This window comes from Meles meles, chromosome Y (genome assembly GCF_922984935.1).
Source record: "Meles meles chromosome Y, mMelMel3.1 paternal haplotype, whole genome shotgun sequence".
Lineage (NCBI taxonomy): Eukaryota > Metazoa > Chordata > Mammalia > Carnivora > Mustelidae > Meles > Meles meles.
The window spans coordinates 22,096,076-22,168,164 of record NC_060088.1 but is presented as its reverse complement, the minus strand read 5'-3'; the positions used below and the strand labels follow the sequence as shown (position 1 = coordinate 22,168,164).

Below are 72,089 nucleotides of genomic sequence, written 5' to 3'. Positions count from 1 at the left end.
AAGGGCGCTGCAATCCCGCCACGGGCAAAGACACTTGAGAGTCACTACAACAGGCCCCTCCCCAGAAGATCAACAAAATATCCACCCAGGACGAAGTTCATCTATCAAGGAAAGCAGGTTCAATTCCTAAGACAGCAGCGGAAATCCAGAGGAGGAGAAAGCAGAGCACAGAACACATGGCTCTCTCCCCATGATTCTTTAGTCTTGTGGTTAATTCATTTTTTTTTCTTTTTTCAATTTTTTTTCTTTCTTTTTTCTTCTTCTGCTAAATTTTTAAAAACTTTTATCCTTTTCTTTTTTAAAGTTTTTTGACTAGTTTATATAAACATATATATTTTTTGTTTCTTTTTTATATTTTTTATTTATTTGTTTTGTTTTTTAAATTTTTTTCTTTTATTTCTGAACCTCTTTTTATCCCCTTTCCCACCCACAATTTGAGGTCTCTTCTGATTTAGTTACAGCGCAATTTTCTGGGGACTTTCCCAACCTTATAGTGTTTTATTTGATCCTTCATATCCTCTTATCTGGACAAAATGACAAGGCAGAAAAAATCACTACAAACAAAACAACAAGAGGCAGTACCGACGGCTAGGGACCTAATCAACACAGACATTGGTAATATGTCAGATCAAGAGTTCAGAATGACGATTCTGAACATTCTAGCCGGGTTTGAAAAAGGCATGGAAGATATTTTAGAAACCCTCTCTGGAGATATAAAAGCCCTTTCTGGAGAAATTAAAGAACTAAAATCTAACCAAGTAGAAATCAAAAAAGCTACTAATGAGGTGCAATCAAAAATGGAGGCTCTCACTGCTAGTATAAATGAGGCAGAAGAAAGAATTAGTGATATAGAAGACCAAATGACAGAGAATAAAGAAGCCGAGCAAAAGACGAACAAAAAGCTCCTGGACCATGAGAGGAGAATTCGAGAGATAAGTGACACCATAAGATGAAATAACTTTAGAATAATTGGGATTCCAGAAGAAGAAGAAAGAGAGAGGGGGGCAGAAAAGCTATTGGAGAGAATTATTGGAGAGAATTTCCCTAATATGGCAACGGGAACAAGCATCAAAATCCAGGAGAGGGTCGCCTGGGTGGCTCAGTGGTTTAAGCCTCTGTCTTCGGCTCAGGTCATGATCTCAGGGTCCTGGGATCGAGCCCCGCATCGGACTCTCTGCTCAGTAGGGAGCCTGTTTCTCCCTCTCTCTCGGCCTGCCTCTCTGCCTACTGTGACCTCTCTCTGTCAAATAAATAAATAAAAAATATTAAAAAAAAACCAGAAGATGCAGAGAACCCCCCTCAAAGTCAACAACAATAGGTCCACACCCCTTCACCTAATAGTAAAATTTACAATCTTAGTGAAAAAGAGAAAATCCTGAAAGCAGCCCGGGAAAAGAAGTCTGTAACATAGAGTGGTAAATATATTAGATTGGCAGCAGACTTATCCACAGAGACCTGGCAGGCCAGAAAGAGCTGGCATGATATATTCAGAGCACTAAACGAGAAAAACATGCAGCCAAGAATACTCTATCCAGCTAGACTATCATTGAAAATAGAAGGAGAGATCAAAAGCTTCCAGGACAAACAAAAACTGAAAGAATTTGCAAACACCAAACCAGCTCTACAAGAAATATTGAAAGGGGTCCTCTAAGCAAAGAGAGAGCCTAAAAGTAGTAGATCAGAAAGGTACAGAGACAATATACAGTAACAGTCACCTTACAGGCTAATAATGGCACTAAATTCATATCTCTCAATAGTTACCCTGAATGTTAATGGGCTAAAAGCCCCAATCAAAAGACACAGGCTAGGGACCTAATCAACACAGACATTGGTAATATGTCAGATCAAGAGTTCAGAATGACGATTCTGAACATTCTAGCCGGGCTTGAAAAAGGCATGGAAGATATTAGAGAAACCCTCTCTGGAAATATTAAAGCCCTTTCTGGAGAAATTAAAGAACTAAAATCTAACCAAGTTGAAATCAAAAAAGCTATTAATGAGGTGCAATCAAAAATGGAGGCTCTCACTGCTAGGATCAATGAGGCAGAAGAAAGAATTAGTGATATAGAAGACCAAATGACAGAGAATAAGGAAGCCGAGCAAAAGAGGGACAAACAGCTACTGGACCATGAGGGGAGAATTCGAGAGATAAGTGACACCATAAGACGAAACAACATTAGAATAATTGGGATTCCAGAAGAAGAAGAAACAGAAAGGGGAGCAGAAGGTCTACTGGAGAGAATCATTGGAGAGAATTTCCCTAATATGGCAAAGGGAACAAGCATTAAAATCCAGGAGATACAGAGAACCCCCCTGAAAGTCAACAAGAATAGGTCCACACCCCGTCACCTAATAGTAAAATTTACAAGTCTTAGTGACAAAGAGAAAATCCTGAATGCAGCCCGAGAAAAGAAGTCTGTAACATACAATGGTAAAAATATTAGATTGGCGGCAGACTTATCCACAGAGACCTGGCAGGCCAGAAAGAGCTGGCATGATATATTCAGAGCACTAAACGAGAAAAACATGCAGCCAAGAATACTCTATCCAGCTAGACTATCATTGAAAATAGAAGGAGAGATCAAAAGCTTCCAGGACAAACAAAAACTGAAAGAATTTGCAAACACCAAACCAGCTCTACGGGAAATATTGAAAGGCATCCTCTAAGCAAAGAGAAAGCCTAAAAGTAGTAGATCAGAAAGGTTCAGAGAAAATATACAGTAACAGTCATCTTAAAGGCTAATAATGGCACTAAATTCATATCTCTCAATAGTTACCCTGAATGTTAATGGGCTAAATGTCCCAATCAAAAGGCACAGGGTATCAGAATGGATAAAAAATCAAAACCCATCAGTATGTTGCATACAAGAAACTCATTTTAGACGCGAAGACACCTCCAGATTTAAAGTGAGCGGATGGAAAACAATTTACCATGCTAATGGGCATCAGAAGAAATCTGGGGTGCCGATCCTTATATCACATCAATTAGATTTTAAGCCAAAGACTATAATAAGAGATGAGGAAGGACACTATATCCTACTCAAAGGGTCTGTCCAACAAGAAGATCTAACAATTTTAAATATCTATGCCCCTAACGTGGGAGCAGCCAACTATATCAACCAATCAAAAACAAAATCAAAGAAACACATCAATAATAATAAAATAATAGTAAGGGACTTTAAATCCTCCTCACTGAAATGGACAGATCAACCAAGCAAAAGATCAACAAGGGAATAAAGGCCTTAAATGACACACAGAACCAGATGGACATCACAGATATATTCAGAACATTTCATCCCAAAGCAACAGAATACACATTCTTCTCAGGTGCACATGGAACCTATGTGCACTATGGAATAGATCACATCATGGGTCACAAATCAGGTCTCAACTGGTATCAAAAGATTAGGATCATTCCCTGCATATTTTCAGACCATAATGCTCTGAAGCTAGAACTCAACCACAAGAGGAAAGATGGATAGAACCCAAATACATGGAGACTAAACAGAATCCTTCTAAAGAATGAGGGGGTCAACCAGGAAAATAAAGAAGGATTGAAAAAATTAATGGAAACAAATGATAATGAAAACACAACGATTCTAAATGTGTGGGACACAGAAAACGCAGTCCTGAGAGGAAAATATATAGCTGTACAAGCCTTTCTCAAGAAACAAGAAAGGTGTCAAGTACACAACCTAACCCTACACGTAAAAGAGCTGGAGAAAGAACAAGAAAGAAACCCTAAACCCAGAAGGAGAAGAGAAAGCATAAAGATCAGAGCAGAAATCAATGAAATACAAACCAAAAAAAAAAAAAAAAAAAGAAAGAAAGAAAAAAATCAATGAAACCAAGAGCTGGTTCTTTGAAAGAATCAATAAGATTTATAACGCCCTGGCCAGACTCATCAAAAAGAAAAGAGAAAGGACCCAAATCAATAAAATCATGAATGAAAGAGGAGAGATCACAACACCAAAAAATACAGACAATTATAAGAACATACTATGAGCAACTCTATGCCAACAAATTGGACAATCTGGAAGAAATGGATGCATTCCTAGAGACATATAAACTACCACAACTGAACCAGGAAGAAATAGAAAACCTGAACAGGCCCATAACCAGTAAGGAGTTTGAAACAGTCATCAAAAATCTACAAACAAACAAAAGCCCAAGGCCAGATGGCTTCCCAGGGGAATTCTACCAAACATTTAAAGAAGAACGAATTCCTCTTCTCCTGAAACTGTTCCAAAAAATAGAAATGGAAGGAAAACTTCCAAAATCATTTTATGAGGCCAGCATCACCTTGATCCCAAAACCAGACAAGGATCCCACCAAAAGAGAGAACTACAGACCAATATCCTTGATGAACACAGATGCAAAAATTCTCGCCAAAATACTAGCCAATAGGATTCAACAGTACATTAAAAGGATTATTCACCAAGATCAAGTGGGATTTATTCCAGGGCTGCAGGGTTGGTTCAACATCCGCAAATCAATCAATGTGATAGAACACATTAATAAAAGAAAGAACAAGGACCATATGATACTCTCAATAGATGCTGAAAAAGCATTTGACAAAGTACAGCATCCCTTCCTGATCAAAACTCTTCAAAGTGTGGGGATAGAGGGCACATAACTCAATATTATCAAAGCCATCTATTGAAAACCCACCGCAAATACCATTCTCAATGGAGAAAAACTGAAAGCTTTTCCGTTAAGGTCAGGAACACGGCAGGGATGTCCATTGTCACCACTGCTTTTCAACATAGTACTAGAAGTCCAAGCCTCAGCAATCAGACAACAAATAGAAATTAAAGGCATCCAAATTGGCAAAGAAGAAGTCAAACTATCACTCTTCACAGATGATATGATACTATATGTGGAAAACCCAAAAGACTCCACTCCAAAACTGCTAGAACTTGTCCAGGAATTCAGTAAAGTGTCAGGATATAAAATCAATGCACAGAAATCAGTTGCATTTCTGTACACCAACAACAAGACAGAAGAAAGAGAAATTAAGGAGTCAATCCCATTTACAATTGCACCCAAAACTATAAGATACCTAGGAATAAACCTAACTAAAGAGGCTAAGAATCTATACGCAGAAAATTATAAAGTACTCATGAAAGGAATTGAGGAAGACACAAAAAAATGGAAAAATGTTCGATGCTCCTGGATTGGAAGAATAAATGTTGTGAAAATGTCCACGCTACCTAAAGCAATCTACATATTTAATGCAATCCCTATCAAAATACCATCCATTTTTTTCAAAGAAATGGAACAAATAATCCTAAAATTTATATGGAACCCGAAAAGACTTCAAATAACCAAAGGAATATTTAAAAAAGAAAGCCAAAGTTGGCGGCATCACAATTCCGGACTTCAAACCCTATTACAAAGCTGTCATCATCAAGACAGCATGATACTGGCACAAAAACAGACATATAGATCAATGGAACAGAATAGAGAGCCCAGAAATGGACCCTCAACTCTACGTCAACTACTTTTCAACAAAGCAGGATAGAATGTCCAGTGGAAAAAGAAAGCCTCTTCAATAAATGGTGCTGGGAAAATTGGACAGCCACAGGCAGAAAAATGAAATTGGACCACTTCCTTACACCACACACGAAAATAGACTCCAAATGGATGAAGGACCTCAATGTGAGAAAGGAATCCATCAAAATCCTTGAGGAGAATGCAGGCAGCAACCTCTTCGACCTCAGCCGCAGCAACATCTTCCTAGGAACATTGGCAAAGGCAAGGGAAGCAAGGGCAAAAATGAACTATTGGGGTTTCATCAAGATCAAAATCTTTTGCACAGCAAAGGAAACAGTTAACAAAACCAAAAGACAACTGACAGAATGGGAGAAGATATTTGCAAACGACATATCAGATAAAGGGCTAGTGTCCAAAATCTATAAGGAACATAACAATCTCAACACCCAAAGAACAAACAATCCAAACAAGAAATGGGCAGAGGACATGAACAGACATTTCTGCAAAGAAGACATCCAGATGGCCAACAGACACATGAAAAAGTGCTCCACGTCACTCGGCATCAGGGAAATACAAATCAAAACCACGAGATACCACCTCACACCCGTCAGAATGGCTAAAATGAACATTCAGGAAATGACAGATGCTGGCGAGGATGTGGAGAAAGGGGAACCCTCCTCCACTGTTGGTGGGAATGAAAGCTGGTGCAACCACTCTGGAAAACAGCATGGAGGTTCCTCAACATGTTGAAAATAGAATTACCTTATGTGGGGCGCCTGGGTGGCTCAGTGGTTTAAGCCGCTGCCTTTGGCTCAGGTCATGATCTCAGGGTCCTGGGATCGAGTCCCACGTCCGGTTCTCTCTGCTACCCTCTCACTCTCTCTGCCTGCCTCTCTGCCTATTTGTGATCTCTCTCTGTCAAATAAATACATAAAATCTTAAAAAAAAAAAAAAAGAACTACCCTATGACCCAGCAATTGCACTATTGGGTATTCACCCTAAAGATACAAATGCAGTGATCCGAAGGGGCACGTGTACCAGAATGTTTATAGCAGCAATGTCAACAATAGCCAAACTATGGAAAGAACCTAGATGTCCATCAACAAATGAAGGATAAAGAAGATGTGGTATATATACACAATGGAATACTATGCAGCCATCAAAAGAAATGAAATCTTGCCATTTGCGATGACATGGATCGAACTACAGGGTATCATGCTTAGTGAAATAAGTCAATTGGAGAAAGACAACTATCATATGATATCCCTGATATGAGGACATGGAGGTGAAACATGGGGGGTTAGGGGGACAGGAAATGAATAAATGAAACAAGATGTGATTGGGAGGGAGACAAACCATAAATGACTCTTAATCTCACAAAAAAAAAAAAACTGGGGTTTCTGGGGGAGGTGGGGTTGAGAGGGGGAGGGGGTTATGGACATTGTGGATGGTATGTGCTATCATGAGTACTGTAAAGAGTGTAAACCAGGTGATTCACAGACCTGTATCCCTGGGGATAAAAGTACATTATATGTTTATAAAAAAAAAAAAAAGATAAGAAAGAGCCCTGGCCAGCACTCCTTGTCATCATTAGTTAATGTTACATGCCATAGTCATGGGGAGAGCCATGTTGAGCAACGCTCTTTATTCAGATGAAAATGAATGGCCAACATCTACGGCCTGCCATGCCCACTTTAGCATCACTGTGGAAGGAGCCGAGATACACATTTAAGGGCTAGTGGATAAAGATGATTATGAAGATGATGATAAAGAAGATTTCCAAATGAAAATGCAAGCAGACCAAGGGAAATATCCTATGGCTTCACTAATATGTGGCCCATGAGGAATACCATGGAAATGAGTAGTAGTAAGGGAAAATGGAAGGAGAAGAAGTCAGACAGGGAGACACACCAGGAGAGACTCAGGACTTTGGGGACCAATCTGAGGGTTACAGGAAGATAAGACATGCCATAAAGAGGGAACTGGTTCATGGGTATGGATGTGGTGTGGCATTGTATGGGGATGAGTCCATGGTGGTATATGCAATTAAAGAATCAGGGAACACTATGTCAAAAAACGTAGGATGGATGAAAGACTGCCTTGCCTAATATCAGAAAAATATAGTGAATATAAAGCACAACAGGCAGTTTCACGTAGATATGAAGAAAGAAAGAGACGAGAAATGAATTCTAGTTTTATTATCTTACTGATTAAAATGGTATGCAATTGGTTTCCTATTAGGTCCTTATGTGAATTGGGTCTTTGGACATTGTAAATTCGAGTCTTCCCTCTTACGTTTTGGGAATAGATGATTAAAGCCGATATTACCATTAAATACCTCGAATTGTGGACCAGGGAATTGATTTGAACCTGGCTTTCTGTGTGTTTGGAGATGTTTGAGGACTGCTTCAAAAGCCTCAAAAGCTGCTTGAAAAGTCATTACATGAGACGTAGGATATGTATGACTCATGATCTTGCCATGGTACTGTGTATGTGCCTTGGAATTTATCCTTTTCTCCCGGTATTGGATTTGCTGGCAGACTTCTGTGTAGGGGTATTTTAGGTAAGGTTGTTTAATTAATTAATTTAATGCTTGATAGGTAAGGATTTAACTTATACAGTTGGGACGGTTTGTTACGTTGATACAGTAAGCTTTTGTTTTTTATGGTATTTCCTCTGAATTTTGCTTCCAAGAGTGCTATTTCAAACTTACTCCCTAAATTCTGTGGGACATTTTATGTGTGTGTGTGTGTGTGTGTGTGTGTGTGTGTGTGTGTGTGTGTGTGTGTGTGTTTCACAAAACGCTAAAAATGATATTATAGGAGATTTGAAGCCGCTCTATTCCAGATCACAATTCACCTTCAAACAAAGTAGTAACTCACGTTACATTCTGTTCGGCCATATTTCCTGCATTGAATGTACATTTGATCCACTTTTAGAAAGGCAGATTCTGACTAGCCTGCCTGTATCAAACACCAAATTTTGCGTGCCTGGTAAGAGTCTCATTGCCTGTCCCTTTTTCTTGCTTTCTCACATGTTTCTTTACTTTTATGAGTGAGTGAAATCGTATGGTAGTTGTGTTTCTGTGACTAACAGATAGGACACAGCCCAATGCTCTCTCCCTTTCTACCCCATGTCACAAGGAGCAAGAATGCCTTCTTGCTTATGGCCCCATAAGAGTCTGCAATGCATTTGGAGGACAAGGAGATGGTAGAAGTGTCTGGGATCTCCAGGCATGTCTTAAGCTATCAGCACAACCAGAAGATGACTACATCAATGTAAACATGGCATAAATGGACCTGAAGCCGTATCCAAAGACAAGAGCCCAGGGGAGTGGAGCACACTTAGAACCATAGAGCCATAGTTGTTGGCAGAGAAAAGGAGAGTGTTTGAATGACACGAGTTCTTGCAGCCCCAGGGTCCTGAGGACTGGGGATTCCAGATTAGCATGCTTTGCAGACATAGACTCCAGAGAACACTGTGTATCTCCTGGAGAGGACAACAGCAAGGAACCAGGTGCAGACAGTTTGGAAACCATGATCAGAAACAATAACTTTTGACAAGGTGGAAAGATTATTATTTCTTTCTGTGCATTGGTGATGGGCATTGTTGTTGGAGATGCCTCAATGGGTGCCCAAGATACTTGGGCTCTACGACTACCAGCATTAAGACTGAGAAGTGGCCACAGGCAGGATGGTGAGGGCATTAGCTGATCAACCTGCAATCACGGATTCCCAAACCTGGAACACTGTTGGGACTGCTTTCTTCAGGCCACGTCGCTTAGTCCCAGTAAAAGAGAAAATCATGCAGGGGACTAGAAAAAAGCCCTGCCCACATCCTCTCCCCTGGCCACAGAATTCAGCAGGCCTTAAGTTTTGGGGAGGGGGTAGAAAGTCACGTTTCACAGGCACACCAGACCCACGAGCTTAACCTCACCATATTTGGCCCAGACACCAAACACTCTGAATGGAAGTCAAGGAGAGCCTCTGCAGAGGATGAGCAAACAGGAGAGTGGACAGCCACAACACCACCCCAGAGGACATGTGACACACACCGGAGACTCTCTCACGTGCCAGCCCTTAGGCACTCCATGAGCTCTTCTTCCTAAAGAAATTATCTTCAGGGTAGATAACAGAATGGGAATTTCGAATAAAGAGAAGAGAGAGACCTTTTGTAGATTCACGTTGTATTCCTGAAACTGGCCCGACAGCCTTTTCCGATGGCTTCACATGGGGATTGGTTCTCTTCCAACATGCTCCATGCTTGTTCCTGTGAACTCCAAACAGAAGAGTCCGTCCTGGGCCTAAGCTTCTAGCGTGTAGGGTCTGCTTTTAATGTTTGGTCAGCTGGGAAATTTGGGAGGCATTTGTGGCACGATTTTTGAGAATGCAAGAAGAATTCGTGTCCTCCCTGTTGAAGACTCCTGACATGTATTTGGTATGGTTGGGTGTGTTAACTCGGAGTTTTACTCAGAGGCGGCGGGCGCTTTTCCTGGTCAAAAGCATCCATGTAGGGTCTGAGGACTATGAACATGTGTATGGCGTGGAGTTCCCCGTGCGAGGCTCTTTGTACTCCTGACTCTTTCTTGACATTACGTCGGTAAGTTGGAATTGTGGATTCTTGCCCCTCTCAGGAGTCCAGAGCGGTGGTGGTGACAGTCTCGGGAAAAGACTACAAATTCGGCCATGGGGAATGGACGAATCTCTTAACCAACTGTCTTGGGGAAATACCCAGGCAGCTCCAGTGGTTTGGAATGATTATGATACCCCTGGCTGACCCAGAACTACTGCAGCCAGGTGAAGTGATGAGTCGTGGTTTGGTGAGGAGAGGTTGCTAGGAACTCAGAGCTTTGTGACGCCACAGAAACTGACTGCACTGAAGCAGCAATCCCATTCTCATGACATAGGAGTCCTATGGCTTTAAGTAGAAAGACCTGGGAAGGAACAAGAAAGAGCCCTGTTAGCCTGATCATGAACTCAGGTGGTCTTTTCTCTTTCTTTCCCACTTCCCCTTTCTGTACAAAGAGAAAAGAAAACGAGGTTCTGTATACCATTCTTTAGACCAACATTTCTCCAGAGAGAGCAAGTTGTTCCTATTTCCACTGCAATTTCTAGAGATCGCAATCTACAGCGAGGCCTCTTGGCTCCCATTAGTTATCTGGGAGGTTGGATATCCTTGGGTGAGAGGGTCCATTCTTAGCTTCTGGTCCCTATGGTTTCTCGGGTGTAAGGTCTGCCTTTGCTGCTTGGTCAGCTTGGAAGGTGAGGGAAGGAAGAAGGGAAGGGAAGTCACAATTCCAGGAAAATTGCCAGGGCAGAGATTCGTTGTGCTGTCTGTGTCCGTATCTGCTAGTGTCTTGGAACACCAGTCCCAAGGGATGAAGGTTCTGTCTACCCGACATTACCTTAAACACCATTGCAAAGGCTTCATGGAGAGGGAAAATCTACATGATAGCTATCCCTAAAGAAAGAGCCCTGGTCAGCACTCCTTGTCATCATTAGTTTATGCTACATGTCATAACCTTGGGGAGAGTGATGTTGAGCAAGACTCTTTATTCAAGTGAAAATGAATGGCCTATGACAATGGCCTGCCATGCCCACCCTAGCATCACTGTGGAAGAAGCTGAGATACCATTTTAAATGCTTGTGGATAAAGATGATTATGAAGATGATAATAAAGAAGATTGTTTCCAAATGAAAATGGAAGGAGAACAAAGGAAATATCCTATTTCTTCACTCATATGTGGCCCATGAGGAATACCATGGACATGAGTAGTAGTAAGGGAAATCAGAAGGAGAAGAAGTCAGACAGGGAGTCGCACAAGGAGAGACTCGGGAATTTGTGGACCAACCTGAGGGTAACAGGAGGATAAGACATGACATAAAGAGGGAACTGGATAATGGGTATGGAGGTGGTGTGGCATTATATGAGGATGAGCACTTGGTGATATATGCATTTAAAGAATCAGGGAACACTATGCCACAAAACGTAAGATGGATGAAAGTCTGGCATGCCAAATATAAGAAAATATAGTGAATAGGAAGCAAAACAGGCCGTTTCACGTGGAGATGAAGAAAGAAAGAGAAGAGAAATAAATTCTAGTTTTATTATTTTACTTATTAAAATTGTATGCAATTGGTTTTCCTATAAGTTCCTTATGTGAATTGGATCTTTGGACATTGTACGTTAGAGTCTTCCCTCTTTCTACATATTGGGAATAGATGATAAAAGCCGACATTACCATTAAATGTCTCGAAATGTGAAACAGGGAAATGATTTGAACTTGGCTCTCTGTGTGTTGGGAGATGTTTGAGGACTGCTTCATAAGCCTCAAAATCGGCTTCAAATGTCATTAATTGAGTTGTCAGATATATATGACTCATGATCTTGTCATTGTAGTGCATATGTGTCTTGGAATTTATCCTTTTCTCTCCGGTATTGGATTTGCTGGCAGACTTCTGTGTAGGGGTCTTTTAGATAAGATTGCTTAATTAACTAATTAATTAATTATTTAAAAAATTCTGGATAGGTAAGGAGTTAACTTATCTAGTTTGGACGGTTTGTTAGTTTGATTCTCTAAGTTTTCATTTTTATGGTTTTTTCTCTGAATTTTGCTTCCATGAGTGCTATTCCTCAATTGCTCCCTAAATTCTGTGTGACTCTTTTAAGAGTGTGTGTGTGTGTGTGTGTGTGTGTGTGTTTGTGTTCTGTGTTTCATAAAACGCTAAAAATGATATTTTAAGAGATATGAAGCTGCTCTATTCCAGATCACAATTCACCTTCAAACACAGTGGAAACTCACATTATATTCCATTCAGCCACATTCCCCGCATTGAATGTTCCATTTGATCCACTTTTAGAAACGCAGATTCTGACTAGCTTGCCTGGAACAAACACCAAATTTTGTGTGCCTGGTTAGAGTCGAATTGCCTGTCCCTTTTTTTTTTTTTTAATTTTTCACATGTTTCGTTACTTCCATGAGTGAGTGAAATCGTATGGTAGTTCTATTTCTCTGACTGACAGATATGACACAGCCCAATGCCCTCTCCCTTTCTGCCACCAGGCACAAGGAGCAAAAATGTCTTCTTGCTTATGACTCCATAAGAGTCTGCAGTGCATTTGGAGGACAGGGAGATGGTGAAGTGTCTGGGTGCTCCAGGCCTGTCTCCAGCCATCAGCACAAACAGAAGATGACCACATCAATGTAAACATGGTATAAATGGACCTGAAGCCTAGATATCACACTCCACATCGAAAGAGAGAAGAAGTCACAAATACCATGGGAGAAGGGTGTAGACAGAGCTTATGGGAGAATTGGACGTTTGGGGCTTCAGAGGGCAGGGAGGCTTGGCCAAAGACAAAGGCCCAGGGTAGAGAAGCACACTTAGAACCCACAGTTTGAATGATGACCCAAAGTTATTGGCGAAGAATAGGAGAGTGTCTGAATGACACGAGTACTTGCTACTAAAGGGTACTGAGTCCCGGGAATTCCAGATCAGAATGCTTAGCAGACATAGACTCCAGAGAACACTGTGTATCTACTGGAGAGGACACCAGTAAGCAACCAGGTGCAGACAGCCTGGAAACCATGATCAGTAACAATACCTGTTGACAACTTGTTAAGATTATTTCTTTGTGTGCATTGGTGATGGGCAGTGTTGGGGGAGATGCCTCGATGGGCACCAAAGATACTTGGGCTCTATGACTGTCAACACCAAGACTGAGATGTGGACACGGGCAGGACGGTGAGCATATTAGCTGCCCAAACTGCAATCACGGATTCCCAAACCTGGAACACTGTTCGAACTGCCTTCATCAGGACACGTTGCTTCATCCCAGGACAACAGAAAATCCTGCAGGGGACTAGAAGAAAGCCCTGCCCACATCCCCTCACCTGACCACAGAATTCAGCAGGCCTTAAGTTTTGTGGAGCGGGTTGAAAGTCATGTTTCACAGGCACACCATATATGGCCCAGACACCAAACATTCTGACTGGAAGGCAAGGAGAGCCTCTGCAGAAGACGAGCCCACAGGAGAGTGGACAGACACAACACAACCCCAGAGGGCATGTCACACACACCTGAGACTCTCTCAAGTGCCAGCCTTTAGGCACTCCATGAGCTCTTCTTCCTAAAGAAATTATCTTCAGGGTAGATAACAGAATGCGCATGTCGAATACAGAGAAGACAGAGAAATTTTGTAGATTCACGTTGTATTCCTGAAACTGGCCCAAAAGCCTTTTCTGATGGCTTCACATGGGGACTGGTTCTCTTCCAACACGCTCCGTGTTTTCTCCTGTGAGCTCCAAACCGATGAGTCCGTCCTGGGCCTATGCGTCTATGGTGTAGTGTCTGCGCTTAATGTTTGGTCAGCTGGGAAAATTGGGAGGTATTTATGACAAGATTTCTGGAGATGCAAAAAGAACTCGTGTCCTCAATATTGAAGACTCCAGACATGTCTTTGGTATGGTTGCTTGTGTTAATTCTGAGCTTTCCTCGGAGGGCGGGGGGCACTTCCCCTGGTCAGAAGCATCCTGATAGGATGTGAGGACCATGAACATGTGTATGTCGTGGAGTTCCCAGTGTGAGGCTGCTTGTACTACTGACTCTTTCCTAACATTACGTCGGTAAGATGGAATTGTGAATTCCTGCCCTTCTCCAGAGACCAGAGGGGTGATGGTGACAGTCCTGTCCAATGACTACAAATCAGGCCATGGAGAAAGTGACCCCAAATCTCTTCACAACTGTCTTTGGGAAATACCCAGGTGGCTCCAGCGGTTTCGAGTAATTTTGATACTCCTGGCTGACCCAGCATTACTCCTACTCCAGCCAGGTGAAGTGATGAGGCGTGGTTTGGTGAGGAGTGGTTTCTAGGACCTCAGAGATTTGTGACGTCACAGAAGCTGACTGCACTGAAGCAGCAATCCCATTCTCATGACATAGGAGTCCTATGGCTTTAAGTAGAAAGACCTGGGAAGGAACAAGAAAGAGCCCTGTTAGCCTGATCATGAACTGAGGTGGTCTTTTCTATTTCTTTTCCACTTCCACTTTCTATACAAAGAGAAAAGAAAACGATGTTCTGTATACCATTCCTTAGACAACATTTCTCCAGAGAGAGCAAGGTGTTCCTATATCCTCTGAAATTTCTAGAGTTCCCAATCAACATCGTGGCCACTTGGCTACCAATAGGTATCTGGGAGTTTTGATATCCTTGGGTGTGAGGGTGCATTTTTATCTTCTATTCCCTATGGTTTCTATGGAGTAAGGTCTGCCTTTGGTGCTTGGTCAGCTTGGAAGTTGAGGGAAGGAAGAAGGGAACGAAAGTCACAATTCCAGGAAAATTGCGAGGGCAGGGATGCATTGTGCTGTCCGTGTCCTTATCTGCTGGTTTCTTGAAACACCAGTCCCACGGGATGGAGGCTCTATCTACCTGACATTACCTGAAACTCCATTGCAAAGTCTTCATGGAGAGTGAAAATCTGCATGATCGCTACCCCTAAAGAAGAGCCCTGGTCAGCACTCCTTGTCATCATTAGTTAATGCCACATGCCATAGTCATGGGGAGAGCCATGTTGAGCAACTCTCTTTACTCAGATGAAAATGAATGACCAACATAGATGGCCTGCCTTGCCCACTCTATCATCACTGTGGAAGGAACTGAGATAACTTTTAAGCGCTAGTGGATAAGGATGATAATGAAGATGATGATAAAGAAGAGGATTTCCAAATGAAAATTCAAGCAGACCAAGGGAAATATCCTATAGCTTCACTCCTATGTGGCCCATGAGGAATACCTTGGACATGAGTAGTAGTAAGGGAAAACGGAAGGAGGACTCAGAAAGGGAGATGCACCAGGAGATACTCAGGACTTTGGGGACCAAGCTGTGGGTTACAGGAGCATAAGACTTGCCATAAAGAGGGAACTGGATAATAGGTATTGAGGTGGTGTGACATTTATATGAGCATGAGGATTTTGTGGTATATGCAATTAAAGAATCAGGGAACACTATGTCACAAAATATAGGATGAATGAAAGGCTGTCTTGCCGAATATAAGAAAATATAGTGAATAGGAAGCATAACAGGTACTTTCACGTGGAGTCGAAGATGGAAAGAGAACAGAAATTCTAGTTTTACTAACTTACTGATTAAAATTGTATGCCGTTTGTTTTCCTATAAGGTCCTTATGTGAATTCGGTCTTTGGACAATATAACTTAGATTCTTCCCTCTATCTACATTTTGGGAATAGATGAGAAAAGCCGACATTACCATTTATTGTCTGGAATTTATGGACAGGGATTTGATTTGAACCTGGCTTTCTGTGTGTTGCGAAATGTTTGATGACTGCTTCAAAAATCAGTACCTGAGACGTCAGATATGTATGACTCCTGATCTTGTCATGGTAGTGCATATGTGTCTTTAAATTTATCCTTTTATCTCCAGTATTGGATTTACTGCCAGAATTCTGTTTAGGGGTCATTGTTTAATAATTAATTAATTAATTATTCTTGATTGTTAAGGAGTTAATTTATCCAGTTTGGACGGTTTGGTACTTTGATTCTCTAAGCTTTTTTTTTTTTTTTTTTTTTTATGGTATTTTCTCTGAATTTTTCTTCCATGAGTGCTATTCCTCACTTGCTCCCTAACTTCTGTGGGACTCTTTTAAGAGTGTGTGTGTGTGTGTGTGTGTGTGTGTGTGTGTGTATGTGTGTTTCACAAAACGCTAAAAATGATATTTAAGAGATAAGAAGCTGCTCTATTGCAGAACACAATTCACCTTCAAACACAGTGGAAAGTCACGTTATATTCCGTTTGGCCACATTTCTGCTGAATGTCCCATTTGATCCACTTTTTGAAACGCAGATTCTGACTAGCCTGCCTGGAACAAACACCAAATTTTGTGTGCCTGGTTAGATTCTCATTGCCTGTCCCCTTTTCTTGCTTTTTCACATGTTTCTTTACTTCCATGGGTGAGTGAAATCGTATGGTAGTTGTCTTTATCTGACTGACAGATATGACACAGCCCAATGCTCTCTCCCTTTTGGCCACGAGGCTCAGGAAGCAAAAATACCTTCTTGCTTATGGCTCCATAAGAGTCTGCAGTGCATTTGGAAGACAGGGAGATGGTAGAAGTGTCTGGGTGCTGCAGGCTTGTCTTCAGCCATCAGCACAAACAGACGATAACCACATCAATGTAAACATGGAATAAATGGACCTGAAGCCTAGAAATCACCCTCCACAGCGAAAGAGAGAAGAAGTAGCAGAGACCATGGGAGAAGGGTGTAGACGGGTCTTATGGGAGAATTGGACGGTTGGTTCTTCAGAGGGCAGGGAGCGATGGCAAAGACAAATGCCAAGGGGAGAGAAGAACACTTAGAACCCACAATGTGAATGTTGACTCAAAGCTGCTTGCGGAGAAAAGGAGAGTTACTGAATGATAAGAGTACGTGCAACCAAGGGTGCTGAGGCCCCGGGATTCCAGATCAGCATTCGTTGCCGACAGAGACTCCAGACAACACTTTGTATCTCCTGGAGAGGACACCAGCAAGCAACAAGGAGCAGACAGCCTGGAAACCATGATCAGAGACAATACCTGTTGATGCCTTGGTAAGATTATTATTTCCTCATGTGCATTGGTGATAGGCAGTGTTGGTGGAGATGCCGCGATGGGAGCCAAAGATAATTGGGCTCTACGACCACCAGCATTCAGACTGAAAAGTGGCCACAGGCAGGATGGTGAACACATTAGCTGCCAAACCTGCATCCCGGATTCCCAAACCTGGAACACTGTTGGAACTGCCTTTTTCAGACCAAGATGCTTAGTCCCAGGAGAAGAGAAAATCCTGCAGGGGACTAGAAGAAAGCCCTGTCCACATCTTCTCACCTGGCCACACAATTCAGTAGGCCTTAAGTTTTGTGAAGTGGGTTGAAAGTCACATTTCACAGGCACACCATATTTGGTCCAGAAACCAAACACTCTGAATGGAAGTCAAGGAGAGCCTCTGCAGAGGACGAGCACACAGGAGAGTGGAGAGCCACAACACAACCCCAGAGAGCATGTCACACACACCTGAGACTCTCTCAAGTGCCAGAACTTGGGCACTCTATGAGTTCTTCCTAAAGAAATTATCTTCAGGGTAGATAAGAGAACGTGGGTTTCGAATACAGAGAAGACAGAGACCTCTTGTAGATTCACGTTGTATTCCTGATACTGGCCCGAAAGCCTTTTCTAATGACTTTACATGGGGGTTGGTTCTCTTCCAACATGCTCCGTGCTTGTTCCTGTGATCTCCAAACAGATGAGTCCCTCCTAGGCCTAAGCGCCTATGGTGTAGGGTCTGCCTTTAATGTTTGGTCAGCTGGGAAAATTGGGAGGCATTTATGGCACGATTTCTGGAGATCCAAGAAGACCTCATGTCCTCACTGTTGAAGACTCCAGACATGTCTTTGGTATGGTTGCGGGTGTTAAATCTGAGCTTTCCTCAGAGGGCGTGTGGCGCTTTTCTGGTCAGAAGCGTCCTGATAGGGTGTGAGCACCATGAACATGTGTATGGCGTGGAATTCCCCATGTGAGGCTCTTGTGCTCCTGATTCTTTCTTGACCTTTCGTCGGTAAGATGGAATTGTGAATTCTTGCCCTTCTCAGGATTCCATAGGGGTGGTGGTGACAGTCATGGCCAAAGACTACAAATTCGGCCATGGTGAAGGTGACCCCAAATCGCCTCACTCACTGTCATGGGGAAATCCGCACGTGGGTCCAGCGGTTTGGAGTGATTTGATAAACCTGGCTGATGCAGAACTACTCCAGCCATGTATGTGATGAGGCGTGGTTTGGTGAGGAATGGTTGCTAGGACCTCAGAGCTTTGTGACGTCACAGAAGCTGACGTCACTGAAGCAGCAATCCCATTCTCAACATATAAATCCTATTTCTTTAAGTAGGAAGACCTGGGAAGGAACAAGAAAGAGCCCTGTTAGCCTGATCCTGAACTCAGGTGGTCTTTTCTGTTTCTTTCCCACTTCCACTTTCTATACAAAAAGAGAAAACGATGTCCTGTATACTATGCTTTAGACCAACATTTCTCCAGAGAGAGCATGGTGTTCCTATTTCCGCTGCAATTTCTAGAGATCTCAATCAACAGCAAGGCCTCTTCACAACCGTTAAGTCTCTGGGTTGTTGGATATCCTTGGGTGAGAGGGTCCATTCTTAGCTTCTGTTCTCTATGGTTTCTCGGGTGTAAGGTCTGCCTTTGGTGCTTGGTCAGCTTGGAACGTGAAGTAAGGAAGAAGGGAAGGAAAGTCACAATTCCAGGAAAACTGCCAGGGCAGGGATGCATTGTGCTGTCCGTGTCTTATCTGCTACTGTCCTGAAACACCAGTGCCAAGGGTTGAAGGCTCTGTCTACCTGACACTACCTTAAACACCGTTGCAAAGTCTTCATGGATAGTGAAAGTCTGCATAATATCTACACCTAAAGAAAGAGCCTTGGTCAGCACTCCTTTTCATCATTAGTTAACGCTACATGCCATAGTCATGGGGAGAGCCATGTTGAGCAACTCTCTTTATTCAGATAGAAATGAACCGCCAACATTGAGGGCCTGCCATGCCCAATCTAGCATCAGTGTGGAAGGAGCCCAGATACAGTTTTAAGGGCTAGAGGATAAAGATGATTATGAAGATGATGATATAGAAAATGATTTCCAAATGAAAATGCAAGTAGACCAAAGGAAATATTCTATGGCTTCACTCATATGTGGCCCATGAAGTATACCATGGACATGAGTAGTAGTAAGGGAAAACGGAACTAGAAGAAGTCAGACAGGGAGACACACCAGGAGAGACTCAGGACTTTGGGGACCAAGCTGAGGGTCACAGGAGGATAAGTCATGCCATAAAGAGGGAACTGGATAATGGGTTTGGAGGTGGTGTGGCATTATATGAGGATGAGCACTTGGTGGTATATGCAATTAAAGAATCAGGGACCACTATGTCAAAAAATGTAGGATGGAGTAAAGGCTGGCTTGCCGAATATAAGAAAAAATAGAGAATAGAAAGCAAACAGGCCGTTTCACATGGAGATGAAGAAATAAAGAGAAGAGAAATGAATTCTAGCTTTATTATTTTACGGATTAAAATTGTATGCTTTTGGTTTCCTATAAGGTCCTTATCTGAATTGGGTCTTTGGACTTTGTAAATTAGTATCTTTCCTCTTCCTACATTTTGGGAATAGATTGAGAAAAGCTGACATTACCATTAAATGTCTCGAATTGTGGACCAGGGAATTGATTTGAACCTGGCATTCTGTGTGATGGGAGATGTTTGAGGACTGGTCTAAAAGCCTCAAAGTCTCCTTCAAAAGTCATTACCTGAGACGTCAGATATGTATGACCCATGATCTTGTCATGGAAGTATGTATGTGTCTTGGAATTTACCCTTTTCATTCACGTATGACACTTGCTGGTATACTTGTGTGGAGGGATCATTTAGGTAAGGTTGCTTATTAATTAATTAATTCTTGATAGGTAATGAGTTAACTTATCCAGTTTGGACGGTTTCTTACTTTGATTCTCTAAGCTTTTGTTTTTTATGGTATTTTCTCTGAATTTTGCTTCCATGAGTGCTATTCCTCACTTGCTCCTAACTTCTGTGTGAATCTTTTAAGTGTGCATGTGTGTTTCACAAAACGCTAAAAATGATATTTTAAGAGATATGGAGCTGCTCTATTCCAGATCACAATTCACCTTCAAACACAGTGGATACTCTCGTTACATCCCGTTCGGCCACATTTCCTGCATTGAATGTCTCATTTGATCCATTTTGAGAAACGCAGACTCTGACTAGCCTGCTTGGAACAAACACCAAATTTTGGGTGCCTAGTTAGAGTCTAATTGCCTGTCCCTTTTTCTTGCTTTTTCACATGTTTCCTTACTTCCACAAGTGAGTGAAATCGTATGGTAGTTGTTTTCTGTGACTGACAGATTTGACAAAGCCCAATGCTCTCTCCTTTTCTGCCACATGTCACAAGGAGCAAGAATGCCTTCTTGCTTATGGCTCCATAGAGTCTGCAGTTCATTTGGAGGACAGGGAGACAGTAGAAGTGTCTGGGGATCCAGGTTTATCCTTATCCATCAGCACAACCAGAAGATGAACACATCAATGGAAACATGGCCTAAATGGAGCTGAAGCCTAGAATCACACTCCACAGCGAAAGAGAGAAGAAGTCACAGAGACCAAGGGAGAAGGATGTAGACATGGCTTTTGGTAGAATTAGACGGTTGGTGCATCAGAGGGCAGGGATCCATGACCAAAAACAAAAGTCCAGGGGAGAGCACACATAAAACCCACAATTTGAATGTTGACCCAAGTTGTTGCTGAAGAAAAGGAGAGTGTCTGAAGGACATGACTTCTTGCAACCCAAGGGTCTTGAGGCCTGGGGATTCCAGATCAGCATGCTTTGCAGTCATAGACACCAGAACTGCAGAACACTGTGTATCAAGCAAGCAGGTGCAGACAGCCTGGAAACCATGATCACAGACAATACCTGTTGACACCGTAGTAAGATTATTATTTCTTTGTGTGCATTCTTATTAATTTATTTATTTTTTCTGTGTAACAGTATTCATTGTTTTTGCACAACACGCAGTGCTCCATGCAACACGTTCCCTCCCTAATACCCACCACCTGGTTCCCTCAACCTCCCACCCCGGCCCCTTCAAATCCCCCAGGTTGTTTCTCAGAGTCCACAGTCTCTCATGGTTCGCCTCCCCTTCAAATTTCCTCCAACTTCCTTCTCCTCTCCATCTCCCAATGTCCTTCATGTCATTTGTTATGATCCACAAATAAGTGAAACCATATGATACTGGACTCTCTCTGCTTGACTTATTTCACTCAGCATAATCACTTCCAGTCCCGTCGTTGTTGCTACAAAAGTTGGGTATTCACCCCCTTTTTTTTTAGTAAACATATAATGTATTTTTATCCCCAGGGGTACAGGTCTGTGACTCACCAGGTTTACACATTTCACAGCACTCACGAGAGTGCATACCCTTCCCAAAGTCCATAACCTCCTCCCTCCCCTCCCAACACCGCATCCCCCCAGCAACCCCCAGTTTGTTTTGTGAGATTAAGAGTCATTTATGGTTTGTCTCCCTCCCAATCCCATCTTATTTCATTTATTCTTCTATTATCGCCCTAACCCCCCATGTTGCATCTCTGCGTCCTCATATCAGGGAGATCATATGATAGTTGTCTTTCTCTGAATGACTTATTTTACTAAGCATGATACCCTCTAGTTCCATCCACTTTGTCGCAAATGGCAAGATAATTTCTTTTGATGGCTGCATATTATTCCATTGTGTATATATACCACATCTTCTTTATCCATTCATCTGTTGATGGACATCTAGGTTCTTTCCATAGTTTGGCTATTGTAGACATGGCTGCTATAAACATTCGGGTACACGTGCCCCTTCGGATCACTACATTTGTATCTTTAGGGTAAATACCCAGTAGTGCGAATGCTGGGTCATAGGGTAGTTCTATTTTCAACATTTTGAGGAACCTCCAGAATGGTTGCACCAGCTTGCATTCCCACCAACAGTGGAGGAGGGTTCCCCTTTCTCTGCATCCTCGCCAGTAACTGTCATTTCCTGACTTGTTAATTTTAGCCATTCTGACGGGTGTGAGGTGATATCTCATTGTGGTTTTGATTTGTATTTCCCTGATGCCGAGTGACGTGGAGCACTTTTTCATGTGTCTGTTGGCCATCTGGATGTCTTCTTTGCAGAAATGTCTGTTCATGTCCTCTGCCCATTTCTTGATTGGATTGTTTGTTCTTTGGGTGTTGAGTTTGCTAAGTTCCTTATAGATTTTGGATACTAGCCCTTTATCTGATATGTCGTTTGCAAATATCTTCTCCCATTCTGTCAGCTGTCTTTTGGTTTTGTTAACTGTTTCCTTTGCTGTGCAAAAGCTTTTGATCTTGATGAAACCCCAATAGTTCATTTATGCCCTTGCTTCCCTTACCTTTGCCGATGTTTCTAGGAAGATGTTGCTGTGGCTGAGGTCGAAGAGGTTGCTGCCTGTGTTCTCCTCAAGGATTTTGATGGATCCCTTTCTCACATTGAGGTCCTTCATCCATTTTGAGTCTATTTTCGTGTGTGGTGTAAGGAAGTGGTCCAATTTCATTTTTCTGCCTGTGGCTTTCCAATTTTCCCAGCACCATTTATTGAAGAGGCTTTCTTTTTTTCCACTGGACATTCTTTCCTGCTTTGTAGAAGATTAGTTGACCTTAGAGTTGAGGGACAATTTCTGGGCTCTCTATTCTGTTCCATTGATCTATGAGTCTGTTTTTGTCTTTGTGTGCATTCTTGATGGGCAGTGGCTTCACTCCTATTTGGCCCATGAGGAATACCATGTACATGACTAGTATTAAGAGAAAACGGAATGAGAAGAAGTCAGACAGGGAGACACACGAGGACAGACTCAGGACTTTGGGGACCAAGCTAAGGGTTATAGGAGGATAAGATGCCATAAAAAGGGAACTGGATAATGGATATGGAGGTGGTTTGGCATTATATGAGGATGAGCACTTGGTGATATATGCAATTAAAGAATCAGGGAACACTATGTCAAAAAATACAGGATGGATGGAAGCCTGGCTTGACGAATATTAGAAAAAATACTGAATAGAAAGCCAAACAGGCCGTTTCACATGGAGATGAAGAAAGAAAGTGAAGACAAATGAATTCAAGTTTTATTATCTTACTGATTAAAATTGTATGCAGTTAGTTTCCTATGAGGTCCCTATGTGAATTAGGTCTTTGGACATTGTAAATTAGAGTCTTCTCTCTTCCTACATTTTGGGAATAGATGAGAAAAGCCGACATTACCACTAAATGTCTCAAACTTAGGACCAGGGAATTGATTTGAACCTGGCTTTCTGTGTGCGGGGAGATGTTTGAGGATGGCTTCAAAAGCCTCAAAACCTGTTTAAAAAGCCATAAACTGAGAGGTCAGATATGTATGACTCATGACCTTGTCAAGGTACTGCGTATGTGTCTTGGAATTTATCCTTTACCCTCCGGATTTGGTTTGCTGGGCGACATTTGTGGTGGGGACTCTTAGGTAAGATTGTTTAATTAATTAATTCAATTAATAAATTAATCAATCTAATTAATTAATCTAATCAATTAATTAAATTAATTAATTATTAACTATTATTCGATTAATTAAAATAATTAATATTAATTAATAATTAATATATATTAATATATAATATATTAATATATTATGTATATAATAATATATAATATATTATGTATATAATAATATATAATATATTATTATGTATGTATAATATAATACAATATAATATAATATATAATAATAAAATAATCATAAAAATAAAATAAAAACAATAAAATAATTAATATTAATTAATAATAATGATTAACATATATTAATATATAATGATTATATATTAATATATACTATATTAATATATAATGATTATATATTAATATATACTATATTAATATAAAATAATAATCAATAATAATTAATATTAATAAACTATTATTAAATAGTTAATTGAATTAATTAATTAAATTAATTATTAATTAATTAATTACTTCTTGGCACGTAAAGATTTAACATATCCAGTTGGACAGTTTGTTACTTTGATTCTCTAAGCTTTTGTTTTTTTATGGTATTTTCTCTGAATTTTGCTTCCATGAGTGCTATTCCTCACTTGCTGCCTAACATCTGTGGGACTCTTTTAAGTGTGTTTGTGTGTGTGTGTGTGTGTCTGTGTGTTTCAGAAAACGCTAAAAATGATATTTTAAGAGATATGAAGCTGCTCTATTCCATATCACAATTCACCTTCAAACACAGTGGAAATTCACGTTACACCACATTTGGCCACAATTCCTGCATTGAATGTCCCATTTGAACCATTTTTAGAAAGGCAGTTTCTGACTAGCCTGCCTAGAACAGACACCAAATTTTGTGTGCCTGGTTAGAATCTCATTGACTGTCCCTTTTTCTTGCTTTTTCACATGTTTTTTACTTCCATGAGTGAGTGAAATGGTATGATATCTGTCTTTCTGTGACTGAGCGATATGCACAGTCCAATGCTTTCTACCATTCTGCCACATGTAACAAGGAACAGAAATGCCTTCTTGCTTATGGCTCCATAACAGTCCGCTGTGCATCTGGAAGACAGGGAGACAGTAGATGTGTCTGCGAGCTCAGGCTTGTCTTCACTCATCAACACAACCAGAAGATGACCACATCAATGTAGACATGGCATAAATGGACCTGAAGCCTAGAATCACACTGAACAGCGAAAGAGAGAAGAAGTCACAGAGACCATGGGAGAAGGGTGTAGACAGGGCTTATGGGAGAATTGGATGGTTTGTGCTTCAGAGGGCAGGGACCCATGGCCAAAGACATAGGCCTAGGGGAGAGGAGCACACTTGGAACCCACAGTTTGAATGTTGACCCATAGATATTGGTGGAGAAAAGGAGAGTAACTGAAGGACATGAGTTCTTGCAATCCAAGAGCCTTGACGCCCGGGGATTCCAGGTCACCATGCTTTGCATACATAGACCCAGAGAACACTGTGTAACTCCTGGAGAGGACACCAGCAAGCAACCAGGTGCAGACAGCCTGGAAACCAAGATCAGAGAAAATACGTGTTGAGAACGTGGTAAGAATATTATTTCTTTCTGTGCATTCATGATGGGTAGTGTTGGTGGTGATGCCTCATTGGGCGCCAAAGATACTTGAGTTCCCGGTGTGAGGTTGTTTGTACTCCTGACTCTTTCTTCACCTTACGTTGGTAAGATGGAATTGTGGATTCTTGCCCTTTCCGGGAGTCCAGAGGGGTGGTGGTGACAGTCACGGCCAAAGACTACAAATTCGGCCATGGAGAAGGTGACCCCAAATCGCTTCACAAACTCTCTTGGGGAAATACCCAGGCAGCTCCAGCGGCTTGGGGTTATTTTGATACTCCTTTTGACCCAGAACTACTCCAGCCAGGTGAAGTGATGAGGCGTGGTTTGGTGAGCAGTGGTTCCTAGGACTCAGAGCTTTGTGACGTCACAGAAGTTGACTTCACTGAAGCAGCAATCCCATTCTTGAGACATATGAGTCCTATGGCTTTAAGTAGAAAGACCTGGGAAGGAACAAGATGGAGCCCTGTTAGCCTGATCACGTGGTCTTTTCTGTTTCTTTCCCAGTTCCACATTCTATACAAAGAGAAAAGAAAACGAGGTCTGTATACCATTCTTTAGACCAACATTTCTCCAGAGAGAGCATGGTGTTCCTATTTCCACTGCTATTTCTAGAGATCTCAATCAACAGCTAGGCCTCTTGGCTACCATTAGGGCTCTGGGAGGTTGGATATCCTTGGTGAGTGGGTCCATTCTTAGCTTTTGTTCCCTATGGTTTCTCCGGTGTAAGGTCTGCCTTTGATGCTTGGTCAGCTTGGAAGGTGATGGAAGGAAGAAGGGAAGGAAAGTCACCATTCCAGGAAAATTGCCAGGGCAGGTATGCGTTGTGCTCTCCGTGTCCTTATCTGCTATTGTCCTGAAACAGCAGTCCTAAGGGATGAAGGCTTGTCGACCTGTCATTACCTTAAACACCGTTGCAAAGGCTTACCTGTTGATACCGTGGTAAGATTATTATTTCTTTGTGGGCATTCGTGAAGGGCAGTGTTGGTGGAGATGCCTTGATGGGCGCCAAAGATACTTGGGCTCTATGACTGCCAGCATCAAGACTGAGAAGTGGTCACAGGCAGGACAGTGAGGACATTAGCTGCCCAAAATGCAAACACGGAATCCCAGACCTGGAACACTGTTGGGCCTGCCTTCTGAGGGCCACGTTGCTTAGTCTCAGGAGAAGAGAAAATCCTGCAGGAGATTAGAAGAAAGTCCTGCCCACATCCTCTCTCTTGACCACAGAATTCAGCAGGCCTTAAGTTTTGTGGAGTGGGTTGAAAGTCACGTTTCACAAGCACACTGTATTTGTCCCAGACACCAAACACTCTGAATGGAAGCTAAGGAGAGCTTCTGCAGGGGACGAGCCGACAGGAGAGTGGACAGCCACAAAACAAAACCAGAGGGCATGTCACACACACCCGAGACACTCTCAAGTGCCAGTCCTTGGGCACTCCATGAACTCTTCTTCCTAAAAAATAATCTTCAGGGTAGCTAAAAGATTGCGTGTTTCGAACACAGAGAAGGCAGAGACCTTTAGTAGATTCACGTTGTATTCCTAATTTTGGCCCAAAAGCCTTTCTGATGGCTTCCCATGGGGTTGGTTCTCTTCCAAAATGCTCCGTGCTTGTTCCGTGAAATCCAAACTGATGAGTCCGTCCTGGGCCTAAGCTTCTAGCGTGTAGGGTCTGAATTAAATGTTTGGTCAGCTGCGAAAATGGGGAGGCATTTCTGGCATGGTTTCTGCAGATGCAAGAAGAACTTGTGTCCTCGCAGTTGAAGACTCCGGACATGTCTTTGGTATGGTGGCGGGAGTTAAATTTGAGCATTCCTCAGACGGCGGGGGGCGCTTTTCCTGGTCGGAAGCATCCTTATAGGGTGTGAGGACCATGAACGTGTGTATGGCATGGAGTTCCCCGTGTGAGGCTGCTTGTACTCCTGACTCTTTTTGACCTTATGTTGGTAAGATGGAATTGAGGATTCTTGCTGTTCTCAGGAGTCCAGAGGGGTGGTGTTGACAGTCACGACCAAAGACTACAAATTCGACCATGGGGAACGAAACCCCAAATCGCTTCACAAACTCTCTTGGGGAAATACCCAGGCGGCTCCAGCGGTTTGGAGTGATTTTGCTACTCCTGGCTGACCTAGACCTACTCCAGCCAGGTGAAGTGATGAGGCGTGGTTTGGTGAGGAGTGGTTGCTAGGACCTCAGAGCTTTGTGACATCACAGAAGCTGACTTCATTGAAGCAGCAATCCCATTCTCATGACATATGAGTCCTATGGCTTTAAATTGAAAGACCTGGGAAACAACAAGAAAGAGCCCTGTTAGCCTGATCATGAACTCACGTGGTCTTTTCTGTTTCTTTCCCACTTCCACTTTCTATACGAAGAGAAAAGAAAACGATGTTCTGTATACCATTCTTTAGACCAACATTTCTCCAGAGAGAGCATGGTGTTCCTATTTCCACTGCAATTTCTAGAGATCTCAAACAACGGCGAGGCCTCTTGGCTACCATTATGTCTCTGGGAGGTTGGATATCCTTGGGTGAGAGGGTCCATTCTTAGCTTCTGTTTCCTATGGTTTCTCGGGTGTAAGGTCTGCCTTTGGTGCTTGGTCAGCTTAGAAGATGACGGAAGGATGAAGGGAAGGAACGTCACAATTCCAGGAATATTGCCAGGGCAGGGATGCATTGTGCTGTCCGTGTCCTTATCTGCTAGTGTCCTGAAACACCAGACCTAACGGATGAGGGCTCTGTCTACCTGAAACTACCTTAAACACCATTGCAAATGCTTCATGGAGTGTGAAACTCTGTATGATCGCTACCCCTAAAGAAAGAGATCTGGTCAGACTTCCTTGTCATCGTTATTTAAAGCTACATGCCCTAGTCATGGGTAGAGAAATGTTGAGCAACTCTCTTTATTCAGATGAAAATGAACGGCCAACATCGATGGCCTGCCCTGCCCACTCTAGCACCACTGTGGATGGAGCAGACATACCCTTTTAAGGCCTAGTAGATAAAGATGATTATGAAGATAATGATAAAGATGATGATTTCCATATGAAAATGTAATCAAACCAAGGGAAATATCCTATGGCTTCACTCATATGTGACCCATGAGGAATACCATGGACATGAGTAGTAGAAGGGAATTGGAAGGAGAAATTGTCAGACAGGGAGTCACACCAGGAGAGACTCAGGACTTTGGGGACCAAGCTGAGGTTTACAGGAGGATAAGACCTTCCATAAGGAGGTAACTGGTTCATGGGTATGGATGTGGTGTGGCATTATATGAGGATGAGCACTTGGTGGTATATGCAATTAAAGAATCAGGGGACACTATGTCAAAAAACGTACGATGGAGGAAAGGCTAGCTTGCCAAATATAAGAAACAATAGTGAATAGAAAGCAAAACCGGCCGTTTCACATGGAGATGAAGAAAGAAAGAAAAGAGGAATGAATTCTAGTTTTATTATCTTGCTGGTTAAAATTGTATGCAATTGGTTTCCTATAAGATCCTTTTGAAAATTGGGTCATTGCTCATTGTAAATTTCAGTCTTCCCTCTTCCTACATTTTGGGAATAAATGAGAAAAGACTACATTACCATTAAATGTCTCGAATTGTGGACTATGAAATTGATTGGAACGTGGCTTTCTGTGTATTGGTAGATGTTTGAGGAATGCTTCAAATCTTTGATCATTACCTGAGACGTCAGATATGTATGACTCAAGACCTTGTCATGGTAGTGCATATGGGACTTGGAAAATATCCTTTTTTCTCTGGTATTGGATTTGCAGCATACAAGTGAGCAGGGGACATTTAGGTATGGTTGTTTAATAATTTCATTAAATAATTAATTAAGTCTTGATAGGTAAGCAGTTAACTGATCCAGTTTGGATGATTGGAAACTTTGATTCTCTAAGATTTTTTTTTAAGGTATTTTTTCTGAATTTTGCTTCCATGAGTGCTATTCCTCACTTGCACCATAAATTCTATGGGACTCTTTTAAGTGTGTGTGTGTGCATGTGTGTGTGTGTGTGTGTGTGTGTGTGTGTGTGTGTGTTTGTGTTACACAAAATGCTAAAATCCTATTTTAAGAGATATGAAGCTGCTCTATTCCAGATCACAATTCACCTTCAAACACTTTGGAAACTCACGTTACATCCGTTTGGCCATATTTCCTACATTGAATGTCCCCTTTGATCCAATTTTAGAAACGCAGATTCTGAGTAGCCTGCCTGGAACAAACACCAATTTTTGTGTGCCTGGTTAGAGTCTCATTGACTGTCCCCTTTTCTTGCTTTTTCACATGTTTCTTTACTTCCATGAGTGAGTGAAATCGTATGGTATTTGTCTTTCTGTGACTGACAGATATGACACGGCCCAATGCTCTCTTTCTTTCTGCCACATGTCACAAAGAGCAAGAATGCCTTCCTGCTTATGGCTCCATAAGAGTCCTCAGTGCATTTGAAGGAAAGGGAGAGGGTAGAAGTGTCTGTGAGGTCCAGGCTTGTCTTCAGCCATCAGCACAACCAGAAGATGACCACATCAGTGTAAACATGGCATAAATGGGCCTGAAGCCTAGAAATCACAATCCGCAGTGAAAGAGAGAAGAAGTCACAGAGACCATGGGAGAAGGGTTTAGACAGGGCTTATGGGAGAATTGGATGGTTGGTGCTTTAGAGGGCTGGGAGCCATGGCCAAAGACAAAGGCCAAGGGGAGTGGAGCACACTTAGACCCCACAATTTGAATGTTGACCCATAGCTGTTGGCGGAGAAAAGGAGAGTCTCTGAAGGACACGATTTCTTGCAAGCCAAGGGACCTGAGGCCCGGGGATTCCCGATCAGCATGCTTTGCAGACAAGGACTCCAGGGAACACTGTGTATCTCCTGGAGAGGACACCAGCAAGCAACCAGGTGCAGACAGCCTGGAAACCATGATCAGAGACAATACCTGTTGACACCGTGGGAAGATTATTAATTTTGTGTGCATTCCTGATGGGCAGTGTTGGTGGAGATGCCTCGATGGGCGCCAAAGATACTTGGGCTCTACGACCGCCACCATCAAGACTGAGAAGTGGCCACAGGTAGGACGGTGAGGACATTAGCTTCCCCACCTGCAATCACGGATTCCCAGACCTGGAACACTCTTGGGAATGCCTTCTTCAGGACACGTTGCTTAGTCCCAGGAGAACACAGATTCCTGCAGGGGACTAGAAGAAAGCCCTGCCCACATCCTCTCCCCTGGCCACAGAATTCAGCAGGCCGTAAGTGTTGGGGAGGGGGTAGAAAGTCACGTTTCATAGGCACACCAGACCCACGGAGCTTAACCTCACCATATTTGGACCAGACACCAAACACTCTGAATGGAAGGCAAGGAGAGCCTCTGCAGAGGATGAGCAAACAGGAGAGTGGACAGCCACAACACCACCCCAGAGAGCATGTCACACACACCCGAGACTCTCTCAAGTGCCAGGCCTTGGGCACTCCATGAGCTCTTCTTCCTGAACAGGTGGTGGGTGATGGGGAGGGCACATTTTGCATGGAGCACTGGGTGTTGTGCAAAAAGAATGAATACTGTTACGCTGAAAAAATTAATAAAAAGGGAAAAAAAAGAAATTATCTTCAGTGTAGATAACAGAATGCACGATTCGAATACAGAGAAGACAGAGACCTTTAGTAGATTCACGTTGTATTCCTGAAACTGGCCCAAAACCCTTTTCCGATGGCTTCCCATGGGGATTGGTTCTCTTTCAACATACTCCGTGCTTGCTCCTGTGAGCTCCAAACAGATGAGTCCGTCCTGGGCCTAAGCTTCTAGGGTGTAGATGTTTGGTCAGCTTTAATGTTTGGTCAGCTTGGAAAATTGGAAGGCATTTATGGTACGATTTCTGCAGATGTAAGGACTCGTGTCCTCACTCTTGAAGACTCCAGACATGTCTATGGGATGTTTGCGGGTGTTAACTCTGAGCTTACCTCAGAGGGCGGGGGGCGCTCTTCCTGGTCAGAAGCATCCTGATAGGCTGTGAGGACCATGAACATGTGTATGGCGTGGAGTTCCCCGTGTGAGGCTGCTTGAACTCCTAACTCTTTCTTCACCTTACATGGGTAAGAAGGAATTGTGGATTCTTGCCCATCTCAGGAGTCCAGAGGGGTGTTGGTGACAGTCACGGCCAAAGACTAGAAAGTAGGCCATGGAGAAGGTGACCCCAAATCGCTTCACAAACTGCCTTGGGTAAATATCCAGGTGGCTCTAGCGCTTTGGAGTGATTCTGATAGTCCTGGCTGACCCAGAACTACTCCAGGCAGGTGAAGTGATGAGGGGTGGATTGGTGAGGAGAGGTTGCTAGGACCTCAGAGCTTTGTGACGTCACAGAAGCTGACTTCACTGAAGCACCAATCCCATTCTCATGACATATGAGTCCTATGGCTTTAAGTAGAAAGACCTGGGAAGGAACAAGAAAGAGCCCTGTTAGCCTCATCATGAACTCACGTGGTCTTTTCTGTTTCTTTTCCACTTCCACTTTCTATACAAAGAGAACAGAAAACGATGTTCTGTATACCATTCTTTAGACCAACATTTCTCCAGAATATGCAAGGTGTATCTATTTCCACCACAATTTCTAGAGATCTCAATCTACAGCGAGGCCTCTTGGCTACCATTAGGTCACTGAGAGGTTTGATAAACTTGGGTGAGAGGGTCCATTCTTAGCTTCTGGTCCCTATGGTTTCTCGGGTGTAAGGTCTGCCTTTGGTGCTTGGTCAGCTTGGAAGATGACGAAAAATGAAGGGATGGAGAGTCACAATTCCAGGAAAATTGCCAGGGCAGGAATGCGTTGTGCTGTCCGTGTCCTTATCTGCGGGTGTCCTGAAACACCAGTCCCAAGGGATGAAGGCTCTGTCAACCTGACATTACCTTAAACACCGTTGCAAAGTCTTCATGGAGAGTGAAACTCTGCATGATCACTACCCCTAAGAGCGAGCCGTTGTCAGCACTCCTTGTCATCCTTAGTTAATGCTACATGCCATAGACATGGGGAGACAAATGTTGAGCAACTCTCTTTACTCAGATGAAAATGAACGGCCAACTTCGATGGCCTGCCATGCCCGCTCTAGCACCACTGTGGATGGAGCTGAGATACCCTTTTAAGGGCTAGTGGATAAAAATGATTATGAACATGATTATAAAGAAGATGATTTCCAAATGAAAATGCAAGCAGACCAAGGAAATATCCTATGTCTTCACTCATATGTGACCCATGTGGAATACCATGTACATGAGTAGTAGAAGGGAAACGGAAGGAGAAGTTGTCAGACAGGGAGTCACACAAGGAGAGACTCAGGACTTTGGGGACCAAGCTGAGGGTTACAGGAGGATAAGACCTTCCATAAAGAGGTAACTGGTTCATGGGTATGGATGTGGTGTGGCATTACATGAGGATGAGCACTTGGTGGTATATGCAATTAAAGAATCAGGGGACACTATGTCAAAAAACATAGGATGGAGGAAAGGCTAGCTTGCCCAATATAAGAAACAATAGTGAATAGAAAGCAGAACAGGCCGTTTCACATGGAGATGAAAAAGAAAGAGAAGAGGAATGAATTCTAGTTTTATTATCTTGCTGATTAAAATTGTATGCAATTGGTTTCCTATAAGATCCTTTTGAAAATTGGGTCATTGGACATTGTAAATTTCAGTCATCCCTCTTCCTACATTTTGGGAATAAATGAGAAAATCCTACATTACCATTAAATGTCTCGAATTGTGGCCTAGGGAATTGATTGGAATGTGGCTTTCTGTGTATTGGTAGATGTTTGAGGAATTCTTCAAAAGCTTTGGTCATTACCTGAGACGTCAGATATGTATGACCCATGAACTTGTCAAGGTAGTCCGTATGGGTCTTGGAATTTATCCTTTTGTCTCTGGTATTGGATTTGCTGGCATACTTGTGAGCAGGGGTCTTTTAGGTAGGGTTGTTTAATTAATTAATTAATTAATTAATTAATTAATTAAGTCTTGATAAGTAAGTAGTTAACTGATCCAGTTTGGACGTTTGGAAACTTTGATTCTCTAAGATTTTGTTGTTTAAGTTATTTTCTCTGAATTTTGCTTCCATGAGTGCTATTCCTCACTTGCACCCTAAATTCTATGTGATTCTTTTATGTGTGTGTGTGTGCGTGTGTGTGTGTGTGTGTGTGTGTGTGTGTGTGTGTGTGTTTCACAAAATGCTAAAAAGGATATTTTATGAGATATGAAGCGGCTCTATTCCAGATTACAATTCACCTTCAAACACAGTGGAAACTCATGTTTCATCCCGTTTGGCCAAATTTCCTGCATTGAATGTACCATTTGATCCACTTTTAGAAAATCAGATTCTGACTAGCCTGCCTGGAACAAACACCAAATTTTGTGTGCCTGGTTAGCGTCAAATTGCCTGTCCCTTTTTCTTGCTTTTTCACATATTTCTTTATTCCAATGAGTGAGTGAAATCGTATGGTGGTTGTCTTTCTGGTACTTACAAATAAGACACAGCCCAATGCTCTCTCCCTTTCTGCCACATGTCACAAGGAGCAAGAATGCCTTCTTTCTTATGGCACCATAAGATTCCTCCGTGCATTTGGAGGACAGGGAGATGGGAGAAGTGTCTGGCAGTTCCAGGCCTGTCTTCGGCCATCAGCATAAACAGAAGATGACCACATCAATTGAAACATGGCCTAAATGGAGCTGAAGCCTAGAAATCACACTCCACAGCGAAAGAGAGAAGTCACAAAGACCATGGGAGAAGGGTGTAGACAGGGCTTATGTGAGAAGTGGACGGTTGGTGCTTCAGAGGGCAGGGAGCCATGGCCAAAGACAAAGGCCCAGGGAGAGGAGCACACTTAGACCCCACAATTTGAATATTGACCCATAGCTGCTGGCGGAGAATAGGAGAGTGTATGAATGATATGAGTTCTTCCAACCCAAGGGTCTTGAGACCCAGGGATTCCAGAGCAGCATGCATTGCAGACAGAGTCTCCAGAACTGCAGAACACTGTGTATCTCTTGGAGAGGACACCAGCAAGCAACCAGGTGCAGACAGCCTGGAAACCATGATCAGAGACAATACCTGTTGACACCATTGTAAGATTATTATTTCTTTTCTTTTTTTTTTAACTTCTTTTTAATTTATTTCTTTTTCAGCGAAACAGTATTCATTGTTTTTGCACAACACCCAGTGCTCCATGCAAAACGTGCCCTCTCTATTACCCACCACCTGTTCCCCCAACCTCCCACCCCTGACCCTTCAAAACCCTCAGGTTGTTTTTCAGAGTCCATAGTCTCTTATGGTTCAATTCCCCTTTCCAATTTTTTTTGTAATTATATAATGTATTTTTATCCCCAGGGGTACAGGTCTCTGAATCGCCAGGTTTACACACTCCACAGCACTCACGATAGCACATACCCTCCCCAATGTCCATAACATCCTCCCCCTTCTCAACCCCACCTGCCCCAGCAACCCCCATTTTGTTTTGTGACATTAAGAGTCATTTATGTTTTGTCTCTCTCCCAATCCCATCTTGTTTCATTTTTTCTTCTCTTATCCCCCTAGCCTCCCATGTTGCTTCTCCATGTCCTCATATCAGGGAGATCATATGATAGTTGTCTTTCTCCGATTGACTTATTTCACTAAGCATGATACGCTCTAGTTCCATCCACGTCGTCGCAAATGGCAAGATTTCATTTCTTTTGATGGCTGCATAGTATTCCATTGTGTATATATACCACATCTTCTTGATCCATTCATCTGTTGATGGACATCTAGGTTCTTCCCATAGTTTGGCTATTGTAGACATTGCTGCTATAAACATTCGGGTACACGTGCTCCTTCGGATCACTACGTTTGTATCTTTAGGTTAAATACCCAGTAGTGCAATTGCTGGGTCATAGGGTTGTTCTATTTTCAACATTTTGAGGAACCTCCATGCTGTTTTCCAGAGTGGTTGCACCAGCTTGCATTCCCACCAACAGTGGAGGACGGTTCCCCTTTCTACACATCCTTGCCAGCATCTGTCATTTCCTGACTTGTTAATTTTAGCCATTCTGACTGGTGTGAGGTAGTAGTTTTGATTTGTATTTCCCTGATGCCGAGTGACGTGGAGCACTTTTTCATGTGTCTGATGGCCATCTGGATGTCTTCTTTGCAGAAATGTCTGTTCATGTCCTCTGCCCATTACTTGATTGGATTGTTTGTTCTTTGGGTGTTGCGTTTGCTAAGTTCCTTATAGATTTTGGATACTAGCCCTTTATCTGATGTGTCGTTTGCAAATATTTTCTCCCATTCTGTCAATTGTCTTTTGGTTTTGTTAACTGTTTCCTTTGCTGTGCAAAAGCTTTTGATCTTGATGAAATCCTAATAGTTCTTTTTTGCCGTTGCTTCCCTTGCCTTTGCCATTGTTCCTAGGAAGATGTTGCTGCGGCTGAGGTCAAAGAGGTTGCTGCCTGCATTCTCCTCAAGGATTTTGATGGATTCCTTTCTCACATTGAGGTCCTTCATCCATTTTTCACTATATTTACAATATTTCACAATATTTATTCTTCCAATCCAGGAGCATGGAACATTTTTCCATTTCTTTGTGTCTTCCTCAATTTCTTTCATGAGTACTTTATAATTTTCTGCGTATAGATTCTTAGCCTCTTTGGTTAGGTTTATCCTAAGTATCTTATAGTTTTGGGTGTAATTGTAAATGGGATTGACTCCTTAATTTCTCTTTCTTCTGTCTTGTTGTTGGTGTACAGAAATGCCACTGATTTCTGTGCATTGATTTTATATCCTGAGTTCCTGTACAAGTTCTAGCAGTTTTGGAGTGGACTCTTTTGGGTTTTCCACATATAGTATTATATCATCTGTGAGGAGTGATATAATTTGACTTCTTCTTTACCAATTTGGATGCCTTTAGTTTTGTTTGTTGTTGTTGTTGTTGTTGTTGTTGTCTGATTGCTGAGGCTAGGACTTCTAGTAATATGTTGAATAGCAGTGGTGATAATGGACATCCCTGCCATGTTCCTGACCTTAGCAGAAAAGCTTTCAGTTTTCTCCATTGAGAATGATATTTGCGGTGGGTTTTTCATAGATGGCTTGGATAATATTGAGGTATGTGCCCTCTATCCCTACACTTTGAAGAGTTTTGATCAGGAAGGGATGCTGTACTTTGTCAAATGCTTTTTCAGCATCTATGGAGAGTATCATATGGTTCTTGTTCTTTTTTTATTAATGTGTTCTATCACATTGATTGATTTGCGGATGTTGAACCAACCCTGCAGCCCTGGAATAAATACCACTTGATATTTCAAATGTCATGCATTTGGTATCTCTTATTTTTTTTAGGGGGGAGAACTGGTATCACTCAGCTATGGCCATAAAGGCCTCGTAACAGGCAGATAACTTGTAGCTGGACTTTAACTTCATCATTTATCTGCATCGCACAAGCATAAGGTGCAATTCAGTCAATGGTTACAGGACATACACACACATACACATACACATACACATACACACATACACATACACACACATACACATACACATACATACACATACACACACATACACATACACACACACATACACATACACACATACACACACATACACATACACACATACACACACATACACATACACACATACACATACACATACACATACACACACACATACACACACATACGTTCACGTTCGCATATCCAATAGATAGAAATTAACTAAATCAAACCCCCCTTACCCCCCATAACTTCAAAAGTATACAAATGCTCATAATTGTCCTGCCAAACCCCAAAAACAGAACTAAACACATGCAACATAAATCAGAAGTTACGTATCTTGCGCTGCTCACATTAATTTCCATTCTATTATTAGTTCATCAAAAATTTTATATCAAAAAGGCTATCTATAGATGTGATTTCCCCATTATTAATCGTCTAAAATCTCAACGCAACTACATATTTGTTAACGTAGCTTATTAAATAAAGCGAGACACTGAAAATGCCTAGAAGAGTCACAAGACCCCGTAAACATAAAGGTTTGGTCCTAGCCTTCCTATTAATTATTAACAGAATTACACATGCAAGCCACCACAACCCGGTGAAAATGCCCTCTAAATCCCATATGATTGAAAGGAGCAGGTATCAAGCACACTAAACAAGTAGCTCATAACACCTTGCTCAACCACACCCCCACGGGACAGAGCAGTGATAAAAATTAAGCCATAAACGAAAGTTTGACTAAGTCATGTTAATATTAAGAGTTGGTAAATTTCGTGCCAGCCACCGCGGTCATACGATTAACCCAAATTAATAGGCCTACGGCGTAAAACGTGTTAAGGATTATCATTACACTAAAGTTAAAATTTAACCAGGCCATAAAAAGTTACTGTTAATATAAAATGTACCACGAAAGTGACTTTATTACTTCCGATAACACGATAGCTGAGATCCAAACTGGGATTAGATACCCCACTATGCTCAGCCTTAAACATAGAAAACTCACAGAACAAAATTATCTGCCAGAGAACTACTAGCAACAGCTTAAAACTCAAAGGACTTGGCGGAGCTTTACATCCCTCTAGAGGAGCCTGTTCTATAATCGATAAACCCTGATAAACCTCACCACTTCTAGCTAAATCAGTCTATATACCGCCATCTTCAGCAAACCCTTAAAAGGAAGAAAAGTAAGCACAATAATAATACATAAAAAAGTTAGGTCAAGGTGTAACCCATGAAGTGGGAAGAAATGGGCTACATTTTCTAATCAAGAGCATACTCACGAAAGTTTTTATGAAACTTAAAAACTAAAGGTGGATTTAGTAGTAAATTAAGAATAGAGAGCTTAATTGAATAGGGCCATGAAGCACGCACACACCACCCGTCACCCTCCTCAAGCAATATACCCAAGCATTACATAATAAAATTATATTAAGACAAGAGGAGATAAGTCGTAACAAGGTAAGCATACTGGAAAGTGTGCTTGGGTAAATCAAAGTGTAGCTTGATTAAAGCACCTGGCTTACACCCAGAGGATTTCATACATCATGACCACTTTGAACCAAAGCTAGCCCAACCAACTACCAACTCAATTACTACAATAACCCTTCAATCAAAACATTTAATACCACGATTATAGTATAGGAGATAGAAATTCTACTTGGAGCTATAGAGGAAGTACCGTAAGGGAATGATGAAAGAAATTTTAAAGTAATAAACAGCAAAGATTACCCCTTGTACCTTTTGCATAATGAATTAGCTAGAATAATTTAGCAAAGAGACCTTAAGCTAACCTCTCCGAAACCAGATGAGCTACCTATAAACAATCCACAGGGATAAACTCATCTATGTTGCAAAATAGTGAGAAGATTTGTAGGTAGAGGTGAAAAGCCTAACGAGCCTGGTGATAGCTGGTTACCCAGAACAGAATTTCAGTTCAACTTTAAATTTGCCTAACAACTTTAAAATTATAATGTAAATTTAAAATATAATCTAAAAAGGTACAGCTTTTTAGAACAAGGCTACAACCTTAGTTAGAGAGTAAAACATAATATAACCATAGTAGGCCTAAGAGCAGCCACCAATTAAGAAAGCGTTCAAGCTCAACAATATCATCCTCCCAAATCCCAAAAATCTTAATCAACTCCTAATATATCACTGGGTTAATCTATTTAATAATAGAAGCAATAATGCTAATATGAGTAACAAGAAATATTTCTCCTTACATAAGCTTATAACAGTCAACGAATACCCACTGATAGTTAACAATACGACAAGAACAAACCACCAATAAAACACTTATCAAATCAATTGTTAGCCCAACACAGGTATGCATCAAGGAAAGATCAAAAGAAGTAAAAGGAACTCGGCAAACTCAAACCCCGCCTGTTTACCAAAAACATCACCTCCAGCATATCCAGTATTGGAGGCACTGCCTGCCCAGTGACATTGGTTAAACGGCCGCGGTATCCTGACCGTGCAAAGGTAGCATAATCATTTGTTTTTTAAATAAGGACTTGTATGAATGGCCTCACGAGGGTTTAACTGTCTCTTACTTCCGATCAGTGAAATTGACCTTCCCGTGAAGAGGCGGGAATAAAATAATAAGACGAGAAGACCCTATGGAGCTTCAATTAATTAACCCATAATAAATTCACTTAAATACCAATAGGCTTAACACCACTTTATTAATGGATTAACAATTTAGGTTGGGGTGACCTCGGAGAACAAAAAAACCTCCGAGTGATTTAAGCACAGACAAACCAGTCAAAGCGCTCTATCATTTATTGATCCAATAACTTGATCAACGGAACAAGTTACCCTAGGGATAACAGCGCAATCCTATTTGAGAGTTCATATCAACAATAGGGTTTACGACCTCGATGTTGGATCAGGACATCCTAATGGTGCAGCAGCTATTAATGGTTCGTTTGTTCAACGATAAAAGTCCTACGTGATCTGAGTTCAGAATGGAGTAATCCAGGTCGGTTTCTATCTATTACAACATAACAACCTCTCCCAGTACGAAAGGATAAGAGAAGTAAGGCCCATTCTATTAAAACGCCTTAGGACTAATAGATGATATAATCTAAATCTAGCCAGTCCACTTATTTGATAGCCCTAGAAATAGGGCTTGTTAGGGTGGCAGAGCCCAGTAATTGCATAAAACTTAAGCTTTTATCCTCAGAGGTTCAAGTCCTCTTCCTAACATCATGTTTATAATTAATATTATCTCACTAATTGTGCCTATCTTACTTGCTGTAGCCTTCTTAACATTAGTGGAACGAAAAATCCTAGGGTATATACAACTCCGTAAAGGCCCAAACATCGTAGGCCCCTACGGTCTATTACAGCCAATCACAGACGCTGTAAAAGTTTTCATCAAAGAACCCCTACGACCCCTAACATCATCCATCACTATATTCGTTATAGCCCCAATTCTAGCTCTAACACTAGCTCTAACCATATGAATTCCACTACCAATACCCTACCCCCTCATCAATATAAACCTAGGAATCCTATTTATACTAGCAATATCCAGCCTAGCCGTCTACTCCATCCTGTGATCAGGATGAGCTTCAAATTCAAAATACGCCCTAATTGGAGCTCTACGAGCCGTAGCCCAAACAATCTCCTATGAAATCACATTAGCCATTATCCTTTTATCAGTACTATTAATAAACGGCTCTTTCACTCTATCCACACTTATTATCACACAAGAACACTTATGACTGATTCTCCCCGCGTGACCCCTAGCCATAATATGATTTATCTCAACCCTAGCAGAAACCAACCGTGCCCCATTCGACCTAACAGAAGGAGAATTAGAACTAGTTTCCGGATTCAATGTCGAATATGCAGCTGGACCATTTGCCCTATTCTTCCTAGCCGAGTACGCAAATATTATCATAATAAACATCCTCACTACCATCCTATTTTTTGGCGCATTCCATGCCCCTTACTTACCAGAACTATATTCAATTAATTTCATCATAAAAACACTCTTACTAACAATCTTCTTCCTATGAATCCGAGCATCCTATCCACGATTCCGATACGACCAACTAATACATTTACTATGAAAAAACTTCCTCCCTTTAACACTAGCCTTATGTATATGACATATAGCCCTACCCATTATAACAGCAAGTATCCCCCCACAAACATAAGAAATATGTCTGACAAAAGAGTTACTTTGATAGAGTAAATTATAGAGGTTCAAGCCCTCTTATTTCTAGAATTATAGGAATTGAACCTAATCCTAAGAACTCAAAAATCTTCGTGCTACCAAACTTACACCAAATTCTACAGTAAGGTCAGCTAAATAAGCTATCGGGCCCATACCCCGAAAATGTTGGTTTATCCCCTTCCCGTACTAATTAAACACCCCATCTTCATCACCATTATATCAACTGTCATCCTAGGAACAATCATAGTACTAACAAGCTCCCACTGACTAATGATCTGAATCGGATTCGAGATAAATATACTAGCTATTATTCCCATCCTAATAAAAAAGTTCAATCCACGAGCCATAGAAGCATCAACAAAATATTTCCTCACCCAAGCCACCGCATCTATGCTCCTTATATTAGGTATTATTGTCAACTTACTACTATCAGGACAATGAACAATACTAAATACCCCCAATTCAATCACATCAAACATGATAACAATCGCCCTAGCGATAAAACTAGGACTATCTCCTTTTCAATTCTGAGTGCCCGAAGTGACCCAAGGAGTTCCATTATCATCAGGAATAATCTTACTAACATGACAGAAAATTGCTCCCCTATCCATCCTATATCAAATTTCCCCCTCCATTAACCCAAACCTATTAATAGCTATAGCTATTATATCTGTCCTAGTAGGAGGCTGAGGAGGCCTTAACCAAACACAATTACGAAAAATCCTAGCATACTCATCAATTGCTCATATAGGATGAATAATCGCTGTAACAACATACAACCCAACCCTGATAATCCTAAACCTAGTAATTTATATTACAATAACTCTCGGGACATTCATATTATTTACACTCAGCACATCCACAACTACACTATCACTATCACATACATGAAATAAACTCCCACTAATCACATCACTCATCCTAATAGTTATGCTATCACTAGGGGGCCTCCCTCCCCTCTCAGGCTTCATCCCCAAATGAATAATCATCCATGAACTCACAAAAAACAATATAATCATCGCAGCAATATTCATAGCAATAACAGCCCTATTAAACTTATATTTCTACATACGATTAACCTATGCAACCGCACTCACCATATTCCCCTCAACAAATATCATAAAAATAAGATGACAATTTGAGAATATAAAAAACATAACCTTCTTATCACCACTAATTGTTATCTCAACTATACTTTTACCCCTCACCCCAATAACACTAACACTATTATAGAAGTTTAGGTTAAAAAGACCAAGAGCCTTCAAAGCCCTAAGTAAGTGCAACTCACTTAACTTCTGAATTTACTCTAAGAACTGCAAGAGTACATCTCACATCTACTGAATGCAAATCAGTCACTTTAACTAAGCTATGCCCTTCCTAGATTGGTGGGCTACCATCCCACCAAACTTTAGTTAACAGCTAAATACCCTAGTCAACTGGCTTCAATCTACTTCTCCTGCTGCAAAGAAAAAAAGGCGGGAGAAGCCCCGGCAGGGTTGAAGCGCTTCTTTGAATTTGAAATTCAACGTGATATTTCACCACAGAGCTTGGCAAAAAGGGGACTAAACCCCTATTCTTAGATTTACAGTCTAATGCTTTTATCAGCCATTTTACCTATGTTCATAAATCGATGATTATTTTCCACAAATCATAAAGATATCGACACCCTTTACCTTCTATTTGGTGCATGAGCCGGAATAGTAGGTACTGCTCTCAGTCTACTAATTCGTGCTGAATTAGGTCAACCCGGCACTTTATTGGGAGACAATCAGATCTACAATGTAGTCGTAACAGCCCATGCATTCGTAATAATTTTCTTTATAGTTATATCCATCATAATTGGAGGTTTCCGGGGGTGCCTGGGTGGCTCAGTGGATTAAGCCGCTGCCTTCAGCTCAGGTCATGATCTCAGGGTCCTGGGATCGAGCCCCGCATCGGGCTCTCTGCTCTGCAGGGAGACTGCTTCCTCCTCTCTCTCTGCCTGCCTCTCTGCCTACTTGTGATCTCTCTCTCTGTCAACTGAATAGGTAAAATCTTTAAAAAAAATAATAATTGGAGGTTTCGGAAACTGATTGGTCCCCCTAATAATTGGCACACCCGACATAGCTTTTCCCCGAATAAATAATATAAGTTTCTGACTCCTGCCTCCCCCCTTTCTTCTTCTCTTGGCCTCCTCCATAGTAGAAGCAGGTGCAGGAACAGGATGGACTGTATATCCTCCTCTAGCAGGAAACTTGGCACATGCAGGAGCATCTGTAGATTTAACAATCTTCTCTCTTCATCTAGCAGGTGTCTCATCCATCCTAGGAGCTATTAATTTTATTACTACTATCATTAACATGAAACCCCCTGCAATATCACAATACCAAACTCCCCTATTCGTATGATCCGTCCTAGTTACAGCCGTACTCTTACTTCTATCATTACCAGTTTTAGCAGCTGGTATTACCATATTACTAACAGACCGAAACCTAAATACAACCTTCTTCGACCCTGCTGGAGGAGGAGATCCCATTCTTTACCAACATCTATTCTGATTTTTTGGGCATCCTGAAGTATATATCTTAATCCTACCAGGATTTGGAATTATTTCACATGTTGTCACCTATTACTCAGGGAAAAAAGAACCATTCGGCTATATAGGAATAGTCTGAGCAATAATATCCATCGGTTTCTTAGGGTTCATTGTATGAGCCCACCACATGTTTACTGTAGGAATAGACGTCGACACACGAGCATACTTCACCTCAGCTACCATAATTATTGCTATTCCTACAGGAGTTTAGGTATTTAGCTGACTAGCCACTTTACATGGGGGTAATATTAAATGATCACTGGCTATACTATGAGCCCTAGGGTTTATCTTCCTATTTACAGTAGGGGGTTTAACAGGTATCGTCCTATCAAACTCATCGCTAGACATTGTTCTTCATGATACATATTACGTAGTAGCACATTTTCATTATGTCCTTTCAATGGGAGCAGTTTTTGCAATCATAGGTGGATTCGTTCATTGATTCCCACTGTTTACAGGGTATGCACTAAATGATGTTTGAGCAAAAATTCACTTTACAATCATATTTGTAGGAGTAAATGCCACATTCTTTCCACAACATTTCCTAGGTTTATCAGGTATACCTCGACGATACTCCGACTACCCAGATGCCTACACAGTGTGAAACACAGTCTCCTCTATAGGCTCATTTATTTCATTAACAGCAGTTATACTGATAATTTTCATAATTTGAGAAGCCTTCACATCCAAACGAGAAGTACTAACGGTAGAACTCACCTCAACAAACGTTGAATGATTACATGGATGCCCTCCCCCATATCACACATTTGAAGAGCCAACCTATGTACTATCAAAATAAGAAAGGAAGGAATCGAATCCCCTAAAACTGGTTTCAAGCCAATGTCATAACCATTATGTCTTTCTCGATAAAGAGATATTAGTAAAAATTACATGACTTTGTCAAAGTCAAATTATAGGTGAAAATCCTTTATATCTCTATGGCATATCCCTTCCAAATAGGTCTCCAAGATGCAACCTCCCCTATTATAGAACTACTACACTCCCATGACCATACATTAATAATCGTATTCCTAATTAGCTCCCTAGTCCTATATATCATTTCATTAATGTTGACTACCAAGTTAACCCATACCAGTACTATGGATGCCCAAGAAGTTGAAACAATTTGGACTATCCTACCTGCTATTATCTTAATTCTAATCGCCTTACCCTCACTACGAATTCTCTACATAATAGATGAAATCAACAATCCTTCCCTAACTGTAAAAACCATGGGCCACCAATGATACTGAAGTTACGAATATACAGATTATGAAGACTTAAACTTTGACTCTTACATAATTCCAACCCAAGAACTAAAACCCGGGGAGCTTCGACTATTAGAAGTGGATAACCGAGTAGTCCTTCCAATAGAAATAACTATTCGTATACTAATCTCCTCTGAAGACGTATTACACTCATGAGCCGTACCATCACTAGGACTAAAAACCGATGCTCTCCCAGGACACCTTAATCAAACAACCCTTATAGCCATACGACCAGGACTATACTACGGCCAGTGTTCAGAAATCTGTGGCTCTAATCATAGTTTCATGCCAATCGTACTTGAACTAGTACCCCTATCCCATTTTGAAAAATGATCCACCTCAATACTATAAACTCATTGAGAAGCTATACAGCATTAACCTTTTAAGTTAAAGATTGAGAGTAAACCTCTCCTCAATGATATGCCACAACTAGATACTTCAACATGACTAATCACAATCTTATCAATAATTATTACCTTATTTTTTATATTTCAACTAAAAGTGTCAAAATACAACTTTCCAGAAAATCCTGAACAAAAACTAGTGTCTATACCAAAACCCATCACACCTTGAGAAAAAAAAAATGAACGAAAATCTATTTTCCTCTTTCATTACCCCAACAATAATAGGACTCCCTATTGTTATTATCATCATTATATTCCCAAGCATTCTATTCCCCTCACCAAATCGACTAATCAATAACCGACTAATCTCCATCCAACAGTGATTAGTACAACTAACATCTAAACAAATGCTGTCCATCCATAACCAAAAAGGTCAAACTTGAGCACTGATATTAATATCCTTGATCCTGTTTATTGGTTCTACCAATTTACTAGGTCTATTATCTCACTCATTTACCCCTACTACTTAACTATCCCTAAACTTAGGTATAGCTATTCCCCTATGGGCAGGAACAGAAATTGTTGGATTCCAACATAAAACAAAGGCATCCTTAGCCCACTTCCTACCACAAGGAACACCACTCCTTCTAATCCCTATACTTGTTATCATTGAGACTATTAGCCTATTCATCCAACCAGTAGCCCTAGCCGTACGATTAACAGCAAATATTACTGCAGGCCACCTATTAATTCATCTGATTGGAAGTGCCACTTTAGCCCTAATAAATATCAGCACTACCACAGCCATAGTAACCTTTATTATCCTCATTCTTCTAACCATCCTAGAATTCGCAGTAGCCCTTATCCAAGCCTACGTCTTCACCTTATTAGTAAGCTTATATCTGCATGACAACACTTAATGACCCACCAAACCCATTCATACCATATAGTCAACCCAAGCCCATGACCTCTAACAGGAGCCCTCTCCGCCCTCCTTATAACATCAGGCTTAGTAATATGATTCCATTTTAACTCAATTTACCTCTTAGCTCTTGGTATAACAACCAACCTATTAACTATATATCAATGATGACGAGACATTATCCGCGAAGGAACATTCCAAGGTCATCACACCCCTACAGTCCAGAAAGGCTTGCGATACGGAATAGTCCTTTTTATCGTATCAGAAGTTTTCTTCTTTGCAGGCTTCTTCTGGGCCTTCTACCATTCAAGCCTAGCACCAACCCCAGAACTAGGGGGATGCTGGCCACCTACAGGTATCACACCCCTAAACCCACTAGAAGTCCCACTACTTAACACCTCAGTCCTCATAGCCTCTGGAGTCTCCATTACCTGAGCCCATCACAGCTTAATAGAGGGTTACCGTAAACATATACTTCAAGCACTATTTATTACAATCTCTCTAGGCTTATACTTTACCCTTCTACAAGCCTCAGAGTATTATGAAACATCATTTACAATCTCCGATGGAGTTTATGGCTCTACATTCTTTATGGCCACAGGATTCCATGGCCTTCACGTTATCATCGGGTCTACCTTCCTCATCGTATGCTTTCTACGCCAGCTAAACTATCATTTTACATCTAACCACCATTTCGGCTTTGAAGCAGCTGCTTGATATTGACATTTCATAGATGTAGTATGACTATTCCTTTATGTCTCCATTTATTGATGAGGGTCTTATTTCTCTAGTATTAACAAGTACAGTTGACTTCCAATCAACTAGTTCTGGTAACAACCCAGAGAGAAGTAATAAATATAATATTAGCTCTCCTCATTAATGCATCACTAGCGTCCCTACTTGTCCTAATCGCATTCTGACTTCCCCAACTAAACATTTATACAGAAAAAGCAAGTCCCTACAAATGCGGCTTTGACCCCCTAGGATCAGCACGCCTACCTTTTTCCATAAAATTCTTCCTAGTGACCGTCACATTTCTTCTATTTGACTTAGAAATTGCACTACTCCTACCACTACCATGAGCCTCACAATCAATCAACCTAAATACAACACTCGCCATGGCGTTAGTACTAATTCTCCTATTAGCAACAAGCCTAGCCTATGAATGAACAGAAGAAGGCTTAGAATGAAATGAATAATGATAATTAGTTTAATTAAAATAAATGATTTTGACTCATTAGATTGTAATCTATATTACAATTATCAAATGTCCATAGTCTATATTAACATCTTTTTAGCCTTCACTCTATCCTTTATGGGGTTACTCATCTACCGATCCCACCTAATATCCTCCCTACTTTGCCTAGAAGGCATAATACTATCACTATTTGTTATAATGACAGTAACTATTCTGGTTAATCACCTCACATTAGCTAGTATAGCTCCTATCATTCTCCTCGTATTCGCAGCCTGTGAAGCAGCCTTAGGATTATCTCTATTAGTTATAATCTCTAATACATATGGAACCGACTACGTACAAAATCTAAATCTACTACAATGTTAAAAATTATTATCCCCACTATAATATTAATTCCCCTAGCATGATTATCAAAACCTAACATAATCTGAATTAATACAACAGCCCACAGCATACTAATTAGCCTTATCAGCCTTACATATCTTAATCAATTCGTAGACAACAACCTAAATTTCTCATTGCTGTTTTTTGTGGACTCTTTATCAGCACCCCTCCTAATACTCACTACATGGCTTCTACCATTAATACTTATAGCAAGCCAATATCACCTGTCAAAAGAAACCCTCACCCGAAAAAAACTCTACATTACAATATTAGTTATACTACAACTATTTTTAATCATAACATTCACCACAACAGAACTAATCATATTTTACATCTTATTTGAAGCCACATTAATACCAACACTTATTATTATTACCCGATGAGGCAACCAAACAGAACGCTTAAACGCTGGACTATACTTCCTATTTTATACCCTAGTGGGCTCCCTGCCCCTTCTAATCGCACTATTATGAGCCCAAAACAACCTAGGTACCTTAAACCTATTAGTGATCCAATACTGAGTACAACCACTGTTAAACTCATGATCAAACGCCTTGCTATGACTAGCATGCATGATGGCATTCATAGTAAAAATACCTCTATATGGCCTCCACCTATGACTTCCAAAAGCCCACGTAGAAGCCCCCATCGCCGGATCCATAGTTCTCGCCGCCGTACTCCTTAAACTAGGCGGTTATGGGATAATACGTATTACTATATTATTAAATCCACTGACCAACCTCATAGCTTACCCTTTTATAATATTATCCCTATGAGGAATAATTATAACAAGCTCTATTTGCCTACGCCAAACAGACCTAAAATCTCTAATTGTCTACTCTTCTGTTAGCCATATAGCCTTAGTAATCATAGCAGTCCTCATCCAATCACCATGAAGCTACATAGGAGCAACAGCCCTAATAATTGCCCACGGTCTGACATCATCTATATTATTCTGTTTAGCTAACTCCAACTATGAACGCATCCACAGCTGTACCATAATCCTCACGCGAGGTTTACAAACACTCCTCCCATTAATAGCTGCATGATGACTACTTGCTAGTCTAACTAACCTGGCTTTGCCACCCAAAACTAACCTAGTAGGGGAGCTATTCGTAGTAATAGCCTCATTTTCATGATCTAATATTACCATCATTCTAATAGGAATTAACATCACCATTACAGCCCTATATTCCCTATATATACTAATTACTACACAACGCGGAAAATATACACACCACATCAAAAACATCAAACCATCCTTCACACGAGAAAATTCCCTAATAGCTCTCCACCTATTACCCTTATTACTCCTCTCACTCAACCCTAAATTCATCCTAGGACCCATCTACTGTAAATATAGTTTAACAAAAACATTAGATTGTGAATCTAACAATAAAAGCTTAACCCTTTTTATTTACCGAAAAAGTATTACGCAGGAACTGCTAACTCGTGCTTCCATGTATAAAAACATGGCTTTTTCAACTTTTAAAGGATAGTAGTAATCCATTGGTCTTAGGAACCAAAAAATTGGTGCAACTCCAAATAAAAGTAATCAATCTATTTACCTCCTCAATTTTAGTGACACTATTCATACTTACTATCCCAATCATAATGACCAATACTATTATATATACCAACAAACTCTACCCACAATACGTAAAAACCACTATCTCCTATGCTTTCATACTCAGCTTAATCCCCACAATAATTTTCCTTCATCTAGGACAAGATATAATAATTTCAAACTGACACTGAATTACAATCCAAACTATGAAACTATCCCTCAGCTTTAAACTAGACTACTTCTCAATAATCTTCATTCCAGTAGCATTATTTGTCACATGATCAATTATAGAATTCTCAATATGATACATACACTCAGACCCTTATATTAACCGATTTTTCAAATACTTACTACTATTCCTCATTACCATAATAATTTTAGTTACTGCCAACAATATATTTCAACTCTTCATCGGTTGAGAAGGAGTAGGTATTATATCCTTTCTACTTATTGGTTGATGGTATGGACGGACAGACGCAAACACCGCCGCACTACAAGCTGTCCTGTATAATCGTATCGGAGACGTAGGATTTATCCTAGCCATAGCCTGATTCCTATCTAACCTGAACACATGAGATCTACAACAAATCTTTAAGACCAATCACGAAAACCTAAATATCCCTCTCATAGGCCTACTACTAGCAGCCACTGGAAAATCTGCTCAATTTGGACTCCACCCATGACTACCTTCAGCTATAGAAGGACCCACTCCTGTATCAGCCCTATTACACTCAAGCACAATAGTCGTAGCCGGAGTATTCCTCTTAATCCGATTTCACCCCTTAATAGAACATAATAAAGCTATACAAACCATCACACTATGTTTAGGAGCAATAACAACCCTATTCACAGCAATCTGTGTTTTAACACAGAATGATATCAAAAAAATTGTAGCTTTCTCTACTTCAAGTCAACTAGGACTAATAATCGTAACTATTGGCATTAACCAGCCTTACCTAGCATTTCTCCACATCTGCACACACGCATTCTTCAAAGCCATGCTATTCCTATGCTCAGGCTCAATCATCCACAGCCTAAACGATGAACAAGACATTCGAAAAATAGGAGGCCTATTCAAGGCACTACCATTCACCACCACCTCCCTAATCGTTGGAAGCCTAGCACTTACAGGTATACCTTTCCTAACAGGATTCTACTCCAAAGACCTAATCATTGAGACTGCCAACACGTCGTATACCAACGCCTGAGCCCTACTAATTACTCTCGTCGCCACATCCATAACAGCAGCCTACAGCACCCGAATTATATTCTTCACACTCCTAGGACAGCCTCGCTTTAACCCAACTATCATAATCAACGAGAACAATCCACTCCTAATTAACTCCATTAAACGTCTCCTATTTGGGAGCATTCTCACAGGATTTTTAATCTCCCACAATATTACACCCACCACCACCCCACAGATAACTATCCCTCATCATCTTAAAACTACGGCTCTTACTGTAACCATCTTGGGCTTCATCCTGGCACTAGAACTTAGCCTTACAATACAGAACCTAAAATTTAAACACCCATCAAATCTGTTTATATTTTCAAACATACTAGGCTACTTCCCCACCATCATCCACCGCCTAATACCCAAAACAAACCTATTTATAAGCCAAAAGTCAGCAACAACATTACTAGACATAATTTGACTAGAAAAAATATTACCTAAATCTATCTCTCAGTTTCAAATAAAATCCTCAATCGCCATTTCCAACCAAAAGGGCCTAATCAAACTATACTTCATATCTTTCATCCTCACTCTAGTCCTTAGCTTACTCACACTTAATTTCCACGAGTAACTTCCAAAATCACTGATACCCCGATAAGAAGAGACCAACCAGTAACAATAACCAATCAAGTCCCATAACTATACAAAGCCGCAATTCCCATAACCTCTTCACTAAAAAATCCTGAATCACCTGTATCATAAATAACCCAATCACCTGCCCCATTAAATTTTAACACAACCTCGACCTCAACATCATCTCCCTTCAAAATATAGCAAGCCATCAACAATTCAGACAATAAACCAACAATAAAAGCCCCTAAAACAGCCTTATTAGAAACCCAAACCTCAGGATACTGCTCAGTAGCCATGGCCGTAGTATACCCAAATACAACAAGTATACCACCCAAATAAATCAAAAACACCATTAATCCCAAAAAAGATCCCCCAAAACTTAACACAATCCCACAACCAACAGCCCCACTAATAATTAAAACCAACCCACCGTAGATAGGAGAAGGTTTTGAAGAAAACCCTACAAAACTAACTACGAAAATAACACTTAGAATGAATACAATATATATCATCATTATTCCTACATGGAATCTAACCATGACTAGTGACATGAAAAATCACTGTTGTATTTCAACTATAAGAACATTAATGACCAACATTCGTAAATCACACCCACTGACCAAAATTATCAATAATTCATTTATTGACCTACCCGCACCATCCAATATCTCAGCATGATGAAACTTTGGCTCCCTCCTTGGAATCTGCCTAATCCTACAAATTCTTACAGGTTTATTCCTAGCCATACATTACACATCAGACACCACCACTGCCTTCTCATCAGTCACACATATTTGCCCAGACGTTAACTATGGTTGAATCATTCGATACATGCACGCTAATGGAGCCTCCATATTCTTTATCTGCCTATTCTTACATGTAGGATGAGGCCTATACTACGGATCCTATATATTTCCTGAAACATGAAACATCGTCATCATCTTATTATTTACAGTAATAAAAAACTGCATTCATAGGTTACGTCTTACCATGAGGACAAATATCCTTTTGAGGTGCAACCGTAATTACCAACTTATTATCAGCTATCCCATACATCGGAACCAACCTCGTAGAATGAATCTGAGGAGGATTCTCAGTAGATAAAGCTACCCTCACACGATTCTTTGCCTTCCACTTCATCCTACCATTCATCATTCTGCCTTAGCAGCAATCCATTTACTATTCCTCCACGAAACAGGATCCAATAACCCCTCTGGAATCCCTTCTAATTCTGACAAAATCCCATTCCATCCATATTACACTATTAAAGATATCCTAGGAGCCTTACTCCTAATATTAACGCTCATGATCCTAGTGCTATTTTCACCCGACCTATTAGGAGATCCAGACAACTACACCCCCGCCAACCCACTCAATACACCACCCCATATCAAGCCCGAATGATACTTCTTATTCGCATACGCAATTCTACGATCTATCCCCAACAAACTAGGAGGGGTGTTAGCCCTAATCTTCTCTATCCTAATCCTAGCCATTATCCCATTATTACATACCTCAAAACAACGAAGCATAATATTCCGCCCATTAAGTCAATGCCTGTTCTGATTACTAGTTGCAGACCTCCTCACCCTAACATGAATCGGAGGCCAACCAGTAGAACACCCGTACATTGCCATCGGCCAACTAGCCTCCATCCTCTACTTTACAATCCTCCTAATCTTAATACCAGCGACCAACATCATCGAAAATAACTTACTAAAATGAAGAGTCTTTGTAATATAACAATTACCTTGGTCTTGTAAACCAAAATGGAGAAAGACACCTCCCTAAGACTCAAGGAAGAGACAATAGCCCCACCATCAGCACAAAGCTGATATTCTAACTAAACTATTCCCTGATTTTCCCACCTAATTATTTTTTTTTCAATTCATATATTTAACAACATCTACTGCATTTTCTCAGCACACACTTTTCTTTTTGCCCCTATGTACGTCGTGCATTACTGGTTTGCCCCTATGTACGTCGTGCATTACTGGTTTGCCCCATGCATATAAGCATGTACATATAGTGATTGGCATGACATAAATGCATCTCACTTAGATCACGAGCTTGGTCACCAAGCCTCGAGAAACCATCAATCCTTGTACGATGTGTACCTCTTCTCGCTCTGGGCCCATCGCATGTGGGGGTTTCTATACTGAAACTACACCTGGCATCTGGTTCTTACTTCAGGGCCATGATAGTCCTCAATCCAATCCTACTAACCCTTCAAATGGGACATCTCGATGGACTAATGACTAAAATGTCATGTCAAGAACATGTTCTTTCAAACAACAAGCTCCTAGTTTCATTTATTTTTTCTATTGTTTTTTTTTTTTTTTTTTTTTTTTTTTTTTTGGTTTGTATTTCATTGATTTCTGCTCTGATCTTTATGATTTCTCTTCTCCTGCTGGGTTTAGGGTTTCTTTCTTGTTCTTTCTCCAGCTCCTTTACGTGTAGGATTAGGTTGTGTACTTGAGACCTTTCTTGTTTCTTGCGAAAGGATTGTACTGCTAAATATTTTACTCTCAGTACTGCCTTTGCTGTGTCACACAGATTTTGAAAGGTTGTGCTTTCATTATCATTTATTTCCATGAATTTTTTCAGTTCTTCTTTAATTTCCTGGTTGACCCATTCATTCTTTAGAAGGATGCTGTTTTGTCTCCATGTATTTGGGTTCTTTCCAGCTTTCCTCTTGTGATTGAGTTCTAGCTTCAGAGCATTGTGGTCTGAAAATATGCAGGGAATGATCGCAATCTTTTGATACCGGTTGAGACCTGATTTGTGACCCAGGAGGTGATCGATTCACATAGAGAAGGTTCCATGTGCACTAGAGAAGAATGTGTATTCTGTTGCTTTGGGATGAAATGTTCTGAATATATCTGTGATGTCCATCTGGTCCAGTGTGTCATTTAAGGCCTTTATTTCCTTGTTGATCTTTGGCTTGGATGATCTGTCCATTTCAGTGAGGGGAGTGTTCTAGTCCCCTACGATTACTGTATTATTATTGATGTGTTTCTTTGATTTTGTTATTAATTGGTTGATATAGTTGGCTGCTCCCACGTTAGGGGCATAGATATTTAAAATTGTTAGATCTTCTTGTTGGACAGACCCTTTGAGTAGGATATAGTGTCCTTCCTCATCTCTTATTATAGTCTTTGGCTTAAAATCTATTTGATCTGATATAAGGATTGCCACCCCAGCTTTCTTCTGATGCCCATTAGCATGGTAAATTTTTTTTTACCCCCCCCACTTTAAATCTGGAGGTGTCTTCGCGTCTAAAATGAGTTTCTTGTAGGCAACATACAGATAGGTTTTGTTTTTTTATCCATTCTGATACTCTGTGTCTTTTGATTGAGGCATTTAGCCCATTAACATTCAGGGTAACTATTGAGAGATATGAATTTAGTGCCATTATTAGCCTGTAAGATGACTGTTACTGTATATTGTCTCTGTACCTTTCTGATCTACTACTTTTAGGCTCTCTCTTTGCTGAGAGGACCCCTTTCAATATTACCTGTGGAGCTGGTTTGGTGTTTGCAAATTCTTTCAGTTTTTGTTTGTCCTGGAAGCTTTTTATCTCTCCTTCTATTTTCAATGATAGCCTAGCTGGATAGAGTATTTTTGGCTGTTTTTCTCATTTAGTGCTCTGAGTATATCATGCCAGCTCTTTCTGGCCTGCCTGGTCCCTGTGGATAAGTCTGCTGCCAGTCTAATATTTTTACCATTGTATGTTACAGACTTCTTTTCCCGGGCTGCTTTCAGGATTTTCTCTTTGTCACTAAGACTTGTAAATTTTACTATTAGGTGACGGGGTGTGGACCTATTCTTGTTGACTTTGAGGGGGGTTCTCTGCATCTCGTGGATTTTGATGCTTGTTCCCTTTGCCATATTAGGGAAATTCTCTCCAATAATTCTCTCAATAGACCTTCTGCTCCCCTCTCTGTTTCTTCTTCTTCTGGAATCCCAATTATTCTAATGTTGTTTCGTCTTATGGTGTCACTTATCTCTCGAATTCTCCCCTCGTGGTCCAATAGCTGTTTGTCCCTCTTTTGCTCGGATGCTTTATTCTCTGTCATTTGGTCTTCTATATCATGAATTCTTTCTTCGCCTCATTGATCCTAGCAGTGAGAGCCTCCATTTTGATTGCACCTGATTAATAGCTTTTTTGATTTCTACTTGGTTAGATTTTAGTTCTTTAGTTTCTCCAGAAATGGCTTTTATATCTCCAGAGAGGGTTTCTCTAATATCTTCCAAGCCTTTTTCGAGGCCGTACTAAGTAATCGGCTCGGGTTCGCTTTTGGGAGATTGTGTTCCCTGAACGCTTTCCATAGAGTTCCGGAGGATGGAAATGAAAATGGCGGCCTCCTAGTCTCTGGCCGAGAGGAGCCCAGAGCCTGGGGCCCCACTTCTCAGTGCGCCCCAGAGAACAGCACCCAATCACTACCATATCCCCAGTCTCTAGCTGCGCTCCAAGCTCACGCACCCATCGACAAGTTCAAGGTAACCCCGAGCTGAGAGTTCAGTCCTCGGCTCTGTCTCTGTAGCTGGATTCTCTGTTCTAATACCTGTGAGCTCTGCGACACTCCAACAACCATGATCATTCTGTGACGCGGCGGAACCTGGGGACATGCTGACCCCACGCGGGCTTCACACTGGCTTAGCCTCTGGAGCAATGTCCCTCAGTGGAAGAGACTTTTAAAAGTCCTGATTTTGTGCTCCATTCCTCCGCCACTTGCCCGGAGACGGCCCCTCCCCCCATGATCTATCTTCCCGTCATTTTAGAATCACTTCTCCACCAGTCCTACCTTTCAGATAGTGGCTGATTTTCTGTTTCTAGAATTGCTGTTCTTCTTCTCTTCGTTCTCCCATTGGATATGTAGGTGTTTGAAATGTTTAGATAAGCTATCGAGTTGATCTAGTACTACGTGATGTAGTCTCCACCGGCTAATCAAGATTATTATTTTTGTGTGCATTGGTGATGGGCAGTGTTGGTGGAGATGCCTCGATGGGCGCCAAAGATACTTGGGCTCTACGACCGCCAGCATCCAGACTGAGAATTGGCCACAATCAGGACGGTGAGCACAAGAGCTGTCCAAATTGCAATCATGGATCCCCGAACTTGGAACACTATTGGGACTGCCTTCTTCAGTCCACATTGCTTAGTCCCAGGAGAACAGAAAATCCTCCATGGGACTAAATGAAAGCCCCGCCCACATCCTCTCACCTCGCTACAGAATTCAGCAGGCCTTAGGTTTTGTGGAGTGGGTTGAAAGTCAGGTTTCACAAGCACACCAGACCCACGAATATTAACATCACCATATTTGGCCCAGACACCAAACACTCTGAATGGAAGGCATGAAGAGACTCTGCAGAGGACGAGCCCACAAGAGAGTGGACAGCCACAACACAACACCAGAGGGCATGTCACACACACCTGAGACTCTCTCAAGTGCCAACCCTTGGGCACTCCATGAGCTCTTCTGTCTAAAGAATTTAGCTTCAGGTTAGATAACAGAATGCACGTTTCGAATACCGAGAAGACAGAGACTTCTGTAGATTCACGTTGTCTTCCTGAAACTGCCCCAAAAGCCTTTCCCGTTGGCTTCACAAGGGGATTGGTTCTCTTCCAACATGCTCCGTGCTTCCTCCCGTGAGCTCCAAACAGATTAGTCCGTCCTGGGACTAAGCTTCTTGGGTGTAGGGACTGCCTTTAATGATTTGTCACCCGGGAAAATGGGGAGGCATTTATGGCACGATTTCTGGAGATGCACGAAGAACTCGTGTCCTCACTGTTGAAGCCTCCAGACATGTCTTTGGTATGGTTGCGGGTGTTAACTCTGAGCTTTCCTCGGAGGGCAGGGGGCACTTTAACTGGTCCAAATCATCCTCATAGGGTATGAGGACCATGAACATGTGTATGGCGTGGAGTTCCCCGTGTGAGTCAGCTTGTTCTCCTGAATCTTTCTTGACATTAGGTTGGTAAGATGGAATTGTGGATTCTTCCCATCTCAAGAGTGGAGAGGGGTGGTGTTGACAGTCCCGGCCAAAGACTACAAATTCAGCCATGGAGAAGGTGACCAAAGATCGCTTCACAAACTGTTTAGGGAAATATCCAGTCTGCTCCAGCGGTTGGGAGTGATTTTGATACTCCTGGCTGACCCAGGACTACTCCATCAAGGTGAAGTGATGAAGCGTGATTTGGTGAGGGGTGGTTGCTAGGACTTCAGAGCTTTGTGAAGTCACAGAAGCTGATTTCACTGAAGCAGCAATCCCATTCTCATGACATATGTGTCCTATGGCTTTATGTAGAAAGCCCTGGGAAGGAACAAGAAAGAGCCCTGTTAGCCTGACCATGAACTCAGGGTTTTTTTTTCCTGTTTCTTTCCCAGTTTGACTTTCTATATAAAGAGAAAAAGAAAACGATGTTCTGTATACCATTCTTTAGACCAACATTTCTCCAGAGGGAGCAAGGTGTTCCTATTTCCACTGCAATTTCTAGAGATCTCAATCAACAGCGAGGCCTCTTGGCTACCATTAGGTCTCTGGGAGGTTGGATATCCTTGGGTGAGAGGGTCCATTCTTAGCTTCTGGTCACTATGGTTTCTTGGGTGTAAGGTGTGCCTTTGGTACTTGGTCAGCTTGGAATGTGAGGGAAGGAAGAAGGAAGGTAAGTCACAATTCCAGGAAAACTGCCAGGGCAGGGATGCGTTGTGCTGTCTATGTCCTTCTCTGCTAGTATCCTGAAACAGCAGTCCCAAGGGATGAAGGCTCTGTCTACATGACATTACCTTAAACAGCGTTGCAAAGGCTTCATGGAGAGTGAAACTCTGCATGATCGCTAGCCAGAAAGAAAGAGGCCTGGTAAGCACACCTTGTCATCATTAGTTAATGCTACATGCCATTGTCATGGGGAGAGCCATGTTGAGCAACTCTCTTTATTCAGATGAAAATGAAGGGCCAACATCCATGGCCTGCCATGCCCCCTCTAGCATCACTGTGGAAGGAGCCGAGATACCCTTTTAAGGGCTAGTGGATAAAGATGATTATGAAGATGATCATAAAGAAGATGATTTCTAAATGAAAATGCAAGCAGACCAGGGGAAATATCCGATTGCTTCACTCCTATGTGGCCCATGTGGAATACCATGGATATGAATAGTATTAAGGGAAAATGGAAGGAGAAGATGTCAGTCAGGGAGATGCAGCAGGAGAAACTCAGGAGTTTGGTGACCAACCTAAGGGTTACAGGAGGATAAGACCTGCCATAAGGAGGGAACTGCTTAATGGGTATGGAGGTGTTGGGGCATTATATGAAGATGAGCACTTGGTGGTATATGCAATTAAAGAATTAGGGAATACTATGCCAAAAATCGTAGGATGGATGAAAGGCTGGCTTGCAGAAATTAAAAAAAATAGTGAATAGAAAGCAAAACAGGCCCTTTCACATGGAGATGAAGGAGGAAAGAGAAGAGAAATTCATTCTAGTTTTATTATCTTACTGATTAAAGTTGTATGCAATTGGTTTCCTGTAAGGTCCTTATGTGAATTGGGACTTTGGACATTGTCCATTAGGGTCTTCCCTCTTCCTACATTTTGGGTTTAGAAGAGAAAAGCTGACATTACTAACAAATGTCTCGAATTGTGGACCCGTTAATTGATTTGAATGTGGCTTTCTGTGTTTTGGGAGATGTTTGAAGACTGCTTCAAACGCCTCAAATGCTGCTTCAAATGTCATTACATGAGACATCAGATATGTATGACTCATGATCTTGTCATGGTAGTGTGTATGTGTCTTGGAATTTATCCTGTTCTCTCCGGTATTGGATTTGCTTGCATATTTGTGTGGAGGGATCTTTTAGTTAAGGCTGTTTAATTAAATAATTAATCAATTCTTGATAGGTAAAGGGGTTAACTTATCCTTTTGGACGGTTTGTTTTTGATTCTCTAAGCTCTTGTTTTTTATGGTATTTCTCTGAATTTTGCTTCCATGAGTGCTATTCCTCATATGCTGCCTAAATTCTGTGGCATTCTTTTAAGTGTGTGTGTGTGTGTGTGTGTTTCTGTGTGTGTGTGTGTGTGTGTTGTACAAAACGCTAAAAATGATATTTTAAGTGATATGAAGCTGCTCTATTCCAGATCACAATTCACTTTCAAACACAATGGAAACTCACGTTCCATCCCGTTCAGCCACATTTCCTGCATTGAATGTCCCATTTGATCCACTTTTAGAAAGGCAGATTCTGACTAGCCTGCCTATAACAAACACCAAATTTTGTGTGCCTGGTTAGAGTCGAATTGCCTGTCCCTTTTTCTTGCTTGTTCACATGTTTCTTTGCTCTGATGAGTGAGTGAAATCGTATGGTAGTTGTCTTTCTAGGACTGACAGATAAGACACAGCCCAGTGCTCTCTCCCATTCTTCCACATGTTACAAGCAGCAAGAATACCTTCTTGCTTATGGCTCCATAAGAGTCCGCAGTGCATTTGGAGGACAGGGAGATGGGAGAAGTTTCTGGGAGCTCCAGGCCTGTCTTCAGCCTTCAGCCCAACCAGAAGTTGACCACATCAATGGAAACATGGCCTAAATGGAGCTGAAGCCTAGAAATCACACTCCACAGCAAAAGAGAGAAGAAGTCACAGAGACCATGGGAGAATTGTGTAGACAGGATTTATGGGAGAATTGGACAGTTGGTGCTTCAGAGGGCAGGGAGCCATGGCCAAAGGCATAGGCCCAGGGGAGAGGAGCACACTTAGAACCCACAATTTGAATATTGACCCCTAGTTGTTGGCGGAGAAAAGGAAAGTCTCTGAAGGACATGATTTCTTGCAACCCAAGTGACATGAGGCCCAGGGATTCCAGATCAGCATCCTTTGAAGACATAGACTCAGAACAGCAGAACACTGTGTATCTCCTGGAGAGGAAACCGGCAAGCAAAAAACCTGGGATGGAACAAAAAGATCCCTGTTTTCCTGATCATGAACTCAGGTGGTGTTTTCTGTTTTTTTCCGACATTCACTTTCTATACAGAAAGGAAAACGAAGTTCTGTATACCATTCTTTAGACCAACATTTCTCCAGAGAGAGCAAGTGTTCCTATTTCCACTGCAATTTCTAGAGATCTCAATCAACAGCGAGGCCTCTTCACTACCATTATGGTTCTGGGAGGTTGGATGTCCTAGGTGAGAGGGTCCATTCTTAGCTTCTGGTCCCTATGGTTTCTCGGGTGTAAGGTCTGCCTTTGGTGCTTGGTCAGCTTGGAAGGTGAGGGAAGGAAGATGGGAAGGCAAGTCACAATTCCAGGAAAATTTCCTGGGCAGGGATTCATTGTGCTGTCCGTGTCCTTATCTGCCAGTGTCCTAAAACACCAGTCCCAAGGGATGAAGGCTCTGTCTACCTGACATTCCCTTATACAGTGTTGCAAACGCTTCATGGAGAGTGAAATTCTGCATGATCGCTACCATGAAAGAAAGAGCCCGGTTCAACACTCCTTGTCGTCATTAGTTAATGCTAGATGCGGTAGTCATGGGGAGAGCCATGTTGAGCAACGTTCTTTATTCCGATGAAAATGAAGGGCCAACATCGATGGCCTGCCATTCCCGGTCTAGCATCACTGTGGAAGGAGCCGAGATACCCTTTAAAGGGCTAGTGGATAAAGATGATTATGAAGATGATAATAAAGAAGATGATTTCCAAATGAAAATGCAAGCAGACCAAAGGAAATATCCGATGGCTTCACTCCTTTGTGGCCCATGAGGAATACCATGGACACGAATCGTCATAAGGGAGAACAGAAGGAGAAGAAGTCAGACAGGGAGACGCACTAGGAGAGACTCAGGACTTTGGGGTACAAGCTTAGGGTTACAGGAGGATAAAACCTGCCATAAAGCTGAAACTGCTTAATGGGTATGGAGGTGGTGTGGCATTTTATGAGGATCAGCACTTGGTGTTATATTCCATTAAAGAATCAGGGAACACTATGTCCAAAAACGTAGGATGGATGAAAAGCTAGCTTGCTGAATATAAGAAACAATAGTGAATAGAAAGCAAAACCGGCCGTTTCACATGGAGATGAAGGAAGAAAGAGAAGAGAAATGAATTCTAGTTTTATTATCTTAATGATTAAAATTGTATGCAATTGGTTTACTGTAAGGTCCGTATGTGAATTGGGTCCTTGGACAATGTCCATTAGAGTCTTCATACGTCCAACATTTTGGGATTAGATGAGAAAAGCTGACATTACTAACAAATGTCTCGAATTGTGGACCAGTTAATTGATTTGAATGTGGTATCTTTGTGTTGGGAGATGTTTGAGGATTGCTTCAAAAGCCTCAAAAGCGGCTTCAAAAGTCATTTTGAGATGTCAGGTATGTATGACTCATGATCTTGTCAGGGTAGTGCTTAGGTGTCTTGGAATTTATCCTTTTTTCTCTGGTATTGGATTTGCTGGCATGCTTGTTTGGTTGGGTCTTTTAGGTTAGGTTGTTTAATTAATTAATTAATTAATTCTTGATAGGAAAGGAGTTAACTTATCCAGTTTGGATGGTTTTTTACTTTGATTCTCTAAGCTTTTGTTTTTTTTTGACATTTTCTCTGAATTTTGCTTCCATGAGTGCTATTCCTCACTTGCTACCTAACTTCTGTGGGATTCTTTTGAGTGTGTGTGTGTGTGTGTGTGGGTGGGTGTGTGGGTGGTTGGTTCAAAATTCTAAAAATGATATTTTAAGAGATATGAAGCTGCTCTATTCCAGATCACAATTCACCTTCAAACACAGTGGAAACTCACGTTCCATCCCGTTCGGCCACATTTCCTGCATTGAATGTCCCATTTGATCCACTTTTAGAAAGGCAGATTCTGACTAGCCTGCCTGGAACAAACACCAAATTTTGTGTGCCTGGTTAGAGTCGAATTACCTGGCCCATTTTCTTGCTTTTTCACATGTTTCTTTACTCCGATGAGTGAGTGCAAACGTATGGAAGTTGTCTTTCTGGCACTGACAGATAAGACACAGCCCAATGCTCTCTCACATGTCACAAGGAGCAAGAATGCCTTCTTGCTTATGGCTCCATAAGAGTCTGCAGTGCATTTGGAGGACAGGGAGATGGGAGAAGTGTCTGGGAGCTCCAGGCCTCTCTTCAGCCATCAGCACAACCAGAAGATGACCACATCAATGGAAACATGGCATAAATGGAGCTGAAGCCAATAAATCACATTCCACAGCAAAAGAGAGAAGAAGTCACAGAGACCATGGGAGAAGGGTGTAGACAGAGCTTATGGGAGAGTTGGGCAGTTGGTGTTTCAGAGGGTCAGGAGCCATAGCCAAAGGCAAAGGCCCAGGGAGAGGAGCACACTTAGAACCCACAATTCGAATATTGACCCCTAGCTGTTGGCGGAAAAAAAGGAGAGTGTCTGAATGACATGAGTTATTGCAACCCAAGGGTCTTGAGGCCCAGGGATTCCAGAGGAGCATGCATTGCAGACACTGACTCCAGAACTGCAGAACACTGTGTATCTCCTGGAGAGGACACTGGCAAGTAACCAGGTGCAGACAGCCTGGAAATCATGATCAGAGACAATACCTGTTGACACCGTGGTAAGATCACTATTTCTTTGTGTGCCTTCGTGATGGGCAGTGTTATTGGAGATGCCTCGATTGGCTCCCAAGATACTTGGGCTCTACGACCGCCAACATCCAGACAGAATTGGCCACAGGCAGGACGGTGAGGTCATTAGCTGCCCAAACTGCAATCACGGATTCCCAAACCTGGAACACTGTTGGGACTGCCTTCCTTAGGCCACGTTGCTTAGTCCCAGGAAAACAGAAAAACCTGCAGGAGACTAAAATAAATCCCTGCTCACATCCTCTCACCTGGCCACAGAATTCCGCAGGCCTTACGTTTTGTGGAGTGGGTGAAAGTCACGTTTCACAAGCACACCAGACCCACGAAGCTTAACCTCACCTAATTTGGCCCAGACACCAAACAATCGGAATGGATGGCAAGGAGAGCCTCTGTACAGGACGAGCCCACAGGAGAGTGGACAGCCACAACACAACCCCTGAGGGCATGTCACACACACGTGAGACTGTCTCAAGGGCCAGCCCTTGGGCTTTCCATGAGGTCTTCTCTCTAACGAAATTAGCTTCAGTGTAGATAACAGAATGCATGTTCCGAATACCGAGAAGACAGAGACCTTTTGTAGATTCACGTTGTCTTCCTGAAACTGGCCTGGAAGCCTTTTCCAATGGATTCACATCGGGATTGGTTCTCTTCCAACATGCTCCATGCTTGCTCCTGTGAGCTCCAAACAGATGAGTCCGTCCTGGGCCTAAGCTTCTAAGGTGTAGGGTCTGCCTTTAATGTTTGGTCAGCCGGGAAAACGGTGCAACCTATATGGCACGATTTCTGGAGATGCACGAAGAACTCGTGTCCTCACTGTTGAAGCCTCCAGACATGTCTTTGGCATTGTTGCGGGTGTTAATTCTGAGCTTTCCTTGAGCGCGGGGGGGGGGGGGGCGCTTTCCTGGTCAGAAGCATCCTGATAGGGTGTGAGGAACATGAACATGTGTTTGGCGTGGAGTTCCTGTTTGAGGCTGATCGTACTCCTGAATCTTTCTTGTCCTTACGTGGGTAAGATGGAATTGTGGATTCTTGCCCTTCTCAGGAGTCCAGAGTGGTGGTGGTGACAGTCCTGGCCAAAGACTACAAATTCGGTCATGGAGAAGTTGACCCCAAATCTCTTCACAAACTGTTTGGGGAAATACACTGTTAGCTCCATCAGTTTGGAGTTATTTTGATACTCATGGCTGACCCAGAACTACTCCAGCAAGGTGAAGTGATGAAGCGTGCTTTGGGGAGGAGTGGTTGCTAGGACCTCAGACGTTTGTGAGGTCACAGAAGCTGACTTCACTGAAGCGGCAATTACATTCTCATGACATAGGAGTCCTATGGCTTTAAATAGAATGACCTGAGAAGGAACAGGAAAGAGCCCTGTTTGCCTGATCATGAACTCAGGTGGTCTTTTCTGTTTCTTTCCCACTTCCACTTTCAATACAAAGAGAAAAGAAAATGATGTTCTGTATACCATTCTTTAGACCAACATTTCTCCAGAGGGAGCAAGTTGTTCCTATTTTCACTGCAATTTCTAGAGATTTCAAACAACAGCGAGGCTCTTGGCTACCATTGGTTCTCTGGGAGGTTGGATATCCTTTGGCGAGAGGGTCCATCCTTAGCTTCTGATCCCTATGGTTTCTCGGGTGTAAGGTCTGCCTTTGGTGCTTGGCCAGCTTGGAAGGTGAGGGAAGGAAGAAGGAAGGGAAGTCACAATTCCAGGAAAATTGCCAGGTCAGGGATTCGTTGTGTTGTCCGTGTCCTTATCTGCTAATGTCCTGAAACAGCAGTCCCAAGTGATGAAGGCTCTGTCTACCTGACCTTCCCTTAAATAGCGTTGCAAAGTCTTCATGGAGAGTGAAACTCTGCATGATCGCTACCCGGAAAGAAAGAGGCCTGGTCAGCTCTCCTTGTCATCATTAGTTAATTCTACATACCATAGTCATGGCAAGAGCCATGTAGAGCAACTCTCTTTATTCAGATGAAAATGAAGGGTCAACATCGATGGCCTGCAATGCCCCCTCTAGCATCACTGTGCAAGGAGCCAAGATACCCTTTTAAGGGCTAGTGGATAAAGATGATTATGAAGATGATGATAAAGAAGATGATTTCCAAATGAAAATGCAAGCAGACCAAGGGAAATATGTGATGGCTTCACTCCTATGTGGCCCAAGTTGAATACCATGGACCTGAATTGTAGTAAGGGAAAAGGGAAGGAGTTGAAGTCACACAGGGAGACGCATCAGGAGAGACTCAGGACCTGGGGACCAAGCTGAGGGTTCTAGGAGGATAAGATCTGCCATAAAGAGGGAACTGCTTAATGGAAATGGAGGTGGTGTGGCATTATATGAGGATGAGCACTTGGTGGTATATGCAATTAAGGAATCAGGGAACACTATGTCAAAAATCGTAGGATGGATGAAAGGTTGGCTTGCCGAAATTAAGAAGAAATAGTGAATAGAAAGCAAAACAGGCCCTTTCACATGGAGATGAAGGAAGAAAGGGAAGAGAAATGAATTCTAGTTTTATTATCTTACTGATTAAAATTGTATGCAATTGGTTTCTGTTAAGGTCCTTATGTGAATTGGGTCTTTGGACATTGTCAATTAGAGTCTTCTCTCTTCCTACTTTTTGGGATCAGATAAGAAAAGCTGACATTACTAGCAAATGTCTCGAATTGTGGACCATTTAATTTATTTGAATATTTCTTTCTCTGTGTTGGGAGATGTTTGAGGACTGCTTCAAAAGCCTCAAAAGCGGGGAGGAGTCAAGATGGCGGAGAAGTAGCAGGCTGAGACTACATCAGGTAGCAGGAGATCAGCTTGATAGCTTATCTAAAAATTGCAAACACCTACAAATCCAATGGGAGATCGAAGAGAAGAAGAACAGCAATCTAGAAATAGAAAATCAACCACTTTCTGAAAGGTAGGACTGGCGGAGACGTGAATCTAAAACACCAGGAAGATAGATTGCGGGGGGAGGGGCCGGCTCCCAGCAAGCGGCAGAGGAAGGGAGCACAAAATCAGGACTTTTAAAAGTCTGTTCCACTGAGGGACATTGCTCCAGAGGCTAAACCAGGGTGAATCCCATGCGGGGTCAGCGTGGCCCCAGGTCAGGCAGCGTCACAGAAGGATCGGGGGTGTTGGAGTGTCACAGAGATTGCAGGTATTAGAACAGAGAAGCCGGCTGCAGAGACAGAGCCGAGTACTGAACTCTCAGCTCGGGATTACCTTGATCTGGTCGCCGACTGGGTGAGCTCCAAGCGCGGCAAGAGACTGGGGATACGGGAGTGATTGGGTGCTGTCCTCTGGGTGCGCACTGAGGAATGGGGCCCCAGGCTCTCAGCTCCTCCAGGCTGGAGACTAGGAGGCCGCCATTTTCATTCCCGTCCTCCGGAACTGTACGGAAAGCGTTCAGGGAACACAATCTCCCAAAAGCGAACCTGAGGCTATTACTTAGTCCGGCCCCCGGCAAGGGCGGTGCAATCCATCCTCGGGCAAAGACACTTGAGAGTCACTACAACAGACCCCTCCCCCAGAAGATCAACAAAATATCCAGCCAGAACGAAGTTCATCTATCAAGGAAAGCAGGTTCAATTCCTAAGACAGCAGCGCAATTCCAGAGGAGGAGAAAGCAAAGCATGGAACTCATGGTTTCTCCCCATGATTCTTTAGTCTTGCAGCTAATTCCATTTTTTTTTCAATTTTTTTTCTTTTTTTCTTTTTTCTTCTTCTGCGTAATTTTTTAAAAGTTTTACCCTTTTCTTTTTTAACGTTTTTTAACTAGATTATCTAAATATATATATTTTTTTCTTTCGTTTTAATATTTTTTCTTTGTTTTTTTTTTTAATTTTTTCTTTTTTTTTTTTTCTGAACCTCTTTTTATCCCCTTTCTCCCCCCCCACAATTTGGGGTCTCTTCTGATTTGGTTACAGCACATTTTTCTGTGGTCTCTGCCACACATTTAGTATTTTAATTGGCCCTTCATATCCTCTTATCTGGACAAAATGACAAGGCAGGAAAAATCAACCCAATCAAAAGAACAAGAGACAGTACCGAAGTGCAGGGACCTAATCAACACTGACATTGATAATATGTCAGATCAAGAGTTCAGAATGACGATTCTGAACGTTCTAACTGGGCTCGAAAAAGGCATGGAAGATATTAGAGAAACCCTCTCTGGAGATATAAAAGCCATTTCTGGAGAAATTAAAGAACTAAAATCTAACCAAGTAGAAATCAAAAAAGCTATTAATGAGGTGCAATAAAAAATGGAGGCTCTCACTGCTAGGATCAATGAGGCAGAAGAAAGAATTAGTGATATAGAAGACCAAATGACAGAGAATAAAGAAGCCAAGCAAAAGAGGGACAAACAGCTATTGGACCACAAGGGGAGAATTCGAGATATGAGACACCATAAGACGAAACTACATTAGAATAATTGGGATTCCAGAAGAAGAAGAAACAGAGAGGGGAGCAGAAGGTCTATTGAGAGAATTATTGGAGAGAATTTCCCTAATATGGCAAAGGGAACAAGCATCAAAATCCAGGAGATGCAGAGAAGCCCCCTCAAAGTCAACAAGAATAGGTCCACACCCCGTCACCTAATAGTAATATTTACAAGTCTTAGTGACAAAGAGAAAATCCTGAAAGCAGCCCAGGAAAAGAAGTCTGTAACATACAATGGTAAAAATATTAGATTGGCAGCAGACTTATCCACAGAGACCTGGCAGGCCAGAAAGAGTGGGCATGATATATTCAGAGCACTAAACGAGAAAAACATGCAGCCAAGAATACTCTATCCAGCTAGGCTATCATTGAAAATAGAAGGAGAGATCAAAAGCTTCCAGGACAAACAAAAACTGAAAGAATTTGCAAACACCAAACCAGCTCTACAGGAATATTGAAAGGGGTCCTCTAAGTAAAGAGAGAGCCTAAAAGTAGTAGATCAGAAATGTACAGAGACAATATACAGTAACAGTCATCTTATTGGCTAATAATGGCACTAAGTTAATATCTCTCAATAGTTACCCTGAATGTTAATGGGCTAAATGCCCTAATCAAAAGACACAGGGTATCAGAATGGATAAAAGAACAAAACCCATCAGTATGTTGCCTACAAGAAACTCATTTTAGACACGAAGACACCTCCAGATTTAAAGTGAGGGGGTGGAAAACAATTTACCATGCTAATGGGCATCAGAAGAAAGCTGGGGTGGCGATCCTTATATCAGATCAATTAGATTTTAAGCCAGCGACTATAATAAGAGATGAGGAAGGACACTATATCCTACTCAAAGGGTCTGTCCAACAAGAAGATCTAACAATTTTAATTATCTATGCCCCTAACGTGGGAGCAGCCAACTATATCAACCAATTAATAACAAAATCATAGAAACACATCAATAATAATACAATAATAGTAGGGGATTTGAACACTCCCCTAACTGTAATGGACAGATGATCCAAGCAAAGATCAACAAGGAAATAAAGGCCTTAAATGACACAGAGAACCAGATGGACATCACAGATATATTCAGAACATTTCATCCCAAAGCAACAGAATACACATTCTTCTCTAGTGCACATGGAACCTTCTCCAGAATAGATCACATCCTGTGTCACAAATCAGGTCTCAACTGGTATCAAAAGATTAGGATCATTACGTGCATATTGTCAGATCATAATGCTCTGAAGCTAGAACTCAATCACAAGAGGAAAGCTGGAAAGAACCCAAATACATGGATGCTAAACAGCATCCTTCTAAAGAATGAATGGGTCAACGAGGAAATTAAAGAAGAACTGAAAATATTCATGGAAACAAACGATAATGAAAACACAACAGTTCAAAATCTGTGGGACACAGCAAAGGCAGTCCTGAGAGGAAAATATATAGCGGTACAAGCATTTCTCAAGAAACAAGAAAGGTCTCAAGTTCACAACCTAACCCTACACGTAAAGGAGCTGGAGAAAGAACAGGAAAGAAACCCTAAACCCAGCAGGAGAAGAGAAATCATAAAGATCAGAGCAGAAATCAATGAAATAGAAATGAAAAAAAAAATACAATAGAAAAAATCAATGAAACTAGGACCTGGTTCTTTGAAAGAATCAATAAGATTGATAAACCCCTGGCGAGACTCATCAAAAAAAAAAAAAAAAGAGAGAGAGAGAAGGGACCCAAATAAATAAAATCATGAATGAAAAAGGAGAGATCACAACTAACACCAAAGAAATACAGACAATTATAAGAACATACTATGAGCAAATCTATGTCAACAAATTTGACTATCTGGAAGAAATGGATGCATTCCTAGAGACATATAAACTACCACAACTGAACCAGGAAGAAATAGAAAACCTGAACAGGCCCATAACCAGTAAGGAGATTGAAACAGTCATCAAAATTCTCCAAACAAAAAAAAGCCCAGGGCCAGACGGCTTCCCAGGGGAATTCTACCAAACATTTAAAGAAGAATGAATTCATATTCTCCTGAAACTGTTCCAAAAAATAGAAATGGAAGGAAAACTTCCAAACTCATTTTATGAGGCCAGCATCACCTTGATCCCCAAACCAGACAAGGATCCCACCAAAAAAGAGAACTACAGACCAATATCCTTGATGAACACAGATGCAAAAATTCTCGCCAAAATTCTAGCCAATAGGATTCAACAGTACATTAAAAGGATTATTCACCATGATCAAGTGGGATTTATTCCAGGGCTGCAGGGTTGGTTCAACATCGGCAAAACAATCAATGTGATAGAACACATTAATAAAAGAAAGAACAAGAACCATATGATACTCTCAATATATGCTGAAAAAGCATTTGACAAAGAGCAGCATCGCTTCCTGATCAAAACTCTTCAAAGTGTAGGGACAGAGGGCAAATACCTCAATATTAACCAAGCCATCTATGAAAAACCCACCGCAAATATCATTCTCAATGGAGAAAAACTGAAAGCTTTTCCGCTAAGGTCAGGAACACGGCAGGGATGTCCATTATCACCACTGCTATTCAACATAGTACTAGAAGTCCTAACCTCAGCAATCAGACAACAAAAGGAGATTAAAGGCATCCAAATTGGCAAAGAAGAAGTCAAACTATCACTCTTCGCAGATGATATGATGCTATATGTGGAAAACCCAAAAGACTCCACTCCAAAACTGCTAGAACTTGTACAGGAATTCAGTAAAGTGTCAGGATAGAAAATCAATACACAGAAATCAGTTGCATTTCTCTACACCAAAAACAAGACAGAAGAAATAGAAATTCAGGAGTCATTCCCATTTACAATTGGACCCAAAACTATAATATACCTAGGAATAAACCTAACCAAAGAGGCTAAGAATCTATACGCAGAAAATTATAAAGTACTCATGAAAGAAATTGAGGAAGACACAAAGAAATGGAAAAATGTTCCATGCTCCTGGATTGGAAGAATAAATATTGTGAAAATGTCTATGCTACCTAAAGCAATCTACACATTTAATGCAATCCCTATCAAAATAACTTCCATTTTTTTTCAAAGAAAGGGAACAAATAATCCTAAAATTTATATGGAACCAGAAAAGACCTCGAATAGCCAAAGGAATATTGAAAAAGAAAGCCAAAGTTTGTGGCATCACAATTCTGGACTTCAAGCTCTGTTACAAAGCTGTCATCATCAAGACAGCATGGTACTGGCACAAAAACAGACACATAGATCAGTGGAACAGAATAGAGAGCCCAGAAATCGACCCTCAACTCTATGGTGAACTAATCTTCGACAAAGCAGGAAAGAATGACCAATGGAAAAAAGACAGCCTCTTCAATAAATGGTGCTGGGAATCTTGGACAGCCACATGCAGAAAAATGAAATTGGAACACTTTCTTACATTACACACGAAAATAGACTCAAATTGGATGAAGGACCTCAATGTGAGAAAGGAATCCATCAAATCCTTGAGGAGAATGCAGGCAGCAACCTCTTCGACCTCAGCCGTAGCAACATCTTCCTAGGAACAACGGCAAAGGCAAGGGAAGCAAGGGCAAAAATGAACTATTGGGATTTCATCAAGATCAAAATCTTTTGCACAGCAAAGGAAACAGTTAACAAAACCAAAAGACAACTGACAGAATGGGAGAAGATATTTGCAAACGATATATCAGATAGAGGGCTAGTATCCAAAATCTATAAGGAACTTAGCAAACTCAATACCCAAAGAACAAACAATCCAATCAAGAAATGGGCAGAGGACATGAACAGACATTTCTGCAAAGAAGACATCCAGATGGCCAACAGACACATGAAAAAGTGCTCCACGTCACTCGGCATCAGGGAAATACAAATCAAAACCACAATGAGATATCACCTCACATCCGTCAGAATGGCTAAAATTAACAAGTCAGGAATTGACAGATGCTGGCGAGGATGCGGAGAAAGGGGAACCCTCCTCTTTTGGTGGGAATGCAAGCTGGTGCAACCACTCTGGAAAACAGCATGGAGGTTCCTCAAAAGGTTGAAAATAGAACTACCCTATGAACCAGCAATTGCACTACTGGGTATTTACCCTAAAGATACAAACATAGTGATCCGAAGGGGCACGTGTACCCGAATGTTTATAGCAGCCATGTCTACAATAGCCAAACTATGGAAAGAACCTAGATGTCCATCAACAGATGAATGGATAAAGAAGATGTGGTATATATACACAATGGAATACTATGCAGCCATCAAAAGAAATGAAATCTTGCCATTTGCGACGACGTGGATGGAACTAGAGGGTATCATGCTTAGTGAAATAAGTCAGTCGGAGAAAGACAACTATCATATGCTCTCCCTGATATGAGGACATGGAGAAGCAACATGGGGGGTTAGTGGGATAGGAGAAGAATAAATGAAACAAGATGGGATTGGGAGGGAGACAAACCATAAATGACTCTTAATCTCACAAAACAAACTGGGGTTTGCTGGGGGGAGCTGCGATTGGGAGAGGGGGAGGGGGCTATGCTCATTGGGGAGGGTAAGTGTTATCGTGAGTGCTGTGAAGTGTGTAAACCTGGCGATTCACAGACCTGTACCCCTGGAGATAAAAATACATTATATGTTCTCTTAAAAAAAGAACAACAAATTGGAAAGGGAGGCGAACCCAAAGAGACTATGGACTCTGAAAAACAACCTGAGGGTTTTGAAGGGTCATGGGTGGGATGTTGGGGGAACAGGTGGTGGGTAATAGGGAGGGCACGTTTTGCATGGAGCACTGGGTGTTTTGCAAAAACAATGAATACTGTTATGCTGAAAAACAAATAAAATGTATAAAATACAAAAAAAAAAAATGAAACTAGATCCAGTAGTGGCTGGGTTCCCCTCTTGCCTCTGCATAATTCCTGCCATGGCCCTCCTGGTCAAGAATGCAATTAAATTGACTTTGGGTCAAAATCTCATTTTGACCACCACACACGCCATCAAGGGCCTTCTCCGGACTCCACCAGACCAATGGATGACAAA

The 72,089-nt window shown here is 41.6% G+C and overlaps 1 protein-coding gene and 1 pseudogene across 1 annotated transcript; one reads left to right on the top strand and one right to left on the bottom strand.

Moving 5' to 3' along the window:
• The first annotated feature begins 43,627 nt into the window (after positions 1 to 43,627).
• On the top strand, positions 43,628 to 46,032 carry LOC123935917 (annotated as a pseudogene).
• LOC123935918 (NADH-ubiquinone oxidoreductase chain 6-like) lies at positions 43,788 to 52,720 on the bottom strand. The gene has a single exon (XM_045996767.1). The coding sequence runs from the start codon at positions 51,542 to 51,544 to the stop codon at positions 51,047 to 51,049; it is 498 nt and encodes a 165-aa protein (XP_045852723.1). The 5' UTR covers positions 51,545 to 52,720; the 3' UTR covers positions 43,788 to 51,046.
• Between the last annotated feature and the right edge of the window lie 19,369 nt (positions 52,721 to 72,089).

Coding starts and splice junctions, on each gene's coding strand:
- LOC123935918 (XM_045996767.1), bottom strand. CDS start 51,544: ATGTCACTAGTCATGGTTAGATTCCATGTAGGAATAATGATGATATAT.